Source organism: Halichoeres trimaculatus, unplaced genomic scaffold, assembly GCF_033239565.1.
Source record: "Halichoeres trimaculatus isolate MK-OKI-2021-1 unplaced genomic scaffold, fHalTri1.1 fHalTri1_scaffold_11, whole genome shotgun sequence".
Lineage (NCBI taxonomy): Eukaryota > Metazoa > Chordata > Actinopteri > Labriformes > Labridae > Halichoeres > Halichoeres trimaculatus.
In genome coordinates, this window is record NW_027437189.1 from 30,629,198 (window position 1) to 30,701,286 (window position 72,089).

General features: G+C 40.6%; 3 protein-coding genes across 3 annotated transcripts in view; all 3 read left to right on the forward strand.

The window, feature by feature from the left end:
• The first annotated feature begins 16,481 nt into the window (after positions 1-16,481).
• On the forward strand, positions 16,482-42,750 carry LOC141798840 (uncharacterized). Its single transcript, XM_074680704.1, has 9 exons — positions 16,482-16,611; positions 21,095-22,898; positions 23,004-23,180; positions 27,810-27,986; positions 30,262-30,308; positions 35,062-35,691; positions 36,203-36,880; positions 40,659-42,462; positions 42,570-42,750. Exons 1-9 carry the CDS (start codon positions 16,482-16,484, stop codon positions 42,748-42,750), a joined length of 5,628 nt encoding a protein of 1,875 aa, XP_074536805.1.
• Positions 42,751-45,549: 2,799 nt separating this feature from the next.
• Positions 45,550-47,831, forward strand: LOC141799996 (stonustoxin subunit beta-like). The gene is made up of 3 exons (XM_074682439.1): positions 45,550-45,652; positions 45,913-45,959; positions 46,180-47,831. Exons 1-3 carry the CDS (start codon positions 45,618-45,620, stop codon positions 46,839-46,841), a joined length of 744 nt encoding a protein of 247 aa, XP_074538540.1. The 5' UTR covers positions 45,550-45,617; the 3' UTR covers positions 46,842-47,831.
• Positions 47,832-69,997: 22,166 nt separating this feature from the next.
• The window catches only part of LOC141798842 (uncharacterized), a 24,520-nt gene continuing 22,428 nt past the window's right edge, over positions 69,998-72,089 (forward strand). The window contains exon 1 of the mRNA XM_074680705.1: positions 69,998-70,118. The gene's annotated coding sequence lies outside the window, so the exon portion shown is untranslated. The remainder of the gene's footprint in view (positions 70,119-72,089) is intronic.

Below are 72,089 nucleotides of genomic sequence, written 5' to 3' on the forward strand. Positions count from 1 at the left end.
GCTCTCCTTTTTTGGAATAAGGAAGTATCGGGAGTAAAATCCGAGACTCATCTCCTCGTCCGAAACGGCCCTGATCGCCTGTTTGCTTAACAGGGATGTTATTTCTTCCTCCAGGACTCGTGCCGCCTCCCCGTTGGCTATTGAAACTAACACACCGTTGAACCTGGGTGGTTTCATAGCGAATTGTAGTCTGTAACCCCGAGAGACGGTGGATAGAATCCACGGAGGGACTGCGCATGCGCGCCACCGGTCTGACCGACTGGAGAGAGGACCCAGGGGATTTCTCTCCTGTGACGTCATCCCCAAAGCCGGACGAGGGAGCTCTGCCACCAGAGGGACGTGAGCTCCCTCTGCAGGCCTTAAAGGAGTATGGTTCATGTTTGTCTCTCGCCCTTGGCTTCTCGCCTGGCTGCGAGGTTGAACTCTTTAATTTTATTTCTGAACGAAATGAAAGTGCTTGGTGACACTGTGCATTCTGTTGCCCTTGCTCTTTTACCTCTTGAACATGAGGGAACAGAAAATCTGAGATGAGCCCTGGAGAACAGACAACTGCCTGGGCCTCTGAACCAAGAGCTTTGGGGCTCTGATCCTCCATCCTTGCTCTCTTGGAAGGAGGAGGAAGAGGTGAGGGGGAAGCTAGGAAGATTTCTTTTTCTTCCCATCCCCGGGGTTGGAGGGACGGTTTTTAGCCGCCACAGCCGCAAAGGAGTGTTTACCCCACGGCTTACTGTTTCCTGATGACATCAGCTTTTTGTGCATCACTCAAACCTGAGAGGTTCAGCCATAAAGCCCTCTCACCAGCGACAGCAAGACCCATTATCCGGCCACAACCCTGTTCTGCGCCCCTGGAGGGGCGTAGAATGAGGTCATTAACCACACAAATCTCATCCCAGAGGGCTGGGTTTGGTGCCCCAGAATCCAGTTGGCGGCCCATCTCTTCCAAGATTTCAGCCTGATACGCAGATAGCAGGGTTGTGGCATTGAGGGAACACACTGACTGAGCCCCATATTTATACATCCTCTGAAAAATGGAGGCAGTGACGCGCTCCATTTTGTTAGGCAGAGAAATGTTGCTGGACGCTGATAGCGAGCGACGGTTGGGATGAAGATGGTAAGCCACTGAAGACTCCACCCCTGGGGGTTCAGCTAGCCCCAGCTCCTTCATCCCATGAATTTCCAGCTGAGAGTAACCCTTGGTGGACAGTTTAGTCTTAAATGGGCTAGACCAGTAACGGCTCATTTCTTTCATGCAAGCTGGAACTGCAGGGAGGAGTTGTTTAGCAGGTGCTTTGGCAGGAGGGAGCCTCTTACCATCATAGAGGTCCCTCTCCGCACCTTCTGCATCCAGGGCTGCAGGCCATGGAATCCCCAATTTGGAAGCAGCTCGCTTGCACACTTCGTACAAGTTGCTGTCCACAGAAGAGGCAGCGTCAGACGCGCTGGACGGTCTGGACTGCTGGACTGGAAATGTGGAGTCATCCTCCGCATCCTCCATGTCCTCCATGTCGAGAAGGTCAGAGCAGGCATCGCCCTCTACCTCATCGTTACCCAGATCCCCCTCGAGGAGGCCCTCGAATAGTGGAGGCATATTCTGGGATCCGTCTTCCATCATGTCCGCCCAGCTGCATGCAGCTCGCGGCTGATGGGTGCTAGATGTAGCTTGTGGTGTGGCCGTGGTCAAGCATGGGTCCTGACTGTTAGCCACTGCCACTCTCAGTCTCCGTTCCAAAATTTTTTCTGACATCGATGCGCAATGAGAACAAGACTGGGGGTCAGCCAGAGATGCCTGAGCATGTTTAGTGCCCATGCAGGCTATGCACATCGGATGGGGGTCCCTGCCTAAAATAGATGCTCCGCATGACGCGGGGCATTGGCGGGATACAGCCCCTTTAGAGTCCGGTTCAGATCCTATGGCGGGGGTCGCAACCGAAGACATAGTTATCAGAAAGGGAGAACTGAAGATATAGTCCGGTTAAGCTCACCGTAACGTGTTAGCTCACCGACTAGGAGCGTTAGCTGTCGGGGTTTAGCCCGGGTTAGCGCCAACGATAAGCGGGGGAGAATGCTCGTCACAACACGTTAGCAAACTTGATCCCCAAAATTAGCCGGATAAAAGGCTAACTCAAGTGAATACAGGCTCGTCGTGACACGTTAGCCTCTAACTAGCCTATACAGTAACCAAATACCATGTAGACAGGGAACAGCTCGCCTTGACGGAGAGTGTTCCGAGCAAACGAAAAGTCTATAGACTTACTCAAAATTCCGAGCTGAAACCGGGTACTGCGTTCGGCGACGTAACCTTGACGGGACGTCCGAGAACCGTTGAACAGCGCCAGGCTAGCTTGGAGAGCTGAGGAACTTCCACTTTCTCACGGGAAGAAAGCAAGAATGACTTGGGGTGGGTGGGTCGACTGTGACAGCATGAGGGGGCGTGCCCCAATCACAGCGCGACCTGTCTGTCACTGACAGACGTAATGTCATTGGAGCTTCCAGATAGGTCACACTAAAGCGATTCCCATAGTGAAACACCGAGCGAAGTTAGAAAAAGAACCTTTTTTGTAGTCATGTTTGTTAAATAGTGACTGTAAGAAATAACGGTTTTAAACTTGTGTCCCTTGTTTCAAAAAGACCAGATTCACCTTCTCCCGGTAATGTTTCACTAAGAAGTGACCGTTCAAAGGGACACCCTCTCAACTTTGGCCAAGGAAGCTCAGGGTAAGAAACACAGAATTACCATGACTTACACAAAGACACACACACACACACACACACACACACACACACATACACATACACATACACATACACACACACACACACACACATATATATATATATATATATATATATATATATATATATATATATATATATATATATATATATATATATATATATATATAATTTTTTTTTTTGATAATGGAAATTATCAATTTAACAAAAAGCAACTCTTTTTTTGACTCTATATAGACTTTTTTTTATTAATTCCTTAATCCAAAGCACCATTATCCCATCTGTTGTGGTCCACTGGTAGTTTTCAATGACCTTTTTTTTCCTTTGACTCTATCTTCTTGGTGAATGTCTTTAATTCTACAGTTTGACCTGTCAAAGTTGCTTATCAAAGACATTTTGCCTTAAGAATTACCTGTTTTTTGAATGTCATGATGCTCTTCTGTATTTAATTAGTAATATTCTAGTCTGAAGTACAGTGCTATTAAGTAATACGTACCCATGAGGATATGAAACAATGCTGTGTTCCAACACTACTTTTTTGCAAACAGAGATGGTTGGAATGAAACAAGAAAACTTGGGGAACCTGTTGGAATTAATAGCACACTTCATCAATTTCCTTTGTTGCAGAAAAGCTCAGAGTAGTGAAACCTGGGTTTCCGTTATCCGGTAATTACCGGACTTTGACCGGTAAAATCTGCCGGAGTCCGACAAATTTCAACTCCACCAGTCAAAATGTCCGGTGAAAAATATTTCCTCTTATCTTTTATGGATAGGCCTGGTCTATGTAGAACAAAAAATTTTTTTGTTTGTTTTAGGCTACTAAACTTGTAGCACGGGTTTCATTTACTCGGACAAAGTGCGCAGAACAACAACAGTACAGCGGGAGACACATGTCAAAACAGGCGAAACTTACAAACTTTTTTACTAAACAAAATAGTTCAGAGGAGAAAGGTGGTGGTGAGGCTGAAACACTGGAGGCTGCAGCAGATGATGTCTTGCCTCCTGCCGAGAAGAAAAGGAAAAGTCGGTCGTTTCGGACCGAATGGAAGCTTCTGCTGTGCAATATTCATTTTAGTTAACCAATTGAGTCAGTTGATGGCACTCATTTTATTTGATACAGCCTATGCTTTAAAAGAAAGTTTTATAAATTGACATGCTTTGATATTATTCTTATACATACGTCGTATCATTTTAAGTCTGCACCTTAACGTTAACGTGAGGATCCATGTAAACTTAATGGCATGACCTAAAAAGCACCAAATTAGTTGCCTTAACGAATTTCGTTATTAAATAACGTGAAGACTTGTAAAATATAACTTCCATGAGGCTGTTCACGCATGCAGTGACAGATCACCCTATAGAGCCCAACTGTCCTAGTCGCTGTCGAGGTGCGGATCCTAACTGTCATTATCAGGAGCTGTCCGTGGAGCTCCGCTGTTTGACTCCTCATTACCCACTGACGCACAGTGCAGGGTTTTATAATCAGTTTTCGGAATCAGTCCACTCAGGTTGTTACACAACTTTACTTTGAAGATAGAACAAATGTTTCTAGGACCAAATTATTTATGTTTTTAAATCGCTTTATCACGTATAGCGACAAAGATTACAATGATTGAAAATACACTCCCACTTAATAACAGGAATATTTTTTTTTTTACAGGCTTTGCAGGTGAGTAGACTATATATATATGTCCTGATCTTTGGGCATATCTTTGAATAAATTCCCCTACCACTCTATTGAAATTCAGTTTGGACGCAATTTGACAGGCGAGGGCGGGGCCTTTGAAAATATTTCAACGGGAAATCAAACACTTGTCCTGTAAATTAAAAACCTGCCAGTCACGTTGTCATGTGCCATTTTTTTTATAGCGAAAACCCTGAGTTAAACAGTGTTTTTTTTACAATTACATTGCTTTTCAGTTGTAGGGAACCAAAGCTTTTTCTTTTTCTCTGGAAGTTACACTCAATATTGTACCATTTCTATGTTTTTATTGGACTTGAACTGCTTGAATTTCAGTAACAAAATTGAAAATTTGGGGTTTTCCATAACTTTTGACTGAGGTGTAGACGCTGTAAAACCTGCAACTAACAACAAACTGTAGCAGACAGTCTGCTGAAAAGGGAGTATAACATTAAAGTAGGACTAAAGTGTTGCATGACAATCACAGTATCATTGGCAGAGGTCTGCACTCTCTGAGTACTTTTCTAGTTTATCATTTCATGAGAGGCAGAAAAACATTTTCCTGTGGATATTGGCAAGAGAATATGTTTTTCATAGCACACTTCATCAATTTCCTTTGTTGCAGAAAAGCAGAGTAGTTAAACAGTGTTTTTTATAATGACATTGTTTTTTAGTTTTAAGGGAACCATAGCTTTTTCTTTTTCTCTGGCAGTTACATTCACGTTTGTACCATTTCACTCTTTTCATTGGACTTGAACTGCTTGAATTTCAGGAACAAAATTGAAAAGTTGAGGTGTTCCATAACTTTTGACTGAGGTGTAGATGCTGTTATAATGAGCTACAAAGCCACAAGGAGGGTACACTTTTTGACACTTCCCAGTGCTAAAGAAAAGTCTATTAAAAAAAGACACAGTTTAAAACCTGTTTGCCAATCAAATAACTCTATCTTAAGACCACGCGAACATGGAGATCCAGACTCTCCTCCACCCAGTGATGGTTCCTTAATGAGTGACCCATCTGAGGTGCATCTAACCAACATAAGTCAAGGGGACACAGGGTAAGATATCTTGTCATGGCTTCTGTTCTTTGAAAAATTACTTTTTTACAAAACAAAACTGACTGAATTTACTGTTTAAAATAGAGTACAAGGGCCAGAAAGTCCAAACTCTCCTTCAGCAAGTGATGTTCCCTTGGAAACCACGGACAGTCCTCCTGACTCAAGACAAGGACAACAAGGGTAAGATTGCTTTGTTTTGTTTTGTCCTGTTTCACAAATCTTTAAAAATTTTTTTGGCAGGCAGTGAATGCAAAAAAAGAACAACACCATATGCATGTTGTGTTGCTGTTTGTGAAAATATGAGACAAACTAAGAAATAAGAGAAATAAAAACATGGCAAATATATCTTGGAATGAAAACAAAGTATCTTGGAGTCTAACCTCAAGCCAAGCCCCTCCTTCACCCCACTCATATCAACATACATGTCCTTAATCCTAGAGAAAGACCAATATGGATTTTTCAGGGCTGATACTGATACAGATTATTCTTAGTCAAAGAGGCTGATAAGTGATATTTGGAGCCAAAAATAGTGTCAGTCTAAGTGATAATATTTTGCATCAAGTTTTGAATAGTACAAACTTTAAAACTTAACTTAGTTCAAATGCCGTTTGGCATATGTTGATTCAACAGATCCCAGGCTCAGCACTATGTTTTATAAAGTTAAAGGAAACTCAAAAGAACAAATAGCTTAAGTTTTCTATATGGAACCCCAAATTATTGATCATTTAATGACTATAGACAACATTGTGAAATAAATACCATTTGGATGAATAACAGAAAAGGAAGAAGTGATGAAATATTGTTGGTGATCCAGATCACCGTCTGGATCTAGGACTTTTTTTTAAAAGGATTCTTCATCATTGTGAGATAGGGCTGTTTTCACCATGTGTGTATGTAACTCCACCCTAAATGGTCAGATTGCTTTGCAAAACAGTACAAGACAAGGTCACCATAATTTCTGACAGATGCAAAAGTACAATCCAGATCCTGGCAATATTCTGGATACTAAGATCTGGCATATGAAATATGTACTGTGTCATCCTAATTTTTAAAACTGTCAGGTAACAAATTATTGTACAAACCTGCAACTGTCACCAAACTTTAGCAGACAGTCTGCTAAAGGGGAGTATAACATTAAAGTAGGACTAAAGTGTTGTGTGATAATCACAATGTCCTTGGCAGAGGTCTGCACTCTCTGAGTGCTTTTTCTAGTTTATAGTTTCATGAGAGGCAGAAAAACATTTTTCTGTAAGTATTGGCAAGATAATATGTTTTTAATAGTGCACTTCATCAATTTCCTTTGTTGCAGAAAAGCTGAAAATAGTTAAACAGTGTTTTTTTTATAATAACATTGTTTTCAGTTAAAGGGAACCATAGCTTTTTCTTTTTCTCTGGCAGTTACACTCAAGTTTGAACCATTTCAACCTTTTCATTGGACTTGAAGTGCTTGAATTTCAGTGACAAAATTACAAAGGTGGGGTGTTGCAAAACTTTTGCCAATCAAATAACTCTATCTTAAGACCACGCGAACATGGAGATCCAGACTCTCCTCCACCCAGTGATGGTTCCTTAATGAGTGACCCATCTGAGGTGCATCTAACCAACATAAGTCAAGGGGACACAGGGTAAGATATCTTGTCATGGCTTCTGTTCTTTGAAAAATTACTTTTTTACAAAACAAAACTGACTGAATTTACTGTTTAAAATAGAGTACAAGGGCCAGAAAGTCCAAACTCTCCTTCAGCAAGTGATGTTCCCTTGGAAACCACGGACAGTCCTCCTGACTCAAGACAAGGACAACAAGGGTAAGATTGCTTTGTTTTGTTTTGTCCTGTTTCACAAATCTTTAAATTTTTTTTGGGCAGGCAGTGAATGCAAAAAAAGAACAACACCACATGCATGTTGTGTTGCTGTTTGTGAAAATATGAGACAAACTAAGAAATAAGAGAAATAAAAACATGGCAAATATATCTTGGAATGAAAACAAAGTATCTTGGAGTGTAACCTCAAGCCAAGCCCCTCCTTCACCCCACTCATATCAACATACATGTCCTTAATCCTAGAGAAAGACCAATATGGATTTTTCAGGGCTGATACTGATACAGATTATTCTTAGTCAAAGAGGCTGATAACAGATACTTGGAGCCAATAATAGTGTAAGTCAAAGTGATAATATTGTCATCAAGTTTTGAATAATACAAACTTTAACACTTAACTTAGTTTACATGCCTTTAAGCATATGTTGATTCAACAGATCCCTGGCTCAGCACAATGTTTTATAAAGTTAAAGGACACTCAAAAGAACAAATAGCTTAAGTTTTCTATATGGAACCCCAAAAGATTGATCATTTACTGAATATAAACAACATTTTGAAATAAATACCACTTGTATGAATAACAGAAAAGAAAGAAGTGATGAAATATTGTTGGTGATCCAGATCACCGTCTGGATCTAGGACTTTTTTTTAAAAGGATTCTTCATCATTGTGAGATAGGGCTGTTTTCACCATGTGTGTATGTAACTCCACCCTAAATGGTAAGATTGCTTTGCAAAACAGTACAAGACAAGGTCACCATAATTTCTGACAGATGCAAAAGTACAATCCAGATCCTGGCAATATTCTGGATACTACAATCTGGCAATTGAAATATGTACTGTGTCATCCTAATTTTTAAAACTGTCAGGTAACAAATTATTGTACAAACCTGCAACTGTCACCAAACTTTAGCAGACAGTCTGCTAAAAGGGAGTATAACATTAAAGTAGGACTAAAGTGTTGTGTGACAATCACAATATGCTTGGCAGAGGTCTGCACTCTCTGAGTGCTTTTCTAGTTTATAGTTTCATGAGAGGCAGAAAAACATTTTTCTGTTAGCATTGGCAAGAGAATATGTTTTAAAAAGCGCACTTCATCAATTTCCTTTGTTGCAGAAAAGCTGAGAGTAGTCCAATCAGGAAAGACTAATAAGGAAGAGAAGACAAATAGTATGAGTGACCAAATTTAACGAAACAGATAAAGAATTGATGAGTGATAAGTCTTTGGCGCTTAGACCCCGCAGGAAGTGATGGTCTCAGGAGCATGAGGAATGATTGATGCTCCCGTAAACTTCCCCCGGAGCCTAGACACTGGTGGTGGTGAAGAAGTGTGATGCTTGAGTTGAGACTTGAGGGATGACTGAGGCCTGATGGGGTGGTGAAGGGGTGGAGGTGGGTTTGAGGACCTTTCCGCTGAATGACAGCTGACCGGCTGCAGAGAGAGAGCATATTTAAATATGACAGCTACGACGGATTGGCTGAGAGAGAATAGGTGGCTGACTGTGATTGGGAGAAAAAGAGATGAGAGACGGAGTTATGAGGAAGCGGTTAAAGACAGAGACAGAAAAGGGCATGCTAGGAAGATAGTCTTTCTGATTGAACTTCCGCTAAGCTTCATTTAAACAGTGTTTTTTATAATGACATTGTTTTTCAGTTTAAGGGAACCATAGCTTTTTCTTTTTCTCTGGCAGTTACACTCAAGTTTGAATCATTTCAATCTTTTCATTGGACTTGAACTGCTTGATTTTCAGTAACAAAATTGAAAAGGTGAGGTGTTCCATAACTTTTGACTGAGGTGTAGATGCTGTTTTTAAGATCTACAAAGCCACAAAGAGAGTACACTCTGTGACACTTCCCAGTGCTAAAGAAAAGTCTATTAAAAAAAGACACAGTTTAAAACCTGTTTGCCAATCAAATAACTCTATCTTTAAGATCACATGAACAAGGACATCCAGACTCTCCTCCACCCAGTGATGTTTCCTTAATGAGTGACCCATCTGAGGGGCATCTAACCAACATAAGTCAAGGGGACACAGGGTAAGATATATTGTCATGGCTTCTGTTCTTTGAAAAAACTATTTTATAAGAAACAAAACTGACTGAATTTACTGTTTAAAATAGAGTATGTATCTGCAGTGTAACCTCAAGCCAAGCCCCTCCTTCACTCCACTCATACCAACATACATGTCCTTAATCCTAGAGAAAGACCAATATGGATTTTTCAGGGCTGATACTGATACAGATTATTCTTAGTCAAAGAGGCTGATAACGGATACTTGGAGCCAATAATAGTGTAAGTCAAAGTGAAAATATTGTCATCAAGTTTTGAATAGTACAAACTTTAACACTTAACTTAGTTCAAATGTGATTTGAACAAAATTTGTTCCTTAAACAGCTCCCAGGCTCAGCACGATGTTTTATGAAGTTAAAGGAAAACTCAAAAGAACAAATAGCTAAAGTTTTCTACAGCAAATAAGGTTTTACAAAATGTCGATGTAACTGCAAATAAACATGACAGAATTGAGTTTGTGCTGCCTTTTATAGGCATGTAATGCAGTTAAATAGATTTTCTGTTTATTTTTGACATGACTGATTTTAAATGTTTTGACCATCTAGGGCTTCCATGTAGCATAGACAGGGAGGTTTTTCACTTTGCAAAACCATTTTTCATCTATGTTGTGTGCGTGTGAGAGAGAGCGCTGCATACACAGCTTTGACTGCTGATTGGCTGTTACCTGAGCCATGGCTCTGCTTGTAACCAATCAGATGGTACTGTGGGTGGGACAGTGCCAGAGATGGAGTAGTGTCAGCAGACAGCGGCCCAGCTGCATCATAGCTACAATAACCCAGTTTCAAATGGATTTCTTAACAGCCGTTGGATTAAAATAAAAGGATGATAGAGATATGCCTCAAAATACCAAATAATCGACCTTGCTGATAATCGGTTTATCCCTACTTAACAACCCCTCTTCCCTATCCTGCTTTTTTACCCGATTATTTGGTCATAACATCACAATTAACATACACACATAGATAAAACCTTTTAGAAATGGAATAAGCATAATCGGATCTCTTTATCAAGTATTAACTAGCGGATAGTAGAAATAGAACTAAAATAACCAATTAAAATCAATACATGAAAATTAGAAGAAGAAAGAGAGAAAAAAAAGTGATTAAAGAAGTTAAAGTGGAATATAAATCAATGAGCAGCACCATCATTTTCATGAGTTACAATAGGGCTGCCAACACGACATAGACAATTCCAGGATTTGTAAAAGTTTGAAAGAGATTCTTATCATGAGTTGTTTCTGATCAAGTCGAATGCAGCTTAAAGATGCTACGAGTAGGATCTGTTTTAACTGGACTGCCTCGCCGCCTTCTGGCCTGGAGTCTCACGCACACTGTTGTATTGACTTTTAGCCAGATGTGTGTTTGTTTTTGACTAAAAATGAGATTAGATGGAAACAAATTTTCTTTGTTCAAGACAACTTTTTACTTGATACAGTGCGCCAAGGTAAGGGACTTATCAGTATAGTTATATAGCTTGTTTGTCTATATTTAGCACAGTAAACAGCTCGGTGCTCTCAGACATGTCTGTAATGTGTAACGTTAGTGAATCCTGGTTATGTCCTGCCAGTCATCTACCAAGCAGAGCAAACCTAATGTTGTTTCCAACCCACAGTCAGCAGTTATTCTGCAGTGGTCTGTTCAAACTTGAGAGCCTATCAATAAAATGAAGAGTGAGGTTACGTTAGCTCTGATTGGTAGATGACTGGCAGGACATAACCAGGATTCACTAACGTAACACAGCACAGACATGTCTTAGAGCACCGGGCTGCCAGCCGCACTTAACAGCAACTTAACTACAAACTAAGTGGCAGTGTTTACTTGTTGTCACGTTAGCCTACAGATACATCAGAGCAACAGGCTAACGATGTCGCTACATATAGCCGGCTACTACAACGTTAGCTTGATCCCACGTTTTAAACCATAGCGTAACTGCACTGATAAATATCTTACCTCGGTGCATTGTATCCAGTAAAAAGTTGTCTTGAACAAAGAAAATTTGTTTCAATCTGATCTCCATTTAATTCCAAAACAAACAGACACCTCGCTAAAGTAATTTACGAGAGTGTGAGACCCCAGGCCAGAAGGTAGAGAAGAAGTTCAATTAAAACAGATCCTCCTCATACTTGCCCTCATTTATCAAACCTATATATACCCAGAAAATGGGTGTACAATCCCACGCTAGGTCTGAGTTCGTGTACACAAGTTTCATGTCAGTGGGCAGCGCGATGCAGCGAGGGAAATCCCTCTGTGGAGGAGAATTATTAGATCATATGAGCACAAAACATTTTCAGAAATAAAGCTGATGTTCTTAGATTAATATTTAGATCCTTGAATTAGATATGACACCAAGAATGTTTCTAACATTTCACTCTTCTTCCACTAATCTGTAAATTACATCACTATGAAAGAGCAGCAGGGCGAGCTGTCAGCTGATTTTTTCGTAACAAAATGTGCTTCCTTTATTGGTTTACTTTAAAAAATAAGAAAAAATAGAGATACTGTTAACAGTTTTTGATACACTCCCATGTCCATGATAAAGTCTCTGCAGTGAACATTCAGTGGACGCCAAACTTTTAGCCTGGATTTTTTTTAAGAAAGCTGTATTGATTACAGGATTCACTGTGAATAAGATTATTTCACTTCCCACAATATTATCATATAAACCTGAACAGTGTGTGAAAAGGTGACTATATCAAAACAAAAGACGTTCAGTTACATGGGATCATAAATGGGATTGTTTCGTGGTACAAATAATCATAAATCTCAGGTCAACCTGAGCGTGATTGCACATGATCGACACACTTCAGCTCCACTCCCTCCTCAGTCCGTGACAGGTTCAGGCTGGAGCCTGCAGCTTATTTCAGAGCTCAAACACATTTTTAAAAGACAGCTTTCCACGTTTCTGAATTACTGCAGTGATTTCCTTGCAGGTTAGTTTTTTCTGACTCGCTTTAGTGCCACTTTTTCTGTCTGCCAAACAACGCAGCGTCATTTCGTCTCCACCTTTGCTGCTATGGCGTTGTCGATTACCAGCATGGAGAAGTTCCCTTTTTCCTGTAATGTGTCCCTTCGTGTCATAAAATCCGTGGGTTTAGCCAGCTGAACCTTGAATATTTAGGGGTGTTTTATGTAAACTACGATTGTTTTCAGCTGCCACATTTATTAACAGCTGATCAGGTGTACACCATGATTGGCTCTGGTACGCACGTTTCATAAATCACATGTGAACTTGGCCGTAAATTGATTTTTACACCCAGATCTGCACCAATTCCCACGCAAGATTGAAAAATAAGGGCAACTCTCTTTATCACTGTTCCCTGGTTTTCTTGTACTCAATGTCAATGAGTTCTTCTTTTCTTTCTTTCTTTTTTTTTTAAATACTCCTACTAATGTTTAACTACAGGATGTCACGTTAATTTGTATTTTTAGGTTTCCTATTTTGACACCTGGCCAGAGAACACGAATGGAAACTAGCCTTTTGGCTGACTGGCATACTAACAGAAAAGTCAGTTAATTAGCACTGTCACAGTAAAATAATAATAAAAAAAGTTTATTAATTACATTTTTAGATAACAATTAATTACTTTGCAAAAAAATTATAACGTTTTTTTAATTTAATAATTAATTTAAATCATCAAATGATTCTATGTTGAAGATAACTTGTATCAGAAAGACCTTAGTCTTCTTTACACAGTGATATTTCTTTTAATTAGTGACCGCTCCAAAGATAATCTTCTTAGCTGAAGTAAGATTAATCCGGGTAAGATATTTGATTTGATTTTTGAAAAGAGAAAAAAAAAAGTGTCTGAGTTTAAAGACCTCTAAAAAGAATTGATTTTCTCTCAGCATCTCCAGTTTAAGGACAGATGGCAGTGGTGATCATCCAAATGATGCAGGAGGAAAACAGAGTGGTAAGTTACTTCAACCAAACAGATTTTGTATTAATATTTATATTGCAAGACACAGAATTAAAGACAGCTAGTGTGGAATAATATTTCCTTTCAGTCCTTTGTTCCTTCTCATATACAGCCTCACATTTCTTGAAGTGGGTGATGATTGGGTTGTATACTATTCAAGAGGATCTCAAAAACCACTGAGATTCCGCCACAGGCTTTTTAATAAATACTTTCATCTGTAGTATTGTAGTTTAATTCTTCTGAAGCACAAAGCTGAAGATCATTCATATTGATTACTGAAAAAAAGACAAAAACATTAAAAACTAGATATGAGTTTTTGGCTCAATTTATCATTTTTATTTTCCCATAGGGGAAAATCTGATTATTCTGGTGCTGAAATATACCGTAATAAACTGTAGATATTGATGATGATTTGTAGTGGATCTACTTTGTTGAATGATATGCTGATATGCTTTTCTGTTAATGCAGGGGGCCGAGAGGAATGGAAGAAGCTGCTTTTAGCTCTCAAAGAAAGATTTAGAAGAGACAGTAAAGATGAAGACAAACATCATCCTAACCAGAAAAGAACAGAGCATGTCATGGAAGAAGATATAAAAAAAACTTTGGTCAAATCAGTGTCTGACATCTTTAAAGACACAGGAGGAAAAAGAATCAGAACTTTACTGACTGTTGGTGAAAAAGGTATCGGAAAATCTTTCCACGTGGAGAGATTCATTAAAGAGTGGGCTGTGGACAAGAAGTCATTTTTTAAACTTGCTAAGTCATTGTTTGGCAAAGCAAAAGGTAGTGAAGGGGTTATTATCCCACTTGACCTTTCCAAGCTGAATGATACAAAGGAGGAAAAGATCTCTTTAAAAGAACTTCTATACCATTTTTTCCAAGAGATGAAAGAATGTAACATCTCTAACTTTGAACAGTGCAAGGTTTTATTTATTCTGGATGGACTGGATCATTTTGAACCTGCTCTTAACTTTAATGACGATGAGAAAGTGACTGATGTCAGAGAGCCAGCTTCACTGAGCGTGTTACTGACAAGCCTCATCAGGGGAACCCTGCTTCCTTCTGCCCAGGTCTGGATCACCTCCAGACCATCAGCTGTCCATCAACTGCCTGATACCTGTGTGGACAGGAGGACAGAGATAAGATGTAAGTGTCTGGATTCAAATTCTGGAATCAAAATTGTTTCAATATTGTTGTAATGATTAAGTCGGACAGTCTTAAAAAATGCAATCCCTGAAATGTTCATATGCTGTCGGATGACCGTGAGACAGTAAGAAGCATTGTTTAGAAGTTTTTGTGAGAAACTAATTTGCTCTGACTTAAATCAAACTTGGGGTTCGTTTTTTTAAATGGTTGGGTATTGGATTGGACGCCATTCAGAAGGGTTGCCATATCATCAGTGAAAGCCATGTTTTTTACTGATTGATAATCTTTCCTAGTAAATCTCTGATTTGGCTCTTGATTCTGGATTTTGATGAATTGTGATTCAGAATGGATCTACTTTTATAACTGATTCACTGATTTGCTGTTTTGTAAATGCAGGTAAGCTGAAGGAATGGAAGAAGCTGATTTCAACACTCAAAGAAAGATTAAGGAAAAAAATTCCAGATGGAGACAAACGTCATCCCAGTCACAATGAAATGGAACTCATCATGTTCGACGGTGAAAAACACTCTCTGGTGGAATCAGTGTCTGACATGTTTAAAGATTCAGGAGATAAAAGAGTCAGAACCGTGCTGACAGTGACTGAAGATGAGACAAGAAAATCTTTCTTTGTAGAGAGATTCATTAAAGAGTGGGCTGACAACAAGAAGTTATTTTCAGGACATTCAACAGATGTAGCAAAGTCATTGTTTGGCAAAGCGAAAGATGACGAAGGGGTTATTATTCTACTTGAACTCCACAAGCTGAATGATAAAAAGGAGGAAAAGATTTCTTTAGAAGGACTTCTTCATCGTTCAGTCAAAGAGACAGAAAAATATGACATCTCTTACTTTGAACAGTTCGAGGTTTTATTTGTTCTGCATGGACTGGATGCCTTTGAACTTGCTCTTAGTTTTAATGACGAGGAGAAAGTGAATGATGTCAGAGAGCCAGCTTCAGTGAACGTGATACTGACAAGCCTCATCTGGGGAACCCTGCTTCCTTCTGCCCGAGTCTGGATCACCTCCAGACCATCAGCTGTCCATCAACTGCCTGATACCTATGTGGACAGGAGGACAGAGATAAGATGTAAGTTGAACAATTTTAAGAAAAATATGCATCTCAGAGATTCGTTGGCCTCAGTTGGACATCATTATTCTGAATGAGTTCAAACTTACTACTTAGCATCAAAGTCGTGCACTACAGTAAAGATGAATCAGAATCTAAATGTTTTTATTTAGTTTGGACAGAAATAAGATGTAAGTGTCCCAATTCAAATGAAGGCTGTCAGAGAAACCTTTACTTATATGGATGCAGAGAGTAATCTAGACAGTAATAAAAATGTAGAATGCATCTGAAACTGAGCAGAGTACAGAGGCAGTTTGGTGACCAAGACACAGAGTTATCATTTTATAAGTGTTTGTGTTTTAGGAAGAAACTCATTAGCTTTCAAATAACAGTAAACTGAAATGAAACAAATCCCACAATGCTTCATTTAACACTGCCATTTCTCCCACCATTGATATTTTCTAAGACTTTCTAAGGCCTGCTGTTGTTTTTTTCTTTTCTTAAGACAAAGACACTAAACAACAACTCAAAGATGGCCTGAAGAGGAGAATGCTCAGTGAGCATGAAAACAAGCTGAGCGAACAAGAACCTGAGACAGAACTTTATGAGATCGATGGGTCCAAAAACAAAGAAGATAAAGTTCCTTCATGGGATGCCTTATTTCCTGTGAAAGGGGAAAAGGTTGTGCTGATGAAGGGAGTCCCTGGTGTTGGTAAGACACAGCAAACAATAAGGCACATGGTGGACTGGGCCAAGGGAAGATCCAACACAAACATAGACTTCATTGTGCCGTTACATTTTCATGAGCTGAATTCAAACAAAGTTCAAAGCATGAAGGATCTGCTTCAGAGTTCTCTAAATCCAAATCAAATCCCTGGAGTAGTTGTTTATGACAGGTGCAAAATCCTTTTTGTCCTTGATGGTTTGGATCAATGTGAACTTCCTCTGAGATTTAAAGAGAACAGGGAGCTGACAGATGTTGAAGAGCCAGCCTCCATGGATGTGCTGCTAACAAGCCTGATGAAGGGGACTTTACTTCCCTCTGCTCTGATCTGGATCATCACTCAACCCTCAGGAGCTGAGAAGATTCCTCCTGGATACATTGAGAAAACGACAGAATGTCGAGGTAGGAAACCAAAACAGTAACATTTGATAACTAACATCCCTGCTACTGATCTGTTCCATGATTCATTTTTGTGAAAGTTTTTCATGTGCTGCAAAAGCATTATAATTCATTTACAACCTGAGCTTCATAGAACTACAGTCTGTATAACAAGTCACATGACATGACAAGTCTTTAAAAGTAAAGCCTCCCTAGTACCCGATTCCACTGTGATGAGGAACTTTGATCAATGCTGAACTCTGTTCTTTTTTTTTTTTCTTTTTTTTTTTTTTCAGAGACCTCACAGCGACGGAAGAAGCTGATATCAACCCTCAAAAAAAGATTCAGAAAAACCATCAAAGATGGAGACTTGACTCATCCCAACCAGACAAACACAGAACACATCATGAGGGAAGAGAAGAGTCATGAATCCAGTGATGAAGAGAAAAATAAAAGTCCTGGGACAAAACCAGTGATTCAAGTGAATGCAGTTTCTGAAATCTTCAAAGAGAGAAGTGGAAACAAACCAAGGAATGTGCTGACTACAGGTGTGGCTGGTATTGGAAAGTCTTTCCATGTGGACAGATTGATAAAAGAGTGGGCTGATGAAGATGAAGATGCTGTTATTTTCCCACTTAACTTCTCTGAGCTTAAACTAAGAAGAGAGAAAAAAGTCAGCCTGTTTGGGTTACTCAATCATTTCTTCAAAGAAACTAAAGAAATAATAATCTCTAACTATGAAAAGCTCAGAGTGCTGTTTGTCCTGGATGGACTGGATGCTTTTAAACCTGTTCTGAACTTGAATTATGAAGAGAAAGTGACTGATGTCAGAGAGCCAGCTTCAGTGAACGTGGTACTGACAAGCCTCATCAGGGGAACCCTGCTTCCTTCTGCCCAGGTCTGGATCACCTCCAGACCATCAGCTGTCCATCAACTGCCTGATACCTGCGTGGAGACGAGGACAGAAATAAGATGTAAGTTGAATAACTTAAAGAAAAATATGCAACTCAGAGATCCTTAGTCAGACATCATTATTCTGAATGAGTTCAAGTTTAGTAGTTAGCAGCAAAGTGGTGCACTACAGTAAAGATGAATCAGAATCTAATTGTTTTTATTTAGTTTCCAGTCCTGATCTCAATCAATCAATCAATCAATCTTTATTTGTATAGCGCCAAATCATAACAAATGTTATTTCAAGACACTTTACAAAAGCATTTACAGGTCTAGACCCGTAAATGTTAATCAAATTTTATTAGCAGAAACCCAATATCAAGACAAGATGAGGAGTCTTATCTTATCTTAATCCACCATGAGTACAGGACTTTGCAGCATTTAGCAAGTTACAATGGCAAGGAAAAACTTCCCTTAACCTCGGATCTGCCCTGATATTAATTCTGACATCTTGACCTATGGTTTAATGGGGCTGTGGGGACTTTCCTAGTGATCTTGAAAAACTCTTACTCCTAGACTAGCCTGTAGCGCCACATTATGTAGTAATGCCTCATTATTACATAATGTAATAGATTTTCACTACACTATGTAATAATGCCACATTTTATAATAAAAGTCTTGAACCCAATATGTAACAAACTTTGTCACATTATGTAAGAAGTTCTTACATATGGTGCTGCTTATTACAAAATGCGGCATTATTACATAATGAAGTTGAAGTAACTTTTTGCTGGTGGTTTGGGCCTCTTGCAGGTCTTGTCAGGATGGGCCCCTAATTCCTCTGCCTAAACATTTCACAACTGAATTTCTAATACTAATTCTAATACTGATCTTAGACTATTGAAGAAGAAGACGTGGAGTCCAATCAGCTGAGTTCAATCAGCCTGAATCCAAAAACTTTATTCAGAACAAGCCATCTTGAACAAAGTGAGGTCAGAGGTCTGCTAAGACTCAACTAACTCCATCCTCCTAGGCCTCTAACAGCCTAAAAACCCTCTCCTCAAGGCCCAAAAAGCTTCATCCCAAGTCTCCCCAAAACCCAGACCTCAGTAAAACCCTCAGAAAAAAATCTAAAGACCCCTAAGGAAAAAACCTTCAGTAAATCCTCTACAGACCCTAAGAAAATACCTTCAGTTCCAAGTCAGAAGCAGCTTCTTTTATACCCTTGTGTTAAGCATTATTTCTGTACTAGATGATCTTCAAGACATTCCTTTCCTCAGTACAGGGTGTTGATTGGCTGTTCTTCTCTGAGCAACAGAAGCTGTCCTTCTTGGGTCCACATTTGGAAGGTGTGCATCGGTAGTCAGTTTGGAGTTCATAATAGAAACTTCTGTTGCAACTCAATTTGGAGTAGGCTCAGGTTCAGTGTCCTCAGATGTTTCCATGTTATTTCTGTCATAGCTGGCCTTGGACCTGCATGTCAGCCGACACTTCAAGAGGGAGACTGGCTCTGTCGCTGGTGGATGGGGGGGTGATGATGTCTTCATTTGTCAGACAGAGGAAATCTTTAAATGTGAAAATGTTATTCAGAATCCAGAGATCCTTTAAGGTCTTTATTGATCTAAACAGCAACATTATAACATTCAGCAAGCTCATCCCTTGGGTAGTGTCCAGCTTTTATCCCCTATACTCTTGAAGACATTGAAAGCAATGTCGGTCACCTGACATTCTGTTATTTATGATTCTGTTAATCCTACCCCAAAGCTGAGGGCAGGAGGGACAACCGGCAGCTAAGTTTAAACTTATAGACATTCCTAAGTTATAGCCTGTGCAGGCTGCTATAAGTAAGATGCTATACAATTCTTGAGTTTTTTGGATTGTTCCTAAAAAAAAATAATGCAACAAAGTGAAAATGTATTACATTATTACATAATGTGGCATCATAATGCCTAAACGTAATCCACATTTTGAAAGAAGAGTATCAGTGCCAATATAGATTATTTCCATATACCATTTCTCAGCTTCCCAATCAGGTCGGACTGTTGTATGGCATGTTAAAGTCCCCATGACAGTACCACAATGGCTGATTAAGTTTTGTAGAAAGAAGAGAGTTCCGTGTTTTTCTCTGCTGAAAAGGATTTCTTGGAAATTAATGTTGTGGTAATGATGTACTCTGGGGCTTGACTGTCAGACAGAAAAAGGACAGAAGAGCAGAAGAAAGATAAACAGGAGAGTGAAGACGCGGTCACACTGGCAATCCAAAACGTGCCGTGCCTAAGCACGATTGCCCCCCTGCAGCGCTGTCCCCCAGCTGTAGAGTACGGCCGGCGGTCACACTACCCCAATATGAACCAGACTTTAGCGGGTATCACAGACGCGCACAGCCCGCCCACGTCATCGTGAAGCATTTGTTTACATGAAGCATGATCTCATCAGCGTCAGCACAAGGAAACACAGAGAGCACTGCTACAACTTTAGAGACTTTTGGACTTATAGTAAGTCGTTTTCGCCCGACACAGCCCTCTAACACCCCCGCTTCGTTTAAAATGACTGTCGAGAGGTTCGCGGTGATTTTACGTAATGGATCGCACGCGCTGTCCACGTGCTTGTGCTCGTGCATGAAGTAAACCGTGCCGAAGCTCACCTCTGCGAAGCGTGCCGAAGCACGGAAGGGAATCGTGCTTGAGCACAGTACAGTTGAGGTCACACTGGCCATTCCAAACGTGCTTCACGGCTGAAGCATGCTTAGGCACGGCACGATTGGCCAGTGTGACCGCGTCCTGAGAGAGCACTGGCTAAAGGCTAAAACACGGGTTAAATTGTTTGTGCTAATGTTCATTCCAACCCACAGTCAGCAGTTATTCTGCAGTGGTCTGTTCAAACTTGAGAGTCTATCAATAAAATGAAGAGTGAGGTTACGTTAGCTCTACTTGGTAGATGAGCACTGAACCAGGGTTCACTAATATTACACATTACACGGACTATTCTCAGAGCACCAGGCTGTGAGTAAGGCTTAATATAGTATAGTATATAGATCTTACATTCCTAATAACCATGGATGGAAGGACAGGTCCGTGTAGTCTTTGTTTTGCTCACACCCCAGTACCAGCATGTTGTTGTAACCTTCTTCTCCTCAGCTTGTGGGAAACACTGAGCCTAACACTGATTAGCATGCTACAGGCTGCTAAAAGCTGAAATCTCTCAAGTAGTGCACTACACAGTGTGACCATGCTTACAAGAACGATCTCCGAAAACACACAGGTACAAAAAAATGTGCAAACACCACTGCAAACACCACCAGTTTTGCGTCCACGGTCAACAAATGAAACATAAAAAGTAATTAAAAAAAAAAAAAAAACTCGGAACAAATAAAAAAAAATGTGAGGGGAGTTGGAGACAACTTGATTCTTCTCTTGAAAACCACCATCAAGAGATTTCTCTAATCACTAAAATAACCAAAACAAGACGCTTATATTCCTAAAAATAAAACACCCCCCTTCAGATTTATATTTCAAATAGCCAGAGTGATTTGTTATGATGACCTCTGGTTTATTTTGCATTTACTGTACTAATCTGACTTATAACAATATTGTTTCTCCTTTAAATTTTTTTACAGTTAAGGCTGATCTTGCTAGTAAGTGGGCGGTCAAAGAACAGCTGACCAGGCAGTATTCCTATGTGGCCATGGGGGTAGACATGCAGAAAACCTCTACTCTTCTGAACGACATCTACACAGATCTCTACATCATAGAGGGGGAGAGAGGAGAGGTGGAAACTCAGCATGAGACCAAACAGATCGAAGGAGCAAAATTTAAACCACAAGAAACGGCCATTAAATATCACGCCATCTTCAAACCTCCATCAGGAAACAATAAAACCATCAGATCTGTGCTAACATTAGGAATGGCAGGCATTGGAAAGTCATTCGCCATAATGAAATACATGCTAGACTGGGCTGAGGACAAGTCCCACGAGGACATTTTCTTCATGTTTCCACTCTCTTTCCGGGAGCTGAATTTGAGAGAAGAGGAAACATACAGCTTGGAGGGACTTATCCACAGTTTCTTTCCAGCAATGAGGAAATCTGAAATAAAAGACTACAACAAGTACCCCATCCTGATTGTGCTGGATGGTTTCGATGAATGTCGCCTCGGTCTCGTCTTCGATGAAAGCAACAGATTGACTGATGTGACGGAGGAAACCTCAGTGAAGGTTCTGCTGGCAAACCTCATCCAGGGCAATCTGCTTCCTAACGCTCAAATCTGGATCACCTCCAGACCTGCAGCATCCAACGTCATCCCTGCTGATAAAGTGGACCGGGTTACAGAGGTGCGAGGGTTCAACGATGAGCAGAAAGAGGAGTACTTCAAGAAGAGATTTGAGGATAAGGATTTGGCTGAGAAAGTCTTGTCACATGTGAAGAAGTCAAGGACTCTTTATATCATGTGTCACATCCCTGTCTTCTGTTGGCTCACGTCAAAAGTTCTGGAGGACTTTGTGGAAAGAAAAGAAGAAGGTAAGATGCCCAGCACTCTGACTGACCTGTTCATACACTTCCTCTTGTTACAATGTCGACAGGCCAATGTAAAGTATGGCACAGGAGAGGAAAGTGGGAAGAGTGAAGATCCTGAGATCGACCCATGTTGGAACTCAAGAAACAGAGACACAGTTGTCACTCTTGGGAAGTTGGCTTTTGAAGGGCTAGAGAAGGGGGTCCTCGTCTTCACTGAAGAAACCTTGGCAGAGAATGGAGTTGACATCAAAAAGGCCTCAGTCTTTTCAGGGATATTCACTCAGATTAAACGAGAAGGACCTGGGCTACATGAACAGAAACTGTTCTGCTTCGCTCATTTGAGCATTCAAGAGTTCATGGCATCTTTGTTTGTGTTTCACACATTCAATGACAGAAGTGAAAATCTTCTTACTGAGCCTCCTTCAACAATTGAAGACCTGCCTGCTTCAGACTTCTACAAGACAGCAGTGGACAAGGCCCTCAGTAGCAAAAATGGATACTGGGATCTGTTTCTCCGCTTCCTGCTTGGCCTGTCTCTGGAGACGAATCAGGTTCTGTTGCAAGAGCTGCTGAAGAAGACAGAAAATAACAAAGAGACAAACGAGGCAACTATCAGCTACATCAAAGAAAAGATCAGAGAAGAAAAGAGTGATGCTGATCAAAATTTCAATCTTTTCCACTGTCTGAATGAGCTTAATGACCAGACCCTTGTGGATGAAGCAAAAATGTACCTGAGCTCAAAAACCACCAAGTTTGAAGACTTCTCCACTTCTCAGTGGTCGGCCCTGAACTTTGTGCTGCTGACTTCAGGTGAAAACCTTGATGAGTTTGAGCTGAAAAAGTACAGGAAATCAGAGCAAGTCCTTCTGGGACTGATGCCAGTGGTCAAAGTCGCCAAAACTGCTCTGTAAGTACTTTTCTATTCTCTCTGATCATTAAGGTCCAGTTGTGCTGGTGACTTTTCCACTGAGGCTGTTTTTGGTAGAGTTCCTGATTTCAATTATTTCCACAGGCTGAGTTGGTGTGAGCTCACTGAAGAATCTTGCCACGCTCTCAAATCCTCAGTCTACAGCTTTGCATCTTGTAACCTCACTAAGCTGGACCTGAGTCATAATGACCTGCTGGATGCAGGTGTGAAGCATCTTGCTGAAGGCCTGAAGAGCTCACACTGTAAGCTGGAGGTTCTCAAGTAAGTGTGCATCACATTAACTGTACAACAGCAGGGTGTGGAGCTCTTATGTTAAGTAATGCACACATTTCACTCCTGTGCAGGCAGTGCACATAATTGCAAGTAGAATACTTCTCCTTTTTAAATCTTTTTGTTGATTTTCCTTGGCTAGCAAAGTACATAACAAAAGATCAGTAGATGTACAATTCTGTAAGAGGTAGTACCGAAGTAAAAAAAAATGGCGAATGCATCTTAAAAATTAATAAAGCGCCAATAACATATCCCACCCTCCCCACAAATGCCCACAAACCCTCAAGCACACACACACCCTCCCCTGCCCTCAGCACGCAATGGTCACTCACAATCTTACAAACATAGAAAGTTAGAAAAATAAAAATAAAAAGTACACAAATATTGAAGAATTAGACTTACCAGAAACAAACATGATAAATGACAAGGCAACAACAACAAAAAAAAAAAACTAGACAGACATCGATAGGTATGTAAAAAAGTGAAAGAATACAAGAAGTATCTCAGGGACTAGTGCTATTGCTTTCAGGTGTTAGATCAAGGTTATCCACATAGCTTATAAAAGGCTTCCAAGTTTCATTAAAAGTTGCAAGGGACCCTTTAAGAGAATATCTAATCTTCTCCAGTGTAAGGCAACCTAAGATATCCTGTACCTATTTGTTATGTGTTGGAGGAGAGGCAGAAGTTTTTTGTTCGCGAAACTTATCAGTAGAGTTTCATAGAAAATTATGTGTGGGCCGTTTATAACTTTTAATTAAATCAAAATGAAACTGAAGTTTTTGCCAAGAACTGCACTAGTTTAAAATTGAGGGAGGTGGTTTCACTCAAATGATCTGAGTCATGATGAACCAAATAAAAGGTTTAAATAGGTTCAACTTCAACTCTAAAATAATTGACTTAAACTACATTGCACTGTAGAAACAAACTGTTGGTCCAACTTAAATGAACTGTTTCAATTGGTAACGCACTAACAGTTTTTTTTTTCAAATAACTGTTTTATGTTGGGCTAACATTATTGGTTTATGTCTTGTGTGCTTAGTAATTCGATTCATTTCATATCATCACATCATATCAATTCAAATCAAAACAAGCTAACCTGAGTTTTCAGACTTTTCAATTAAATATTGTCTGTAACCAAACTTCAAAAAACTGCTCTACATTTTAAGACAGTGGTTTTGGTAGAGTCATTTTTGCTGTTTTGTAATCGTGAGTGAGGAGGGAACACTGTGGATATGAGGCCCTGCTGAACATGAGAGCACAGACTATTTGTGCCCAATGCATCAGACTGCTTGTCTGAGCTCCATGGACCAAGCTGGCTGTTTTTGCTCTTTGCATCACGGACCAGCAGTCTGTGTGCCTCATGGCACCGGCTGGCTGTCTGTGTGCTTCATGCCACACAGTACCTGTGCTCAACACTAGATGGGTTTCTGCTGTGCCTCAGCATGCACCAAACCTTACTGTCAGATGTTAATTCTACGTTCACTGAAAAGGCTCCACAATGACAAAAAGAGCATAGACAGCCAGTCCATGACATGTAGCACAGACATCCGGTCTGTGCCATGGGCAGAGCACAGACAGTCGGTCTGTCGAGTAAGCTCTTGGGGACTATCCAACGCTCTGTGCCCCTGTGCAGCCACTCATTGTTCAGCAGGGTCTCATATGTGTTTCCTCTTCACTACAAACTACATTACAAAACTCCATCACAACATAAATTAATGTCTCATGGTAAAATGCACTTAAACAGTCAAAGTAATCCAACAATTTTTTTAAAAATTAAATCTTACTTAAAAGATTTGCTTGCAAACAATTCTGGGTTAACAGTGCAGATCAAAGAATGGTCTACTGTAAAAACAATCTTTGAAACCGTGAGTGAGGAGGGAACAGCATTTATGGGCTACTTTATTTTTCAGAAGTGTTTTGATGAAGGGGTCTGTTTCTTGACATTTCATCTTATGGAACTGTTTAGGAGAAAAAAATAATTATTCTCGTTATTACCTTAGTCTGTTTTGGGGTGTTTATCACACATAAATGTGTTAACACTCAGAGACTGCACACTTTTAACTGTAACTTTAATTAACTCTTTCACAAAATTTCAGCTAAAATTAAAGGACACCAACAAGCGTTTACTGAACACTGGTTAAGTGTAATTTTCGTATTCCTGTTGAGTCACTGCCAGAAGAACAATGTACACCAACTTAGTGTCCATTTAACACCATTGTGGTGTTAATATTTTACACTGTGTGAGTTGACTGGGTGACACTGCCATAGTGTTTTACTTTTAATACTTTGAAAAGTGTTAATTTAACACTTTTGCAGAGGCTCCCATATAAACACCAGAGCAGTGTTAAATTCAACACTAAGAAAAATTAAATGTAGCCTTTCAAATATGCAGTGTACGTGTGAAAAGAAGGAGAAAGCTTTGCCGTTGGGGTTTCCGAATCTCCATGGATCAGATATACCTGAGTTGCGTAATCCAATACTGTTTTAGCTGGCTTTGGAAGTGGGGAGTGACCATCATGGGATCTATCTAGGATAGTATTTTGAACCAGATTAGAATCCCCAACTAAGAGTAAATGGTGATTGTCAAGATTTGGTAGTTTAGCAAACAATTTCCTAAAAAAAGATGTCATCAGCCCAGTTTATAACATAATGGCCATTTGTATCCTGTATGGTGTGTAAATGTTTGAACATGACTTTTTTGGAAATGATAATTGCAGCCCCCGACGTGCCATTACCTTACAGACTTTGATGGGTTTGTTCATGCCTTTTGTATTCCAGGAGATCAGGCGTAAATCCCTAGCTGACTAAGTCATAGAGCTGGACTCCTAAAGAAATAATAGTGTGGTAGAGCGATGTGGAAGTCCTGTTCCTGAAATTGGAAGAGAAAGAAGGTAGAGACAATAGAGGGGAAGAAGAAGGCAAACAAGCATAGAGGGAAGGAAAGAAAAATAACCCCCCCCCCCCCCAAAAGATACAACAAAAACCACATATTGACTAAACTTAATTTTAAACTTAATACAAACCGTTTTTGAGTGTTAGATCTCAAACTTTAAGAACCCTAATTAGTTGTGCATAGAGGGGCAAGGGGACAGTAATCCAACAAATTGAACAACACTTCAAGGTGAACGGTCTGTTAAGAGATGTATAAGATAAACCGATCTAAAAGAGTAAAAGAGATAATAGCAGGATATTTCATTCATTGATCATGACTCAATTTAGCCAAATTCATGTTATACCAAATAGCTACCAGATATTAACGTGACCGAAATAGAATATATATATATAAATACACACACATATATATATATATATATATATATATATATATATATATATATATATATATATATATATATATATATATATATACACACACATATATATATATATATATATACACACATACATATATATATATATATATATATATATATACACATACATATATATATATATATATATATATATATATATATATATATATATATATATATATATATATATATATATATATATATATATATATATATATATATGTCGGATCTCCGTTGTGCGCCATATATGAGTCTGTGGCCTCGATCTGGGATGGAAAGTCAAAAAAAGTGCAGACATAGTCGGCCGCCACCAAGGGAGACGACATTGGGTTCGATGCCACAAGGGACTTGTAACAAAAACCATAAACCAATATGACATAAAAATAACTGTAAATAAAAGTCCTGCCAGCAGAATACTTACAGGCATGTCCTAGAAATAATTTAACCTGTAAAGCTGGATATACACAATACTTTGGGGAAAGGCTAAAAAATCCTGATAGGAAGGCTGTAGGCTCACAAAGCAGTTTATAAACTGAACGTAATGAACTGCTGAGCAGGCTAAGAGGAGAGCTTAGGGCTCTTAATCAGGCTGGAAGCTAGCTAGTCATATGCTGCTGGCTTGGCAAGGATGCACAGTATGAACTATTGCACTTGGCACAAACAGACTAAGAGGGGAACCACATGGACACCACCATTTAGGACTTCCTCTGCCAAGCCTTTAAGGATTCTTTCCTGCTTGTCATCATCAGCGCTTACAGTTTTTCACAGTTCTTAACACACGTTTCTCAAAACACTGGCGGCTTCCTTCAAATTGTACCTGAAAACCTGAAAACCTCACACATGCTTTGAGATTTCAATTGGGGTGTCTGTGCAACAACTGACCATTGTGTGTACAGCTTTGACAGCAAGGTGATGTGTAGTTGACATGAAGGAAAGTCAGATTCTAATGCAGATAAGGGAGTGTCTAGATGTGGCAAATTGGACCAAGCAATTTGCACTTGAAGTGAGGGTTTTGCAAACTGTGTCAAATTATCTGTTGTAGTGTTTTAAGAACCGTAAAAACCTGTAGGGACCGGTTGGTTTATATGATCAAGTTTACGAGTGCAGACTGGGGACACTTTTGATAAACTAATTTTGACATTTATACTGTGGACAAGGAAGGGTGTAGGGCTGACAAAGGTTGGTTAAAATAATCATTGACTTCATCAAAAACTACATGGGACCTTGATTACTGCACTTCTACCCTTACTTGATCCACATGTTTCTCAACTGTTTATGTTGATGTTTGTATGCATGTTGTCTACAGATTGTCAGGCTGTCAGGTGACAGAGGAAGGCTGCTCATCCCTGGCCTCAGCACTCAGGTCCAACACGGCCTCCTCCCTGAAAGAGCTAGATCTAAGTTACAACCACCCAGGAGCCAAAGGGGCAGCGATGCTCTCTGCTTTAGTGAGGGATCCAAAGATGAGCCTGAGGAAACTCTGGTAGGTGGAGATGACATGATGTGTGTTTATAAATTAATATTTTTAACATTATAGGCTGTTCTAATTGAATCTATGTCCACAAATCTGCAAATTTGGCAGTGTGTCTATGACCCAAGTTACACTTTGCTGTGACACTGACTGTCTTTTTGGATGTTGCATCCTGTATTCCAAGAAGAGGAGGGACCACCCAGCTTGTTACCAGCATACAGTTTTAAAACTTGCATCTGTGAAAGTTTGGTGCCCATGGCATGGGTTGCTTACTGTTCTGGAATTATATTAATGCAGCTTACTATATGTAAGCTTTGGAGCAACATGCTGGCACCTAGACAATGACTTTTCAGAGTACAGCTAACATTTAAGCTACACCAAGCTAAATCACATTCTGTATCAAAAAAATGGATACCTTTTGCGTGAACCAGTTTTTTTAATGTATAGCCGTCATTAAAGGCCCTGTGAGGACTTCATAACTGGTTAGAATAGTCTCACTTTTATATAACTGCCTTTGCATTATCCACAATTTAAAATGAGATTACCATCACCAAAATCAGTTACTTCTAGTTGCTATTTCTACCTGGCCAATTCATTTCCAGCACCTTAACCAAAAGTCCCTACAGCGAGACTGTACCAGCTGGCAAAATTTTGCAGTGAGAAGCATGATTTGTCATTTTCTTGAACTTGAATTGTCTTGTAATGTTAGACACTGGAGCTGGACTGTCAAAAGAAAAAAGGAATGAAGAGCAGAAGAAAGCTCAATGGGAGAGTGAGAGAGCATGAGCTAAAGGCTAACACAGGAGCTAAACTGTTTGTGGTAATGTTGATTCCAACCCACAGCCAGCAGTTATTCTGTAGTGGTCTGTTCAAACTTGAGTCTATCAATAAAATGAAGAGTGAGGTCATATGCTCTGTGAGATTAGAGTTAGTAGATGAGCGCAAGTAGGACATAAGCAATATTCACTCGCTCACACATTACAGACATGTCTCAGAGCATCGGGCTGTGGGTAACACTTAACAGACAGTCTGCTCACCTTCTGGACACTAGACACTACAAAATGAGTTTTTATGACGTAGCACTATGTAACTTTTAAAAAATACATTACTGCATCACTTTGCATCTTGCAAAAAGTTGTCTTGAACAAATAAAAGTAGTTGTTCAAGAAAAAATCTGCTCATGATTCATTTCTTTCAAAACTAATGCACAACTGCACTGTAAAATCTCGTGAAAGGAGTGATCATAACTGATGTGTGCTTAATTTGTTGACTTTTCTAGTTTAATCTTAGTTGATATGACTTTCTACTAAATAACTAAAATAACCTTCACTTAAATACTGTGAGTGAAGATTAACCATCATCAAACCCCAGGGAAACACAAAGGAAATCATCAGCTATCCAGTCAGTAGGAGTTGACACGTTAACTTTAATGTTATGCCTTCAATTTAGGACTGGCTGTTGGTAAAAAAAAATTACACTGTAAAATAACAGTAAAATACCCACTGCCAGTACTTTACTGTTAATTTACAGCAAAGACTTTTCGTTGTGATGGTGTTTTGTAACCATAAGTAAGGAGGAAGCAGTGGATGAGACCTGTGCACTGAGAAGTTACACTATTGGGCACAAGCTGTCTGTGCTCATCTGCATGGAACGGCCCTCTGAGGGGTTCAGTTTAGGACACACAGAACAGCAGGTCATTGCCATGGAGCATACAGCCTGTACTCTATGTGCAACATCTCAAAGAACAGCAGGGTCTTATATCCACGGAGTTCCCTCCACACTCACAGTTACAAAATGCCATCCCAATAAAAAATACTATTTGAAGTTACATTTTATAGTTAACCTAAAAATGGTTTAACAACTTAGAATTAATGCTCTGCTTTACTTGGAAAATTTGAGGCGATCAGTTTCCTGAATTTTTTCAAGTAAAGTTAACAAATTACATTTTACAGTGTGCTAGGGTCACTTTCTTATAAAAGTAGGTGATTGTGTTCATGGGAAATAGAGTTTATCCTTGAAAAAAAATACTAGAAATTCAGGATAGCCCTCACAGTGCTTTTAAGTTTAAAATGACCATTTATTTTTCATCACACACAAAAGTTTTTCAGTTTCAACCTTTGATATGTTGCCCCCACAATGATTTCAGTCCAATTAAGACCTAGTTACACATTATCAAATTTGCACTTGCACCCCAACCTTTGGGGGAACTGAAACTGTATCAAAAAGCAGTTTATTGATACTTTACTCATTGGTAAAAACTAATTAAATCTTTTTCTCTTTTTTACAGTTTGGACCGCTGTGGGATGCATTGTTTACAATCAGGGATAAAGAAATGTAAGTCTTTCTAGAGGACTTTTCTAACGATGAATGACTTCGGTGTATCAGGGGTAATGAAGATTTAAAGTAATTTGAATCTGATCAGAAAGGCTTCAAGGCTTTCAACTGTTACATTTAGATTTTCCTCAACAATAGAGGACCAGTCACCTAAAACTCATATTTGCTGAATGATGTGTTTTCTGATTTCCCTTCACTCAAAACCGGTTGTTCAGTTTTAACAGCTGAATGAGTTAAACCAAGTATAAGGTTTTCTAGTGTAGTTTAAGTGTAGCTTTAAAATGAAAGATAAAATCAAAGATGAAATTAAAGATTGCTACCACTCCACCTCGACCTGTGTGTTCAGGGATATGAGTATTACAGTTTTTCTCGATTGTTTACACACATTTTCTGAAAGGATGCCTCATATTCTCAGAACTCTACACACAAATCAAAAAATCACTCACACATTCCTCAAAACCCCTCAATTCTCCTGCAAAATGAAACTTAACATCCAAAACAGTGTTTATTCTTCTCAAAATGGTGTTTTGTCTCCAAATGACACACACAAACCACTATATGAACAAACATTTAAATGAACCAGTTGAACACTGATGTGCTCAGTGTAAAACACTGTGATTACATAATATTCATCATGACTCGGGCCTTTTTGTGTTCAGTGTGACACTTCTTGCAAAATATTTTAGAATTCTTTTTTTTTTTCTTTTTTTTTTTTTTTGACTCAGAACACAAAATGGCCGATGATGTTCCTTCCCCTTCTACGTCTTTTTGTGAGGCTGAATCCAACCTCATCAATAAAGACAAACTGGTGCTCCACTGCAGTCACCTCTAGCTCAAGGACTCTCTGAAACACACAGGATAATAGCAGAAATAGACATGGAGTGGTCACTATTGTGAAATACATTCATTATGATTCCAATACTAAAACATGTATAATATTTACAGTTTTCAGGGTATGCATCAGTTACAGGATTGTAGAGGACTTACTTGCACATAGTTGTATCACAGTTCTTTGACTCTGTCTGAATTGTGTTCAAATGGAACTCTGTAGACTTGTTTCATCTTCAGAGAATTTCTTCGCAAGACACAGTCCAGAGTGGATAAACTTATTCTATCAACATTTGGAAAAATGTCATTGTTTTCCAGAACTTTTCTTTGGATTTGTCATAATGTAATGGCATTATTCTCTAGGACCATGTTCACAATTTGATCTTCCTGTTCAGGAGACGGTAGACGCTCCCAACCTCCTCTTGATGGTCGTCTTTCAGCTCTGCAATACAGAGAGTGAAATATTGTAAATATTGTGAAGGGATAAAAAGAACACTTCTCAAATAAACACTTTACTTTTTTACAGTCCGTCAGAACAGTCCACTGGCAATACTGTAATACTGTACTCATTGAGTGCTGTGTTGAATTGCAGTACAACAGATTCCTAATACTAGTAAGACTAAATTTCTTACCTGTTTTCATTTTGGAAAGTCCGGATGATGGATGCTACTGTGTATCTGCCCAAATTTGGCTGCACCCTTTGCTCAGCCTCCCTCATTGTTAGACCATGGTTCACCACATGGTCAACCAAAGTGGCCCTGATCTCATCAGAGATTATGGCCCTCGTCCTTCCTTGTTCTCCTCGTCCTCCGCGTCCTCCTCGTCCTCCGTGTCCTCCTCTCATTCTCACACCTCTGGCTCTCCCTCTGATTTCAGTGTTGGCATCTGTTGTTCCAAAACAGAGAAACTAACCTGTTGCCCTTTTATGCTAAAGCTCTGATTGCTAATTGTAAAATTGTGTGACAGGTGTTTACCCATGTGATGAGTCAGTGTGCATTTTAGGAATATTAATTTTACTGTTTTGAGTGGCATTGTGTTCTGTGTGAAAACAAGAAGTTTACTTCATGAAAATTGTGCCAAAACTCAGAGAATTGTGTGTAGTGTTTTGAAAAAAGTGTGTTGTAGATCTGCAGTCTGAGTGTAAAGCAGGAATTGTGCTTAAAGTTTAGCAGACTTGGTTCATGGAGTTGGTGCATTGGTTATATGTTGTGGTCATTGTGTCTCAGGCACCAAAAATTGTGTGTAAACAATCGAGAAAAACTGTAAAGTGACAGGGAGGAGTGGACCCATTTAATGCATCCCATTCGATTTGCTTCAGTGTGATGACAAGTTTTTCCCTCACCATGTTCACAATTTCTGTCTCCTGCTCTCCAGAAACGATGTGTTGTCTCCTGCCCTGATTATGTTGTCCTTCAATCCAGCAGAATAGAGATACTGTCAGCACACTGTATTCTATTGATATGCAGTATTACTGTACAGTAGAGAACACAAGGCAAACAGATTTACTGTAGTAGCTGTTCTCTGCTCTAAAGGTCCTGATGGTTCCAGCGATGGTGAAACATCTGAGGTTTGGCTGGACTCTCAGGCCTGCCTTTCTCATGCTCAGACCAGGATTTAAAACATGGTCAACAATAGTGGCCCGGATCTGATTAGAAATGATTGCTCTGCTCCTCCTTTCTCCTCATCCTTCTTCTTGTCCTCCTTGTCCTACTCTTCCACCTCCATCTCCTCCTCCTCCGTGTCCTCCTACTCCTCGACCTCTTACTCCTCCATCTCCTCCTCTCACTCTTCCCCCTCTCCTTCTCTGGTGTCGTTGTCCATTATTTACTGCTCACCAAACAAAGCAGAGACTTTAGGCTCTTTTATGCTGCAGTTCTCCTGACTGAAAATTGCTCACCAGACCTTGGTGTTTAGAGATTTGCATTATTGTGTGTTGTGGGCTGATACTTTGAGATTTCAATTGGGATGTGTGTATGCAACAACTGGCCATCGTGTGTGCAGTTTTGACAATAAGGTGATATGAAATTGACATGAAGGAAAGTCAGAGTCTAATGCAGATAAGGGAGTGTCTAGATGTGGCAAATTGGGCTGAGCAATTGGTACTTGAACTGAGAGTTTTGCAAACTGTGTCAAATTATCGATTGTTGTGTGTTAAGAACCGTGAAAAACTGTGAACAAGCTGCACCATCAAGAGTAGGATGAATGCTATCTCTGCCAATCAGACCCCAAAAAGGACCTCTAGTGATCTGTGAAACTCTCCACATTATGTGAACACCAACTCAACAGTTAGTTCGGATAAATAAATAAATAAACCTCTCTGTTAGCCATCATATATATTAGGATCTTCCTTTCCTTTCCTAGAAGTTTTGAATTTCCTACAGTGTTACATGCTCTGGCTTCTGGGAGTCATTAGACTTTGGCTGCTTACTAATTTCTAATTTTTTTGACATTCTAATTTTTGATGTGTTTTAAGGAGGAACTTATTTGTTTTGACATCCAAGTGAACTGAAATCAAACAAAAAACAGCACAGAGGTTCATATTGGGTGTAAATCTTCTATTGTCAGTGCTCTAACTAGGGCTGGGGGATATATCGAATATACTCGATGTATCGCGGATTTTTGCACGTGAGATGTATAAAGCGTCTCTATCGCAATCATCGAGTTTAAACAGAAAACTATTTTTTTTATTTTTCAGTAGTCCGAACGTAAATCTCTTCGGTGATTCGCTCGTTTCACTCTCTGCTGCTCAGCCGGTGCTCCTCTCACAGCGAGCACCACGCTCCACCGCCCACCCAGAAAAATTCTGCTGCGCATGCCTGCAATGATATTAGAAGAGGACAGAAGAAAAGTCGCTTGCACGTCTTATCAGTCTCGAGATGTGGTTTCCCGGGGCTGGGTTTCTTGAGTGTAGTTGCTAATTTGGGTTTGATTTGCTGCCTGTATGATCCCTGATTCTCTCCCAACTCTCCACAACGAGAAACAAACACAGCATGTTTTTAACGTTCACTTTCGCTTTTCAGCGCACTCTGCTCCCCTCTCTCTCAGTGCTGTTCAATCAGCTGATCACTGCTCGAAACACGACGCCAGATGAGTTTGATGCTATTTTACAGCTGAATACCAAAATACTGCAGGCTGAGATATTATCAGAGGACAAACCGAAATGCAATACAATTCAACCAGACCCCAGGCTCAAAGACAGAAGTCACTAGAGTCCTTTCAGCATGACTAACAGTATCTAGGTAGCTGCTTTATCTAAATAGTAACATTATCTCCATCTTTAGTTCATGATATTTTCAAAGTATAATATAATATAATATAATATAATATAATATCATATCATATCATATCATATAATACAATATAATATAATATAATATAATATAATACAATATAATATAATATAATATAATATAATATAATATAATATAATATAATATAATATAATACAATATAATATAATATAATATAATATAATATAATACAACATAATATAATATAATCAGCCAGTTGAATTAATCTGAATGAATTATTTTACCGGAGCTAAAAATATGTAACTACATAGAGTTTGGTTTAAAATAAAAGGTTTGCTAAACTTAACCTGAATGAGATTTCACCTTTTTGCTTTTAAATTTTAAAAATCCAACTAAAAGGTCTGCTTAAATCAGTAAACTGATGTCATTTTATGCATCAAAGGGTTGGATTTGACATTAATAGACTGATTTAGAGGAGAAATCAGAATATCGAGATATATATCATGTATCGAGATATAGCCTACAAATATCAAGATTTTGGATTTTTGCCATATCGTGCAGCCCTAGCGCTAACTTTGGAAACACACAGTACATCACTGTCATTTTATGTTGCCCTTGATATTTTCTAAGTCTTTCTAAAAGTCTGCCTTTTTTTCTTTTTCTTTTTTTTGAAGATGAAAAAGAGAAACAACAAACCAAAGAGGACATGAGGAGCAGAATCCTGATTGAACATGACAGGAAGCTGAGAGAACAAGAACCTGAAACAGAACTTTATGAGATTGATGAGTCCAAAAGCAAAGAAGATAAGGTTCCATCATGGGATGCCTTATTTTGTGATTCAGAGAAAGAGGAAGTTAAAACAGTGCTGATGAAGGGAGTCCCTGGTGTTGGTAAGACACAACAAACAATAAGGCACATGGTGGACTGGGCCAAGGGAAGATCCAACACAAACAAAGACTTCATTGTGCCCTTACATTTTCATGAGCTGAATTCAAACAAAGTTCAAAGCCTGAAGGATCTGCTTCAGAGTTCTCTGTATCCAAAGAAAATCCCTGGAGTAGTTGTTTATGACAAAAGCAAAATCCTTTTTGTCCTTGATGGTTTGGAGCAATGTGAACTTCCTCTGAGGTTTGAAGAGAACAAGAACCTGACAGATGTTGAAGAGCCGGCCTGCATGGATGTGCTGCTAACAAGCCTGATAAAGGGGACTTTACTTCCCTCTGCTCTGATCTGGATCATCACTCAACCCTCAGGAGCTGAGAAGATTCCTCCTGGATACATCCAGAAAGTGACAGAATGTCGAGGTAGGAAACCAAAACAGTAACATTTGATAACTAACATCCCTGCTACTGATCTGTTACATAAATCATTATCCATCCATCCATCCATCCATCCATCCATCCATCTTCTATACCTCTTATCCTGTTTAAGGTCACAGGTGGCTGGAGCCTCTCCCAGCTGTCTTAGGGCGAGAGGCGGGTACAACCTAGACTGGTTGCAAGTCAATCACAGGGCTTACTTTGATTCATTCTTGAACATATTTAATTTTGAAAAATGTTGACACAAGTTTTTCATGTGCTGCAAAAGCAGCATGATTTACTCACAAACTGAGCTTCATAGAACTAGAAATCAGTTTTTGATTATACAATGAATCGTTTTGACAAAAGTAAAACATTTAAACATTAGTTACTTCCAGTTTTGGTTGGTTTTAGGAAGTAAATCATTAATCCATTGTGATGAGGAACTTTGATACCTGTTGCACATCATCTATTAGAGCTTAACTTTATATTATTTTTGTGTTGTTGTTTTTTTCAGAGACCTCAGTGCGACGGAAGAAGCTGATATCTGCCCTCAAGAAAAGATTCAGAGAAACCATCAAAGATGGAGACTTGACTCATCCCAACCAGACAAACACAGAACACATCATGAGGGAAGAGAAGAGTCATGAAACCAGTGGTGAAGAGAAAAACAAAAGTCCTGGGACAAAACCAGTGATTCAAGTGAATGCAGTTTCTGAAATCTTCAAAGAGAGAAGTGGAAACAAACCAAGGAATGTGCTGACTACAGGTGTGGCTGGTATTGGAAAGTCTTTCCATGTGGACAGATTGATTAAAGAGTGGGCTGATGAAGATGAAGTTGCAGCTTTTTTCCCACTGAACCTCTGTGAGCTTAAACTAAGAAGAGAGGAAAAAGTCAGCCTGTTTGGGTTACTCAATCATTTCTTCAACGAAACTAAAGAAATAATAATCTCTAACTACGAAAAGCTCAGAGTGCTGTTTGTCCTGGATGGACTGGATGCTTTTAAACCTGCTCTGAACTTGAATGATGAGGAGAAAGTGACTGATGTCAGAGAGCCAGCTCCAGTGAACGTGTTACTGACAAGCCTCATCAGGGGAACCCTGCTTCCTTCTGCCCAGGTCTGGATCACCTCCAGACCATCAGCTGTCCATCAACTGCCTGATACCTGCGTGAACAGGAGGACAGAAATAAGACGTAAGCTGAACAACTTTTGGAAGGACTTAGAGATTTGATAGCCCAAAGGGCAGACATAGTTATTCTGAATGATTCCCAACTTACCAGTTTGCAGCAAATATAGAAAAGAAAGCAGTGCAAAAGCAGTGATTAAGATAAGACTAGATACTCTTGTCTATCCCACAACGGGGAAATTTACAGTCACAGCAATACAAGAAAGTCTGTAATGCAAAAACCCCAGAAAAAAATACAAAAATTGAATAATACAAGTGTTACCTGGAAAAAACTGTCCATCGGAGATGATGAGCCACCACCTTCACAGGGTCCAGGACTGAGCTGACGTCCTTCACTGGTCTGTTCGGTCTGGCTCTCCTTTTCTTGTCATGTGAGATTCTTCCTATGTGGCGTTCATGTCCGGTGTTAGCTCAGTTAACAATATCTTAGTGAATAGTGTAATGCTACTCTAGCCCCCGGTATCCCCTCGGGCTCTGGATGAGCATGGACAGCTCGCCCATCTTGTTGGACATGGATCCAACATTCCCAATTGTGATGGATGGTTGTTGCCATCTCACACCACAGCACCAGCATATTGTCCTTGTCTACTTCTCCTCAGCTTGCTGGAAACTTCGGGCCTTGCACCAGCTCGAAATCACATGCTACAGGCTGCTAACAGCTGATCTCATGGGTAAACAATCCCATCTTGCTTACTTGTAGGATCTCTGCACACACACAGGAACAAAAAAATGTTAAATCAACACTACAAACACAACCAGTGTGGTGTCCATAGTTAACAGATGTTAGTCCATAACTAGCACCATGTTCGAACATAAGGGTGTTCATAAGTGCACCTGGCGCCAGGACACCTTGAGATCAATGATCAACTTTATAGTCGTATCGGCTGATCTGCGGCCATATGTTCTGGACACTCAGGTGAAGAGAGGAGCAGAGCTGTCAACTCATCACCACCCTGTAGTGAGTTGGATCAGATGGCGGGGGAAGATGCCAGGCAGACCTAGCAGACTTAAACGAATAGTGAGGGTTTGCTGGGAACGCCTGGCTGAGGACCCTGTCATGATGGTCTTCAACTCACACCTCCGACAGAGCTTTGACTGCATCCAGGGGTGGCCGGGGACATGGAATCCGAATGGACCATACTCAGCGGTGCCATTGCTGAGGCGGCTGTCCAGAGTTCCGGGCGCAAGGTGGCTGGTGCTTGTCACGGCAGTAATCCCTGAACCTGTTTGTAGACACCAGAGATGAAGGGTTGTTTTCGTCCTGGCCATGGAACACTGGACCAGCTCTATACCCTTGCAAGAGTGCTAGAGGTGCATGGTGACACGTTTGTATTTAGGACCCAGAAGCAAGTAGTTGGTGACAAACAATGAACAGTCTTTATTGGCAGATATTTAAAGGCACAGTTCTGAGCGGGGTTTGAACGCGCACACTTTGGGATGAAGCGTGAGTGTCTTTCCAGTAGAGCCACACAGGAGACGTTTGGGACAAAGGCTCAGACAGTCTTTGAATGCAGGGAGTTGCGGCTTGAGTGGGGATCGAACCCGCGACAACAGGATCTCTAGACGAGCGTTCTCCTGACTGAGCCACACAGGAGACAAAGGCTCTCGTAGTAGAAGGCAGGCGAGGGTTCAGAAACCAGGCAGACCAGCACGGAGTAGGATTCAGGCGATACTCAGAGTCAAAGACAGGCAGGGATCAGTTACCAGGTAGACCAGCACGGATCAGGACAGGCTGAACTCGGGGTCAGAGACAGAAGCAGGATCGACAGGCAAGGACTTAGGCAGACGGGTGAGTGACGAACAGAAGCTTTAGTCGATACCTTGTAGTCAAGCCGAGGGTCAGGCGTAACAGGCAGAAACTGGGACGAAACTAGTAGGCAACAGGTAATCAGTCCGAAGACAGGTCTGAGGTTCTCAGCATGAGTGCGAAGACAGTCTGACACTGACTGTGTGTGGAGCTGGGGTTTATGTAGGTGGCCTGATGGCAGCAGATGAGGTGCAGGTGTGAGCAGGAGCACAGGTGAGTGAGGTTCGGGCTGATAGGCTACAGCAATGGAGAGGCAGGCTGGAGACAGAGGCTGAGGCTGAGACTGAGATTGTGACATATGGGAGTTTGCCCAACTAGTCCACATGTGTTTTGGAAAAGGCTTTCGACTGTGTCCCCAAGGTATCTTGTGGGGTGTGCTTCGTGAAATACAGAGACTGAATATGTTCAGTCTCTGTGTTTCCAGAGTAAGAGCTTGGTCTGTATTGCAAACAGCAAGTCAAACTCGTTCCCAGTCAGGGTTGGACTTTGCCAGGGCTGCCCTTTGTCACCGATTCTGTTCATTACTTTTATGGACAGGATTTCTAGGCACAGTCAAGTGGTGGAGGAAGTCAGGTTAGGGGGTCTCAGGATCCCATCTCTGCTTTTTGCAGACAATGTGGTCCAGTTGGCATCATCGATCAATGACCTCCAGCTCGCACTGGGGCGGTTTGCAGCCAAGTGTGAAGCAGCCGTGATGAAGATCAGCACCTCTAAGTCCAAGGCCGTGGTTCTCAGCCGGAAAAGGGAGGACAGGTTGGGAGAGAGTCTTTGCCCCAAGTGGAGGAGTTCAGGTATCTCGGGGTCTTGTTCATGAGTAAGGGAAAAACGGAGCAAGAGATTGACAGACGGATCGAGGCAACTTCAGCAGTGATTCGGACTCTATACCGGTCTGTTGTGGTGAAGAGAGAGCTGAGCCAGAAGGCAAGGCTCTCAATTTACCGGTCAGTCTATGTTTCAACCCTCACCTATGGCCACGAGCCATGGGAAGTGACCGAAAGAACAAGATCGTGAATACAAGCGGCTGAAATGAGTTTCCTCCTCAGGGTGTCTGGGCTCAGCCTTAGGGATAGGGTGAGAAGCTTGTACATCCAGGAGAGGCTCAGAATAGAGCCGCTGCTCCTCTGCATCGAGAGGCGCCAGATGAGGTGGTTCGGGCATCTGGTGAGGATGCCTCCTGGACGCCTCCCTCGGGAGGTGTTTTGGGCAAGTCCAACTGGGAGGAGAGCCCAGGGCAGACCCAGGACAGATTATATCTCTTGACTGGCGTGGGAACACCTTGGTATCCCCCCAGAGGAGCTGGTGGAAGAGGCCGGGGACAGAGGCCATTGGTCTTCGCTGATGTCACTGCTGCCCCTTCGACCCGGACCTGGATAAGCGGAGGAAAATGAGATGAGATGAGATGAGCCAACGAATGAGCCATAAATAGCCACAAATAACTAAAAAAGAAGGGGGAAAAAAAGAAGAGCAGAGAGAGAGCTGCAGCAACAGGACGCCAGTTGAGAAAGATTCAATGAAAAACTTCCTGATCTGCCCTGATGCCAATCCTGAAGATCATCTTGAGATTATCTACCTTTTGTTCAATGATTTTATTTTTCTATTGTTTTGGTATCCAGAGAGGACCAAAGGGAGGTAGGAGAGTGACAAAAAATTCTTAGGAATTAATTAATTAATTCAATCTATCAAAACTTACCATCAAAATGAATTACCCATCTTGAGCAAATTCAAACATGATTGACTCCAATCACAAATATAACCAAAAAAAAGGAACAAGAAGCTTATTTTATGTCCTGGAAATAAAACACCCTCTTCAAATTTCTGTTTCAAATAGCCAGAGTGATTTGTTATCATGACCTCTGGTTTATTTTAGCGCTTAGAGAGAAGCAGTGATGGAAACACAAATTCTGGATGCTGTGGTTTGAGTATACTATAACTTTAATATAATGAAATTATTGTTTCTCCTTTGATATTTTTTTTACAGATAAACCTGATCTTGCAAGTAAGTGGGCGGTCCAGTCTCAACTGAAAAGGCAGTTTACCCATGTGGCCATGGGGGTAGACATTCAAAAAACCTCTACTCTTCTGAACGACGTCTACACAGACCTCTACATCATAGAGGGGGAGAGAGGAGAGGTGGAAACTCACCATGACACCAAACAGATCGAAGGAGCAAATTTTAAACCACAAGAAACGGCCATTAAATATCACGCCATCTTCAAACCTCCATCAGGAAACAATAAAACCATCAGATCTGTGCTAACGACAGGAATGGCAGGCATTGGAAAGTCATTCACCACAATGAAATACATGCTAGACTGGGCTGAGGACAAGTCCCACGAGGACATTTTCTTCATGTTTCCACTCTCTTTCCGGGAGCTGAATTTGAGAGAAGAGGAAACATACAGCTTGGAGGGACTTATCCACAGTTTCTTTCCAGCAATGAGGAAATCTGAAATAAAAGACTACGACAAGTACTCCATCCTGATTGTCCTGGATGGTTTCGATGAATGTCGCCTCGGTCTCGACTTCGATGAAAGCAACAGATTGACTGATGTGACAAAGGAAACCTCAGTGAAGGTTCTGCTGGCAAACCTCATCCAGGGCAATCTGCTTCCTAACGCTCAAATCTGGATCACCTCCCAACCTGCAGCCTGCAACGTCATCCCTGTTGATAAAGTGGACCGGCTTACAGAGGTGCGAGGGTTCAACGACGAGCAGAGAGAGGAGTACTTCAAGAATAGATTTGAGGATAAGGATTTGGCTGAGAAAGTCTTGTCACATGTGAAGAAGTCAAGGACTCTTTATAACCTGTGTCACATCCCTGTCTTCTGCTGGCTCACGTCAAAAGTTCTGGAGGACTTTGTGGAAAGAAAAGAAGAAGGTAAGATGCCCAGCACTCTGACTGACCTGTTCATACACTTCCTCTTGTTACAATGTCGACAGTCCAATGTGAAGTATGGCACAGGAGAGGCAAGTGGAAAGAGTGAAGATCCTGTGACTGACTCATGTTGGAACTCAAGAAACAGGGACACAGTTGTCACTCTTGGGAAGTTGGCTTTTGAAGGGCTAGAGAAGGGGGTCCTCGTCTTCACTGAAGAAACCTTGGCAGAGAATGGAGTTGACATCAAAAAGGCTGCAGTCTTTTCAGGGGTATTCACTCAGATTAAACGAGAAGGACCTGGGCTGAATGAACAGAAACTGTTCCGCTTTGTTCATTTGAGCATTCAAGAGTTCATGGCATCTTTGTTTGTGTTTCACACATTCAATGACAGAAGTGAAAATCTTCTTACTGAGCCTCCTTCAACGATCAAAGACCTGCCTGCTTCAGACTTCTACAAGACAGCAGTGGACAAGGCCCTCAGTAGCAAAAATGGATTCTGGGATCTGTTTCTCCGCTTCCTGCTTGGCCTGTCTCTGGAGACGAATCAGGTTCTGTTGCAAGAGCTGCTGGAGAAGACAGAAAATAACAAAGAGACCAACAAAGCAACAATCAGATACATCAAAGAAAAGATCAGAGAAGAAAAGAGTGACGCTGATCAATACATCAATCTTTTCCACTGTCTGAATGAGCTGAATGACCAGACCCTTGTGGACGAAGTCCAGATGTACCTGAGCTCAAAAACCACCAAGTTTGAAGACTTCTCCACTTCTCAGTGGTTAGCTCTGAACTTTGTGCTGCTGACTTCAGGTGAAAACCTTGATGAGTTTGAGCTGAAAAAGTACAGGAAATCAGAGCAAGTTCTCCTGGGACTGATGCCAGTGGTCAAAGTCGCCAAAACTGCTCTGTAAGTACTTTTCTCTTCTCTCTGATAAAAAAGAAGCACAAATGTGCTGGTGACTTTTCCACTGAGGCTGTTTTTGGTAGAGTTCCTGATTTCAATTATTTCCACAGGCTGAGTTGGTGTGAGCTCACTGAAGAATCTTGCCACGCTCTCAAATCCTCAATCTACAGCTTTGCATCTTGTAACTTCTCTAAGCTGGACCTGAGTCATAATGACCTGCTGGATGCAGGTGTGAAGCATCTTGCTGAAGGCCTGAAGAGTCCACGCTGTAAGCTGGAGGTTCTCAAGTAAGTGTGCATCACATTTACTGTACAACAGCAGGGTATGGCTCTTATGTTAAGTCATTTCAAACTGCATAAACAATCAAACATTTAATTTTGGGAAAAGCTAACAAGTCATCAGTCATTCTAGCGCACATTTACAAATGGATCGCACAAAATTTCACTCTCAAGGTCCTATTTTAAGCCTGATGAAAACAAAACAATGTATAAAAATAAGATAAGGAAAGCTCTTAAGAGCAAGTAAAAACATTAACATGTTCTAAACATTAGATAAACAAATAATAAAACTGTAAAATTGCTGACAAGACCACACTAAGGCTGCCAAATTAAGCACTGCTGAATACACAAGGTAGTCCAGCTATTGCACCGTAGTCTGGTTTTTGCACCCAAGTTCAAAGTGATCATAGCGCAGAGATGGGGGTCTGAGATGAATGTAGAAGCTGTTCCTGTCCCTGGTGGTGGTCTTACTCTGGATGCTCCCCAGCTGCCTGCCAGAGGAGAGAGGGTCAAAGAGTCTGTGTGCGCAATGAGTGGGTTTCGTAATGGTGCAGGTGGCCTTATTTCTGCATCTGTATCAGTAAATGTCTGTGGCAATGGCTCAGCAGCTTCCCATTATCCTCTGTGAAGCCTTCACCAGCCTCTGTAAAGCCCTTCTCTCTGCAGCAAAGCAGCTGCCATTCCACACAATGATGCTCTCCACCGCTCATCGACAGAAGCTCTTTGGGACAGAGCTCAGGGCGTAGTTAATCAGCCAGGTGTTGTTGCTGCTCTGGCTGAGGTCCTCAGTCAGGTACACCCAGGTACCCAAAGCTGGAGACTACTTCCATGGCTGCTCCTCCAATGTGCAGGGGGATGTCTGTTCCTTCAGAAATTAATGACCATCTCAGTGGTTTTCTTCACATTGATGCAGAGGATGTTCTCCCCACACTGATCCACCAGGTGTTTCACCTCCCCTCTGTACTCGGACTCATCATTGTTGGTGATGCTTCCCACTGCTGCTGTGTTGGATGGCAGCTTGGATGTTTTGCTGAGCTGTTGTGTCAGCGGAGTGAACCGGGGGGGGATTAGCACACAGCTCTGGGAGAAGCCAGTGCTGGAAGAGGAGGCAGTGTTGAGGATCCTTACAGTCAGTGGTCTGTTGGTCAGAAAGTCCAGACCCATTTCCCCAAATGAGGGACTCAACCCTAGAGTCTGTGGGATGATGGTGTAAAGGGCGGAGTTGAAGGCCAGAAAAAGCAGGCAGACGCACAAGTTCCTGCTGTTTAGATGAGTAAGGTCTGTGTGGACTACCAACACAATGGTGTCGTCAGCATAGTGGTTCGTCTGTAAGTGTACTGATGTGGATCTATGACAACATCTATTGAGCCTTTAACATGAGCCATGACCAGCTTTTCAAAGCACTTTGTGAATATTGCTATGGGCCAGTAGTCACTCAGGCCTGACACAGTGGAGCTCTGAGGGATGGGGATGATGGGGTCAGTGTTCAGGCAGGTAGGCATGAGTGCTAACTGAAGTGAGGTGCTAGAAATGCCAGCCAGCACTCAGGCAGGTAGTGAGCGCATTCCCTCAGTACCCGTCCTGAGATGCTGTCAAGGCATGTAGCTTTGTAAAATTAATCCTTGGAGGGGCCGTCCTCATATCTGCACTGGTCACATTGAGGGGTGCATTGTCTGATATGAGTCTGGTGCTGGGTGGGGTGCTCGAAGCGGGCTTGGAACTAACTGAGGACATCTGGCAGGGAGGGGTCCTTAAGGCACTGTGCATCTTTGGTCTTTTAGTTAATTATTCACTTAATGCCCTTCCACATGCTCCAGGGCACGTTTGAGGTAAAGTGACTCTGACTCTTTTGGGCATATGTGACTTTGACCCTCCTGATTCCCGCACTCATCTCTCTCCTCGCTGCTCTGATTGCCTATGCTTCACTTGCCCTAAACACAGTGTTCCTAGCCCTGAGCAGTGTTCTTACTTTTGCATTCAGCAAGGATTTCTTGTTCAGATAGACAGTTACTGTACAGATGGTGTTGACATCATCAGCACACTTGGCGATAAAGCCCAGGGTGGAGGACATGTATTCCTCTAGATCTACCTCTCCTTCCTGGGTTGCTGTCTCTGAAGACCTGGCAGTCTGTGCACTGGAAGCAGTTCTGGAGCATGAAGGCTAAATCCCTGAGCCATGCAGTCACAGTCCTCCTTGTTGGTCTTGACTGTTTCACCAGAGACGATAGGCTGGGACCAGGATGTTCCTTGTAAGTTTATGTACTCAAAGTCCAGTGTGTTGTTTCCCTGTGGTGACATGTCGGTTAAATCTGGGTAGAATGTCAGAAAGTTTTAAATGTTTGAGGTTCCCCCACCTGGCTTAGAGGCTAGAGCTGCCATGACAGCATTTAAATCTGAGCAACGACTTTAACTTTCTGTGAGGAGAACCTCCAGTTTGGCCAGGAGAGTCCACTACAGTCTGTGCTGGGTTAAGTCCCTGTGCTCTCCTGTCCTGTCTTTGTGTGCTTACCATACATTTTGAGGTTTACACCTTTAAGTTTTATCATTTCACTGACTGTTTGCTGATCTTTATTTTTATCTGTTTTTTTACTCTGCACTTCTTTCTCTTATATAGACAATCCATAAGAGCACTTTGTAAAGTTATGTTTTCAAAGGTGCTGTACAAATAAAATTATCCTTCAACTTCTACCTTTACTTGATCCACTTAACTCTCAACTGTTTATGTTGATGTTTGTTGATGTTTGTATGCGTGTTGTCTACAGATTGTCAGGCTGTCAGGTGACAGAGGAAGGCTGCTCATTCCTGGTCTCAGCACTCAGGTCCTCCTCCCTGAAAGAGCTAGATCTAAGTTACAACCACCCAGGAGACAATGGGGCAGCAATGCTCTCTGATATAGTGGGCCTGACGACACTCTGGTAGGTGAAGATGTCATGATTGCCATTATGAATTTATATATATATATATATATATATATAAAACTAGGCTGTTCTCATGGAATCTATGTCCACAAATCTGCACAGTTGGCTGTCAGTCTATGACCCAAGTTACCCTTGGATGTTACACCAACTGTCCTTTTGGAAATTATGGATCTTGCATCCTCTGTTTCAAAGAGTGGAGATATATATATATGAATTTGGAATAAAAAGTAATTCACTCTTTTTTCCCTTGTGTACAGTTTGGATCACTGTGGAGAGCATCGTCTAAAGCCAGGGATAAAGAAATGTAAGTCCCTCTGGAAGGTGTTTTTTGATAATTACTTTAGTATATCAGGCCTGGTAAAGTTTTAAATCAATCTCAGTCTGATGAAAAGTTTTATCATCTGGAGTGTATCCAAATTCAAGTTATCATGTTCGGATTTCTCCTCATAAATAGGGGATCAAGTTTAACACCTTAACCTCTCAACACATATTTCTAAATCATATGTTTCATGATTTTCCCTCAGATGATGGAAGCCTGAAGCTTGATGAAAATACAGCAAGCAGAAGGCTCTTTCTGTCTGATGATAAAAAAAGAGTGAAAACTGTACAGAGAGTGGAGGAGAGGGTGCAACGAGAAGAAAACGAGGACCGGTTCAAGAGGACTCAAGTGTCTTGTGAGGAGGGCCAGAAAGGTCTGTGTTACTGGGAGGTGGAGTGGAAAGGGACTGTCGGCATCGCCGTGGCCTACAGAGGAGTGGATCGAAAATGGGACAGCAAGAGTGGCTTAGGGTGCAATGACATGTCCTGGAGTCTGCTCTGCTCAAAGAATGGATACAAGGCCATACATGGGAAGACGTCGGAAGATATAACTGAACCATTTTCCCAAAAGATAGCAGTGTTATTGGATTGGGAAGCTGGTACTCTTTCTTATTACTGCGACAAATCAGGAGAGCTGAGCCTCATTCACACCTTCAAAGCTCAGTTCACAGAGCCTGTCTATCCTGGCTTCTGGTTCAAGAAGGGCTCTGTGACCCTCTGTGAGGTAGACAAAACTCCTCATCGATGGAGTGAAGTCAAGGCTCAGACACTCAATGCTGAAAAAGGAGAGGAGAAACCCAAAGTCAAAAAATCTGTCAAAACACAAAAAAAGAAAGTAGATCTTTCTCAGGTCCCATGGCGATCTTAAGCCACGTTTCCACCAAGCAGACCGGTTCTGTTCATCTCGGTACAGTGAGCATTTTTGTCCTGGGACAGATCCCCAAATAACCGAGATGAGCCGTCCCACTTTTGGGACCCTTTCATATGGGTGCCAGACTGAACCTATCTGCTCTTGGAAGGTGGAGCAATACACTGCAGACCATTGATTGGTTGAAAGAATCGTCACTTACCTCGCGACAGTGGCTGCATTTCTCCTGGTGGCACACAAACTTCTCTGAAACAAAACTTGATTGCACTTTGTATCAAAGAGCTACATGTCAACCACAGAGAGAACGAAATGCTGCATGTCTTCTATCTATGCTCTTCGTTTACTGTGTCACCTTTTTTCTTCTTCGTTGAATTTATTTGCGAGGTACACTGTGTCACGCTGCTACGGCGTCAGGCTATTATTTAACAGACGTGGCTTTAGGCATCAGGCTTACACGAGAGGGCACAGTTTTCTGTGGAAACGCAAACGGGATCTGGCTTAACTATACCAAACCGTGCCAAACTGTACTGAACCGGTGAATCGGTGGAAACGCAGCTTTATTGTATTCCAGAGAGTTTTCTATTAAAGGGAACATGTCATATAAAACACTTTTGGTGTCTTCATCCTCACTTTCTGAGCAATGATTTATAAAAACCTGTCATGGATGAACAGTGATGAGTAGTGACCTCTACGATGGGGAGGTCTCAGATATACATGAAGCTGGAGGTTATCCTCATCCTTTTTGATTACACTGTGTTACCTGCAGTAACCTCTTTCTTGTTTGATGCATCTACTACTGACACCATCCACATACGACTAAACTGCTCTTTCTTTGCAGCCATGTTTTGAGGCTTGCCTGAGGTGCTATGATACAAGAAGGAGGTGGGCTTAGTTTGAGCTCATTTGGATTTAAAGAGACACACTCAAATGACTGTGTTCAGAAAGGCTGGTTTAAGTCCTCCTGTGGTGATTAATGTATAAAATACTTGAACTGATGCATTTTTAAGATGTTTTACTGAGATATCGAGAAAATGAGTTAAATGGTTGAAAAAGATTTTATTTGTTCAAACTGAAAATGTTTTGTATCCAGCTGAATGTAAATAAGGATTTTTGAGGTACATTTAAACTCAAAATATAACAAGCATCCAAAAGGATGTGTGTCCGTTTCTGATTTATTAGATAAAAGAACTTTGTCATGTAATAAATGCCTTTTTTTTACTTTTCCAAATAAAGTGTTTTGATGGCGTCCGTGTGGCAAAAATTCATCATCATCCAAGGAACACTCACATACAAAAATTATCCCCTTACATAAGATAGTTAATGAAGTCTGATCCTGCTAAAAAGTCCATTGAGGAAGCTTTTGTTTTCTGACAACATTAAAGGCATTTTGAGGACTCTATTTGTGATCTTGAAACATCTTACATTAATAATCCACAATTTAAATGAGATTCAATGAGAACAGCACCAAAATCAATTATCTCTATATGTTATATTTAAGTTTCTTTCTCTTAAGTTTCTTTCATGAGAAAAGAACAAGATCCAAACAACATTTAGTTGCTTCCAAAACGGTGAGTGATAACGCTTATAAAAAACGAAGTCCCCATCCCTGAAAAGCACCCATAGACACTCAAAGATCATGAATTTACCCAAATAGAGGCAGGGATCACCTGACTCGACAGGGGGCACTCTCTTGATGTTAGCAAGCAGGTATAGAGCTGACCACATTTCCAATATGGCTCATGCTGAAGTTTTGTTTCAAAACTCTGTGTTAGTAACAGATGGGTGACATCACAAGGACTACTTCCATATATTATATTGTCTGTGGTCTTATCACGCTGTGTTATCATCATGTGCCTGCTGAACCCTTTACATAGAATCTCCCACTAAATGTCCTCATGTGCAAGATGTTAGGACCTCATACTGAGGGTGTTTTGGTTTGAATTTATGCAGTGGTAGGAGCTTCAGCATGTCATCCATCTTCATACTGTTCACAGTCTGACTTCTTCAGTTGCCTTTTTTCAGCATGTTTCAGCCAGACATGGTCTATTGTTCTGTCTGTGAGGTGTCCTGAAGAAATGAATGAGTGACTGATCACAGTAGCAGCAATCATCCTGTAGATGAGGACTTCCTTTTGGCAGGACTTCCACAGTTACAACAAATTGACTTTTAGTTTGATTTGGAGAAAGTGGGAGGGCTAACATTGGTTCCCAAATCATCCATAAGAAGCCTGAGTCAAATATTGAGAATATTCTGTCTTTTGAAGTATTTCAAAAATGATACGCTTAGTTTCCACCTTGGGGCTGATTTAAGCATTAACCTGAGACAAAAGACAAAAGCACATTATACATAGCATAGGCTAAAAAATATCATAACTACACACACACGCACACACACACATAAGAATAAACATCATAGACTCTAATTTCCTAACATGTACAAATACTCCATCTGATTCATGAATCTTAAAGTCTAGAACACACAGCTGTGTGCGTGTTTGTGTGTGTGTGTGTGTGTGTGTGTGTGTGTGTGTGTGTGTGTGTGTGTGTGTGTGTTTGTGTGTTTGTGTGTGTGTGTGTGTGTGTTTGCAATTTCGTTGTACTTGTTGCAACGACAAATAAAGTTCTATTCCAGTGAGTTTCAAAGTGTGAGGCTCGCCTCCCCTGGGGGGCGCCAAAGAGTTCCAGGGGAGGCGCAAGAAGAGGAACAAAAAAGAAAAAAGAAAAAACCCAAAGCAAAACAAAAAGAAAAATGTCTGAACCAAGCCATAAGCGCAGGAAATATGATGATGGGTATTTAGGGCTTAGGCTTTTCGTAGACAGGGCTCGCCGATGCTCCAAGGCCACAATGTGTGGTTTGCAAAGAGGTGCTAGCCAACTATAGCATGAGACCCTGCAAACTCAGGAGGTATCTGGAGACCAAGCACCAAGCTTTATCATATAAGCCGGTAGAGTTTTTTTTAGCACAAAGCTAAAACAACCAAAGATACAGAGAAAGATGGTCTAAACACACAGTACGTCAACTAGCAGGGCATCTGAAGCATCATATCGTGTAGCATTACGCATTGCAAAGGCAAGCAAACCCCACAACATTGGCGAAACCTTACTACTTCCTGCTGCAAAGGATGTGTGCTCCGTGATGATGGGAGACGCTGCTGCAGTCAAGTTAAATGTCATCCCTTTGTCTGACGACACCATCCAGAAGAGAATCTCAGATATGGCTTCTGATGTGAAAAAACAGGTATTGGGTGCTATTCGCAAGAGTCTTTGCTTCTCCGATTCAAATAGACAGGTCCACAGATGTGTCCAACTGCACACAGCTGATCACTTATGCGTGCTACATCAGAGAGTTAGATGTGCAGGAGGAGTTTCTGTTTTGTCATCCTCTGCCAGCTCACACCACGGCAGAAGAAATATTCAAGGCATTGAATAACTTCATAGTGGATAATAACATTGATTGGAAACAGTGCTGTGGTATATGTAGCGATGGGGCCAGGGCAATGATGGGCCGTCACAGCTGTCTGGTGAAACGCGTCCAAGAAGTCGCTCCTGCAGCAGTTTGGAGACACTGCATAATCCATCGACAGGCTTTGGCAGGCAAGAATATGCCCAACGAGCTCTGTGCTGTCCTGGGTGAGGCAGTCAAAATTGTACACCTGATTAAATCCCGCTCCTTGAACGCTCGTCTGTTCTCCATCCTCTGCGACGAGGTGGGTGCACACTTTCACCAGGTAATCCGTCACACGGAGGTCCACTGGTTGTCCCAGGGCAAGGTCCTCACCGGCCTGTGTGACTTGCGTGAACTCCTGCTTTTTCTCACAGAAATCAGCTCTCCCTTGGTGAAACACATGATGGACATGAACTGGGTGGCAAGGTTGGCCTATATGTCGGATGTTTTCAAAAGGATTAATGTGCTCAACACTTCTCTGCATGTCTTTTTAGCACAAGATAAGGGCTTTGGGTTTAGGAAAAAGCTTGATTTGTGGTGTGCTCGTGTAGAGCATGGATCAGTGAAAATGTTTCCAACCTTAGAAGATGTTTTGGAGAAAGCAGGAGTGACCATTGCCTCTCTACAACACCTGGTCACGGCGCATTTAAAGGGGTTGCAGTTTGACAAGTATTTTGGAGAGGAAATCATGGTAAATCAATGGGTTCAAAATCCATTCAGCTTCTCACCAGACCCCTGCAATGGACTGAGCATTCAAGAGGAAGAGGCCCTGGTTGACTTGGTCTCTAACATGGAGCTTAAAAATAAGCTACGCGAAGTGCCACTAGCACACTTTTGGCTGTCTCTAGAGACCGAGTTTCCCAGCATCTCCAAACGGGCAATAAAAACACTGACCCCTTTCATGTCCACTTTTTTGTGTGAGTGTGGATTTTCTGCCTTGACTCCAATTAAAAGCAAGTACCGATTGGGGCTATGGGTGGAAGCCGACCTGCGCTTGTATCTGTCGTCAGTCCACCGCCTATGTGCAGCCAAGACAAAGACTCACTGTTCCCACTAAAGTAGAAGGCTATACGAGCCATGTTTAGGTTCAAAATGAGTGAACTGTATCGTTCTTGTAATCATTAATTTTACTTTTCTCTCTCACACACACACACACACACACACACACACACACACACTCACACACACACACACACACTCACACACACAGATATGTATCATGTATTTTTTTAATTTACTTATTTTTTGATTACAGCATGTTTTACACTTTACTCAGAGTGGATGTTCAAAATAAAATCTGAATTTTTTCGCATTTGAAACCCAGAGTGGAATTCCACTTATTGATAATAATTTGCAATTATTAAATTATTATTGTGCCTTTTATTAAAATAGGGTAGGCCCAGGTGAATTTGTGTTCTTCGAAGGGAGGCTCAATGCCTCACACTTTGAAAATCTCTGTTCTATTCTATACCTTTACACCTTAGAACGGCAGCCGGCTCCAGTTTAGCATAGATTTATTATATATATATTTATATATTTCCCCTTGTCTGCATTATCTTTTCTGCTGAGCACTGTGTCATATGACAGCATTGAAAAGACCAATGCATTCTTTTTCTAGCAGTCAGAGATACCCTGCCAATTCCAAAGACAGCACCCAGGGCCCAGAGCAGCGGCCCCCCCTGCAGATCCCACCCGCCCTCCCCGACCACCTGTCCGCCCGGCCCCAAGCCACCCCCACCCCCAGCACCCATCCACCCCCACGCCCCCCGCGGCAGGCTGGAGGCCCCAAGCCACCCAAGAGCCAGCCCCCCCAGGACCAGACCCCTTCCCAGAGGGGAGGCCACGAACCACAGCCAGGCCAGGTGGGGCAAGATGTGGGCATGTAGCGGTGGGATGGAGGTCATGGGCCGTCCCCCAGAAAATCCGAGGCCATGAGAGGCCTTGGAGACCACTGCCCAAGCAACAGGATAGCACCCCCCTGGCAACCAGCACAGGACAGCACCCTACAGGGAGCCTGCCATGCCAAGGCCCCCAGCGAGTAACAGACCGAAGGATCACACACCGCAGCCCACCAAGGGGTATGGTAGCCAGCCGGGCCTACCCGCCCCCCAGGGCCTGCACCAGACCCCCACCCGCAGCTACCGGATCCCAGCCGAACCTCGGAAGCCGCCAGCGCCACCTGCCCCCCCCCCCCACTATTCTGTAACCTGGTCCCAGACAGGCTACATTATCCCTCCACCGTGAATAGTGCAGCTAAGTGTAATGTGGTGCATTAAAACTGGGGAAGAACAGGTCGAGTGGGGGTCCACCAACCCCCCCTCTCCCTGCCTGGCCCAAAAAAGTGGATGTTGTGTTGATTTAATTTGAATTTATATTTTTTAGATACTTCCTGATTACCAAAACCATTACATGAATGTGACTAACACGTGTCTTTGATGAGTGTGCGCCAGGTGTTAGCCAGAAGCCAAAGATTACTTGATGCTTGATACTAAACAACTCACAGGGCCAAGGTCCTCAACCTCTAGGTGTAAATTATTAACCTTCGGCTTCTTCCCTCCACTTTTCAACTACAGTTTTTTTTCTTTTTTATTGTCCAGGAAGAGTTTGCTCTGGTGGGTGGTTTGTATGCATATTCTACAGGCTTTACATGTGAGTCCTTCTAGTAATCTGTCTAGGCCAAGAGCAAAATTAGTGAGTTTAAGTGAAATTCTTGTGATTTTCTTGTCATGCAGACCTCGAAATGAGTCAGTGAGAAGAGAGTCTGCTGTAAATGTGGTTTAGAGGAGTTCAAAATTTTTTGTGATAGCAAGAGATTGTCCAGCACGTTTACAGTTTGGTTGAAAAAGATAAGGAACTGTAAATAATGTTACTCTGCTACCAAGGAACAAGAAAGGACTGAATTCTTTGGAGTAACTCATGAAGAGAAAAAGGGAAGAGGTGGTGCTGCAATCTACATGTCTGAGGAACAGACTGAAGACTCACCGAGGGTCAAGTAAGTAAATATTACAGTTGCATCAGAAGTGTATTTTGCTGTCTGTCTGCTGTTAAGTATGAGGCTAATTACACGTTATCCTACTTATTGCAGATATAATAAATTATAAGTTTTGATTCAAAGATGATTTAAAGATGGTTTAATTGATTTAAAGATTCTGATTTTCCAGATTAAAAAATCTCAGATTTTGTCAGTAGTGCTATAAAGGCAACAGATTCTGATCCTCCTTGCAGCATGAACAAACATGAAACTTAACATATGACCTAAAATTTGAAAATAACAGCATGCTGACATAATGATGGATTTAGGGAACATTTCTTTTGAGGGTTTCTTTAAAAAGGTGATAAGATCTTCGGCAAGAATATAAATGTTGACTTTTGCCCTCATTCAGCTCTCTCTTTAAGCTTAGAAGTGGGAAAAAAAAGAAAAAAGTCCAAACTTTGATGACAGTTGCCACTTCATATTTAAGTGGTTATCACAATTTTTATGTACATGAACTTACTTTAAAAGCATGCTGAAAATATTACCATGATTTTTTTTTTTAAACAAAAGTGTGATCTGGAATTCCTTTGGAGAAAATATCCCCAGTTTTTAAATGACACTTTCATCCTAAGTTTTTTCCAAGTTGGTTGTTTTTTGATCCATTGATAAAGTGTCAGAAATCACATAGACCACAGTAAAGTTATGTAAATGATTGTCAAGCTCCCTCTTACGTGATCCCCTTCCCACTTCTACTAATGAGAACAAGCCAAAAACCCTGCATTATAGAGCGTTTGCCCCCAAATGTCAAGAACTGTAAAGAAAATGGAGTCATAACTCATTTAGGTGAAAAGCAAATAATTTAAATAATAAATTAAAATGGTAAAAAAGTAAAAACAAAACTGATGGACTCAAAAGATAAGAGGGCAGGCAAACAAAATGATAGCAGAAACTATCTTAAAGGATGAATTTGAGTAAATGTGTGCGTGCACACACACACACACACACACACACACATACACACACACACACACACACTTTTTTATTTAAGCTAGAGGTCAAAAGTTACAGAACATTCCAGTTTTCTCCATTTCTTTAATGAAATTAAAGCACTTCAAGTCCAATGAATAGCTAGAAATGGTACAAAGTAAGTGGTGAACTGGCAGAGGTCAAAAAAGGTCAGATTACCAAAAGTAAAGAATATGTTATGTCTGTTACAAACCTGACAGATCAGTAAAAAGACAGAGCAGAAATATATTGTAAATATTAATATGTCATAAATTAACTGTAATGCTATATGATACAAGCAACAATTCCATTTTCCCCACTTTTTTCTGAACTCCTGGAAAAATATCTACTGTTATACACTCACCGGCCACTTTATTAGGTACACTAAACTCTCTGAGGAATGTGTCCAGTTTGAATCTATTCAAAGGATTAAGGCAGTTCTGAAGGCGAAAGGGGGTCCAACCAGGTAATAGCAAGGTGTACCGATATACGAATAAAGTAGGCAGTGCGTGTATGTTTTATCACTCGTCCAAATTCTGTCATATTACCATTCACTTCATCAGCAAGGATCATGAGGCCTCATTCACAAACAGTGTGTGTATGCACAAATTTGTGCCTACATTGTGCATATGAATGTTTGATGCACAAATCTATGATTTACCAACATTAGTATTAATTATATACTTGAATTTGTTCTTTCTCCAAGAACAAATCTAGAAACTCCTCAGAACATGCACTGTAAAAAAAAATCTGTGAAAAAATGGTAAAAGCGCTGGCAGAAAAGTTTCCAGACAAAAAACGTAAAATTACAGTCAAATCAATCTACAGTAATTTCCTGTGAAAATACGAGTTTTTCCATGTACAATAACAATTTTGTAATGTACAAAAACAAACTCCTTAAGTAAAACTAAAGATAATTGTCTGTAGATTTACATTATAAATGTGTAATTTTAGAGAAAAATAGCATTATTTTACAGATTTTTCCCAAATTATCACAGTCAAACACCTTCAATATACTGACAATGCAAAGAGTTCTGCAGAAAAATACAGTTATTTTACAGTAAAATATTTTTTGTCGTGATGGTGTTCTGTAACTGTGAGTGAGGAGGACACACAGAGGATATAAGTCTCTGCTGAACATTGAAGTGTGCATTGGGGGAACAAACTGCCTGTGCAACACTGCATGGACCAGTTGCGTAATTCAAATAACATTGTTATTAAAAATTGAACAACATAGCAAAGACCATCAACACATCTTGTTTATCAAAAACAAAACACAATGTAAAAATCATAGGGTACAGGGTCTGCACAAAGGAGCACAGACAGCCAGTCCACTCCATGGGGCACAGAGAGCTGGGGTCTGTTTCACAAAGCAGGTTTAATGAAAACTCAGAGTCTATTAACACCGAAATGAGAGAAACTCCAGGTTTTTTGTTTCATAAAGGGAGGTTAATCAAACCTGAGGAAGAGGGTTAACTCAAGCCTGTTCCACAAAGAGGTGTTACTAAAACTCTGAGTCTGTTACTCTGGCAACTGAGTCTCTGGATCTAACCTGGTCAAGAGCAAGTTTTTCTCCATGAACTTGGAGTTTTTCTCTGTCTCCACCCTCTTTCAGAGCCACACGCCATTTCATTCCCTCATTCATTCAGTCTGCAGCAAGTTTTGGCGTAGATATGTTTAGCCATCTGTCATTAAAAAATCATTTAAAAAATCTAAGTCAGTAGTTCATCAGGCACAGTGTGTGCTACCGACCTTTTTCACTAACATCCTTTTGTCAACAATCCTATGAATGAAGGTGTAGCATTACTGCGCAGAAAAGTCAGGAGTTGGTCATCAGACTGCATGCACGGTTACCTGACTGAGCGGTACAGTTTCACGTCTCAGTCAATCATTTACATACACAACTTAATCCGTCCTTATATTTGCAACATTACTACTTGCAGTCATGTGCTCACTTCCCAGTGGATATTGTGTGTTACACTGCGTTTCTCTGCAAACAGAAGTGTTTTTGTATAACAGAGATGCTGAGCATTTAAGTAAGGCAACTCTACGCAGAGCAGGCAGAAAAGTGTGCCTCACCATGAAACAGCTTTTACCGGTCTTTGTGGTCTTCGGTTATATTTTTTTCTTAACTGCTGGCAAGTGCTCTTCAGCCCCATAGAATTGCATCTAAATCAAATAAATTATACTAATTACTATGTACATATTAATATGTTTAATTTATTTAATTCAAATAGATTGCCCCCCTTATGTTATTGACATTGCAAAGGACTACATTTATACTAACACATCAACCCAAGCAGCAATGTTCTCCCATGCTGTCTCTCTCTCTCTCTTGCAGCTGCAGCTGTGTTGCTCTTTTTTTCTAATAACATGCTCGAACTCTTCATATGAGCGCATTAAAATTTCTAGTTGAGTAGGTGTAAGAAATGGGTCCCTTCTCCTCTCTGTTGCCATGGTGTATCATTGAATCTGATGATGATGACTTTTTATGGTTGGGCTACACATGCTGAACTCCAGGTGAAACTACTTCATGTTGATTAAACTAACTCAAATCAGCTGTTCTGAAAACGAAAACTCAGAGTTTTCTATCTCAAAGTAGATCAACTCACAATTCAGAATAGGGATGGGTACAGAATGAGGTACTTTTATAGGTACGAACCAAATTCTGTTAAAAGTACAGGGGAACCGATTCATGAATAATCAAAAGGTACCATGTGTAGGTACCTGAATGCATCCTTGTGACTGTGAGGGAGTGGAAGAGTAGGCGATTTTTCCATGCTGGACATGAACACAGCACTGCAAGTTTATATATTAAAAGATAAACATGTAAAATTGAAAAATAAAATAATTGTATTATTTAAAAAATATATATATTTATTACAACATAAACACAAAAAAAGTACCAAAAATTGGTACCATTGGGTACCGATACTGAATGGCAGGTACCGGGGATCGGTACCATATGGTTTCAAATGTGAAAGGTACCCATCCCTAATTCAGAATCAGACTCAGAGTGCCCCAGTGGAGCGCAGATATCTAGCCAGTCTGTCCTGTGGAGCGCAGACAGCTGGTCCTCTACTTTAGAAATCAAGGGTTAGGTTAATAACCATAAAATTCTGATTTTTTTTTTCTTTTTTTTCTGTGGACTGTGTAAAATTACTGAAAATATCTGTAAATCTACTAGCATTTTGTTGTTTTATAAGAAAACAGGAAAAATCTTTTAAAAATTACAGACCATTTCCTGTAAAATTATATATTTTTCAACAGTGTACCTCTAAGTTGGATAAAACATTCACTTTTATAATCTTGAATCTGTTTGATTATAGGTCACTTCATAAGCAAGGTGACCTGTTATTTCCAGTAAGTCACAAGACAGGAGATAATTGTACCAATGAGATGGGTTACATGCTGACCCACTGTTGCTAAGATAAATAGAAACTGTCACTGTACTAGGATGCATCACAGAGGACTTCTTTTGTGATTTAAACTTGTCAACTGAATATTCACTGACACATTCAGCTGAACGTTTCCATTTTAAAGGGTCACTCTTCAAACTAACACTGGGAGCTGACAGAGACACATTCACACTATCAGGGTAAAAAAAAAAAAAAACATTGTTTGGGGCTTATTAAACCAAGTCAGAAACAGTTGTGTGTGATGTAATTGTGGATGAAGGGTAAAATAAAAAGCATTTAAGTATTAACTTAAAAAAAAAAAAGAATAAATAAAAAAATCAAGAACCTTTTTCTCTTAGATTAAAAAGGCCCTGAGCTTTTCTCTCTCTTACTTTTTCCATGTTTTACAGTTGCACTTTTCATTTATTTATTTATTATTATGTGTTGGCCAAAATATACACATAAAAATATCTTGGCCAATTTGTAGCATGTGTTTATTCATGTGCACCACCTGTTCTAAACAAACTGCAGCTCACAGAGAGGGGGCAGGGCCCCTGACTGCAAATGAAAGTGAAAGTGTAGCTGTGACCATTTCACAACACACTTACAGGAATCCAGACTGCAGAGGAAGCCAAACCACAGACACAGCTTATTTCTGACGATCATTTCAGTGAGTTGAACATTCTGCTTGTTACTAATAACATGTTATTTGTGACATCTTTTTTCTTCCTCTTTATATTAAAGCCTTAGAACAGCAGCCGGCTCCAGTTTAGCATGGGTTTATTTTATTTATATTTTTTAGATACTTCCTGATTGCCAAAACCATTACTTGAATGTGACTAACACATGTCTTTGAGTGTGTGCCAGGTGTTAGCCAGAAGCCAAAGATTACTTGATGCTTGATACTAAACAACCCACAGGGCCAAGGTCCTCAACCTTTAGGTGTAAATTATTAACCTTTGGTTTCTTCCCACCACTTTTCAACTACAGTTTTTTTTTTTTATGACCAGGAAGAGTTTGCTCTGGCTGGCTGTTTGTATGCAGATTCAACAGGCTTTAAATGCCAGTACTTTTAGTAATCTGTCTAGGCCAAGAGCAAAATTAATGAATTTAAAGTGAAATTCTTGTGATTTTCTTGTCATGCAGACCTCGAAATGAGTCAGTGAGAAGAGAGCCTGCTGTAAATGAGGTTGAAAAGACTTCAAAACTTTCTTTTTGATAGCAAGAGATTGTCCACCACAGTTACAGCCTGGTGGAAAAAGATAAGAAACTGTTAATAATGTTATTCTGCTACCAAGGAACAAGAAAGGACTGAATTCTTTGGAGTAACTCATGAAGAGAAAAAGGGAAGAGGTGGTGCTGCAATCAACATGTCTGAGGAACAGACTGAAGACTCACCAAGGGTCAAGTAAGTAATTATTACAGTTGCATCAGAAATGTATTTTGCTGTCTTACATTGAATATTTGGCTAATTGGCTCATTATACAATATCCAACGTATTGGCCCCCCACTAACTTATATCCCAAATATAATAAACAATAAGGGCTCTAATTTCGTAGACCAGGTGCAGGCTCCCTGTGTGCCGGCCTTCGCCGTGCGCACAGGGCGTGACCAGCGCACTTTGCAAGTTTCCTGCAGTGCCAAGAGAGGCGCAGTCAAGGTGCAGAGGAACGCAGAGCTGCGGGTCCACACCTCCCTCCGCGCAAATGGCAGAGAGGGAGGAGAAAAGCCGTGAGTGGGTTTAACGCGGCCAATCGCTGTTTTTTTACCAATCAAATGAGCGCCTCTCCTGGCCTTTAAATGCCCTGCAACCAAGGCGCAGCCTCTGATTGGTCTGACTGATCTTCGGCACCGCGAAAACAGTGCTGGTAGCAGAGACGGTCAGAGCCGCTGTCCCTGCCGCAGGAAAACAGACAGCGGGGCACATCGGAGGACACGAAGCGCGTCACCGTGTGGGCCAGCTCCCGGGACAGATTTAATCTGTTCCTTTGTCATTAATAGGAGTACAAAATGAAGAGACAGTTACACAGCTGGTTTATCCATTCAGAATACTTTTGATCCACCTGCACTCCTGGTTTGTCATCGCCAAGCAGAGCCTTTGGTGATATACTGTATACTCTCCCAGTGTCTCCACCTCATCCTCCTCACAATAATGTACTCCATCTTTTTAGATCACGTTAAAAATAAAGACTAAAACAGAGAAATTTGGGAAATCACGGGTAAATCCTGAGAGACATACATTTATGTTGTTTCTTTTTTTCTTCGTCTTTTCTCTTCCTCTTTTCTTTGAATTAAATGAAAAGAGAGAACCAGATATTTACTCTGTATCAGATGTTAAGGCTGTTTATTGTTTAATTGTAAGATATGCATCAAACTTCCAGCTGCCGTCAGGTTAACTTTCCATTATGACAAACAGCTTTAATCTGACATCAGATGTGATGGAAAATTGATATAGATACAAATGTTTATGCTGGTTCAGACGGTTACATTAAATAGCGATTGCTGTGATTGCTTATTGCATTAAAATGTGCCTGACACTCTGGAAATCTGCCTCTGTATGGAATGAATATCCTATCTTACATCAAGAGCATTTTTAATTGATTTGAGAGCAGTATTTTACTGATGTCACGCTCAGATTTTGTGATATTGTCTCTCAAAACTCTGCTCTTGCACTCAAATTTGCTCTGCGCGTGCTCAAACTGTGTCCTTGCGCTCGGATATAATGCTGCTCGCGCAGATTTCCTGCGCTCACACTCCGGTTCTTCCTCTCGCGCTGAGGGAATTTTTGCTCACAGATCTCTGGTTGTTTCCCAAAGCCTCGGTGCCTTGCCTTGCCTTGGTCTGATGTGGGCGTGGGGTGGGCATGGGCAGGCATCCACATCATCAGTCGCTGCCCAAGTGCTGTTCCAATGTTCATGTCCTCCAGAGGCATATGTCCTCCGTTTGGTTAGCATGTGGCTAATTGACCAAGGATACACAGGTGTATCCTTCGTTGCCTTGCCATGGCTATAAATACCCAACATGCAACGGGTGAATCTACAAAAAAGGAAAAAATTGAGGAAAAGACGCATCAGAGAGAGATGCTTCAGCAGGGGCGCGTGGTAAATTCCAATTTAAATGTTAGTAACAAAATACACCTCTGAAAATAACAACTTGTACCATGTCCACCACTTAACTCTTTTGTGTGTCACTCACGTAACTATAATTACTGAGAAGCTGCACCTTCAGAGTGTCAATGATGTGACAATAAAAAAAGCAAAAAGCATACAAAAGTGGCAAGCCATAACAATATTTTTAGCCGCTTGAGCTCCTCCCATGTTTGTATAAACTTTCCAAGCACTGTCCACAGTGCAACACTTTATGTGAGACAGTGTAACTCCAATTACATATACATTTGTGACAGGAATCTGATGGTAAAATATGCCTTTGTAGGCTGTTCCATTAGCATCTCCTTTTGAGCAGAGGCAGGACGCTTCCCTCGGATTGGAAGGAAGTGGCTTCGGAGGCAGTGCCTTCAAAGGCAAGGCAAGGCAAGGTACCTGGGCTTTGGGAAACAGCCTCTGTCTGCGCTCGAAATGTTTTGTGAATCAACCAATAGAAGGCCGACTAGTATTGACCAATCAGATTATCCCTGTTTGTTTATGGATGTGTTTGCTGTTGTTCATGGCGCGTCACATAGGGGCAGGCACTCTTTCAACCTGGTTTATCAGCCCCTGACTTCCAGGGCAGTAATAAATGTGATTTCTTTAATTTTTTTTGTCCACTGTTAAAATCAAATATAATTTGATAAATACACAAGCACCCGTGTTTTTAACAAATTGAGCTTCGAAGCCCATTACTTACAGAAGCACTGTTAAGATTCAAATTGCATACACATATGTCTAACCATTGGACCTAATGATCGTATCTGATGGCAAATTTATTAAATAATGCTGTTTAGGTGTAATATGGTGTGAAGAGAAAAGTTCCCTCCAATGCTTTGATTTGTTTTTTAATCAGCGACTTCAATCTAAACAGTTGCAAAGGTCAGAACAGGTGCAAACGCTATGTGTACAGTCTCTATTAGCTCATGCATCAGATGCACAAATGCATTGATTTCTACACTTTCCAAAACATATGGTAATATCCTAAACTGGACAAGAATTTGCCCAGATGACTGTTTCAATTTACCATCACTTGACATTGATGTACTTGGTGAAATTGGGGATGACCCATTTTTCTACACTGTTGCTCATTTCCATGTGGAGTGCATGCCGGGGCACTCCTATCATCACTGCTATTGAGCCCGAGAGTCATGCATACAGATTTTGTGTGTGTGTGTGTGTGTGTGTGTGTGTGTGTGTGTGTGTGTGTGTGTGTGTGTGTGTGTCTCTGACACTGTCGGAGAGAAAAGATAAGAGGGAGGGAGGAAGGCTGGTGGAAGGATCAATTCGCTATCGTGCTGTGTCCTTCGTGAACGTTTCGCTCGAAACAAACGAATCATCTGGATGAACGAACTAAACTGAACCACTTACTGAGAAGTTTTGTTCATTTTTCAACTTCAGCTGTGCCCTCCTCTCTTCTGTCACTCTCTCTTTAACCTCAGAGTGGCTGAAGCCTGCCCTTCCTCTCCCTTTCCTGTTAGTGATATGTTTTGACTGTAGCAGAGTTGGTTAGGAGCCTTGTGTCTTTCAAGTCTGCCCCTACATCTCACTCTCAAGTCTCCAAATCTGGGAAATGGCGAATATTTTGTTTAACATTAGGTGTGGTGAAATATATGTGCTTTTTAACCAAATATTTTTTTCACCCACCAGCGTCAGGTGCACCAGTGTGACCAAGAAAAAAATATTAGTCGCGCTGTGAAAAATTTTGGTCGCATATGGCACCAAATTAGTCACACTCTGGAGCCCTGATATAAATATATTGGGCCCCTGTCATAGACACACCCTTTAATTAACTGTTTTGTTTGTGTTTTCTTTGCAGCAATGCCCAGAATGTCTTATTTTTTAGAGTCCTCTCAGAGAGCTCCTAGCTTAGCCTAAAAATGCCCAACAAGAAATCTTTGCATGAGAGTGATTCAGGAAGTTTCTGAGAGCAGTTCTGAGCAAGGAGAAGACAGAAACTTTTATCTTAGTGAGGACGTGGGGTTGGCCCTGTATGATGCAGTCCCCTAAAAGCTCTGATTGGTTGGTACAAAAAGGGAAAAAGATGAGCGGAAAAAAGGCGCTCCATCCTCCTAGTAATGATGGACAATAAAATTAGTGGATTACATAACTTTTTTAAAACATGATTTTAATTTGTGCATATTCGTAAATAAATATTTTGGGGGTGGGAGGAAAAGAAATGATATACTGAAGTATCATATTTTTATTGAACACTTTTTAACCAGATTTTTTTTTGTTCGAAAATCTTTCCTCTAATTCAAATCCTACATTTAAGTCTTTGTTTTTGAGCTGGGTTTGAGAAAAGGTGAGTCGTCAGATCCCCTTTTTAACCCTAAAAACTGACTGACTTGTAAATGGCACTTTTCAGGAAAATATTGCTCCTGATACAATCAGTAGACATCACCATCATCATCGTTTATGTTTTTCAAATGGGCAGTTGTTAAAAGAGCAAGCTAAAATCCTCAAAAATCAGAAATATGGAAATATTGCAAATAAAATCAAATCATTTACCAGACAATTGTGTGTGTGTTTAGATCACTTGTGCCAGGAAGACCAGTCTCTCCTTCACTCAGTGATGTATCTGTCAAAAGTGACCGATCCAAAGGTTCTCTTCCCAACTTCAGTCACGAAAAACCGGGGTAAGAATCATTAGTGTTTTTCATTCTTCAATTTAAAAAAAAATGAAGATACACAGTGCTTCTCAATTGTCTTAGACCCCTGCCCTAAATGAACTAAATTTTTCTTATTTTTAAAATATTTTTTCTGTTTTGTTTCTGTAATGGTAAAAACCACTGGAAGTGCATGCTCTTTCATCAAAGTTATATCTTTAATGTTGATGTTGAAAAGTTGTTTTTGTCCAAGAATGTGTATAAATATACTAAATCTTCAAAAAATAATTTGTTGCAGACCACTTGTGCCAGGAAGACCAGTCTCTCCTTCACTCAGTGATGTATCTGTCAAAAGTGACCGATCCAAAGGTTCTCTTCCCAACTTCAGTCACGAAAAACCAGGGTAAGAAATATGGGTATTTTTCAGTCTAAGAGAAGAAATATGAAGATACACAGTGCTTTTACAGTTTGTAAGACCACTGTCAGTATGATTTACAATCTACTCAGCACACAGACCAATATCCACAACTATGTGCTGCACTGCTTCGCCTGGGGTTATGCATGCATATGATTTTAACTACACTGGCTCAAAACTGGGCCAGAGAACATATTTACAAAAAATACATGAATGGAATTATACGCATCCCAAACATTGCCAGGTTAAAGGAACAGTTCAGATTATATATATGTATATATATATATATATATATATATATATATATATATATATATATATATATATATATATATATATATATATATATATATATACACATATATATGTGTGTGTGTGTGTGTGTGTGTGTGTGTGGGTGGGTGGGTGTGTGTGTGTGTGTGTGTGTTTGTGTATGTGTGTGTGTGTTTGTGTTTGTGTGTGTGTACATACAAAAAAGAGTGTAATAGGGCAACTAATGATTTTTTTTAATGTCGACTAGTCTTTTTTTTTTTTTTTTTTTTTTTTTGCATTTTTACTGCATTTACCCAGAGTTAGGTTCTCACCTCTGATTGGTCAGCTCTGTGACATGTTTGTTTGTCTTTATTTCATTCGTGATGACGTAAAAAAAAATATAAGTACAATTCAAAATAAAAACAAACAAAAACAAAATAAATCTCAAAATCAATGAAGCAGGTGAAAAGAAAATTCAGTTGTTGTTTGCAGTGTTGGTTGGTAAGACCACTTATTAGTGACTTGGGGCTTATTTTCTAATGTTTTTTTGCTCATTGGGGCTTTGCTCTCTGTGATCCCACCTGACTCTCTCCCAGCTCTACATAACAATGCATTAAGTTTAGTTTCTCTACATGGGCTACTTCCACTTCACTCATGCGCACTCCGCCCCTCCTCCTCCCCACTGAGTGTTACCGGTGCAGTGTGAGCTTGAGAGGGAGAGCTCCATCAGATAAATGTCCTCCTCTTTTTTAAAAAGTAAGGGGAGTTTTGACACTAGTTTGTGACTCAGATCCTAAATAACTGACAGAGAGTGAAGAAGACTCTCTAAATCATGTTATCAGTGGGGACTGTCAGGGTGTCCAAACTGGAGATGTAAAGCCTCCATCAGCGTGCATCGCCGTCGAAGGCGTTAAGATTTTTCCTTATCAATATTCCTCATGTATGAACGTCCTGAACTTTTCCCATAAAAGTATTTGTTAATGTGGTGCCTCATGCAGTGAACAGAAATTACAGATGAGCATTTGCCCCAGGCATTTCATTTCACCATATGACAACAACAATAAGAAAAATAATATGACGCGTTGACTAAATTTTTTTTAAAGTCAACGAGTCAATTATGTCAACTTATTTTTGGAGCCTTAATGTGTATAAGGGTAACTTTCTCATGCATCTGCAATAGTAAGACCACTGGAAGTGCATGGTCTTTCATCAAAGTTATGTCTTTAATGTTGATGTTGAAAAGTTGTTTTTGTCCATGAATGTGTATAAATATATTGAATCTTCAAAAAATATTTTGTTGCAGACCACTTGAGCCAGGAAGACCAGTCTCTCCTTCACTCAGTGATGTATCTGTTAAAAGTGACCGATCCAAAGGTTCTCTTCCCAACTTCAGTCAGGAAAAACCAGGGTAGGAAATATGAGTGTTTTTCATTCTTTGGCAAAGAAAATGAATGTAGATACACAGAGCTACTCAATTTACTTAGACTCCTGCCCTAAATAAATCTATGTCATAAAAAATATATTTGTTATCTTTATTTAATGGTGAAAACTACTGGTTTGTGCATTCTTTTTGATCAAAATTATATCTTAAAAGTTAGAGTATAATCGCTGTTGTTGTTGATGACTATGTGAACATAAATAAATCACTTAAATAATGTCTTTTACTTAGACCACTTGTGCCAGGAAGACCAGTCTCTCCTTCACTCAGTGATGTATCTGTCAAAAGTGACCGATCCAAAGGTTCTCTTCCCAACTTCAGTCACGAAAAACCGGGGTAAGAATTTTGAGTATTTATTAGTCTTTAACAAAGAGAAAAAAAATAATGTAGATAAACAGTGCTTTCACAATTTGTAAGACCACTGTAACCACTATGTACAATCTACTCAGCACACAGACCACTCTCCACAACTGTCCTGCTGCACTACTTCGCCTGGGGCTGTGCATGCATATGATTTTAACTACTCTGGCTCAAAACTTGGCAGAGAACATCCAAAATATATGAACTGAATGAAACACACATAACAAATACACACACACACACACACACACGCACACACACACACACACACACACACACACACACACACACACACACACACACACACACACACATATATATATATATATATATATATATATATATATATATATATATATATATATATATATATATATATATATATATAAATATATATATATGCGTGTGTGTGTGTGTGTGCATATATATAAATATATATATAGCTTACCTTCTTGTTATTCTGCAATAGTAAGACCACTGGATGTGCATGCTCTTTAATCAAAGTTATGTCTTTAATGTTGATGTGGAGAAGCTGTTTTTGTCTAAGAATGTAAATAATTTATAGAATCTCAAAAAAAAATTTTTGTTGCAGACCACTTGAGCCCGGACCAGTCTCTCCTTCACTTAGTGATGAATCTGTTAAAAGTGATCGATCCAAAGGTTCTCTTCCCAACTTCAGTCATGAAAAACCGGGGTAAGAATTATGAGTATTTTTCATTCTTCACTTGAAGACAGTAATAAAAAGATGGAAAATGAGATCATGTCTTTATGAGAGACCACACTATCTTTTACCCATTGATGTTGCCATAAAAAGTAACAGGATAAAAGATAATCCTCATTACTTTTCCAAAGACAGAATGGGATAGGATAATTGGTTGTGCTGCTTCTTGAGCATAAAAAAATAAAATTAGAGAAAAAAAAAATGAGTTGAAGACATCTAAAAAATACCTGATTTTCTTTTAGCAGCAGCAGTACAAGGAGAAATGTCGAGTCAAATGTTGATCTTCTACATGACAGTGGAGGAAAACAAGGTAATGAGTAACTTCAATCTAAATGATTTTGTGTCATTATTTTTACTTTGAGAAGCAGATTTAAAGTCAGCCAATGAAGAATTGTGTTTCCTTCTAAACCACTTGTTATTTCTGCATTTTTTAAAACTGGTTTGCGAATGGATTAGATGCCGTTCAAGAAGATCTCCAAAACCACAACCATTATTTTTTTCACCAGACTAAATGCTACATCAGATTCAACCACAGGCGTTTTCAAAAATACTCTAAGCTGTAATATACTAATTATTGTTTTGTTTTGTTACACTGCAAAAGATCAAAGAAGATCAACCACTATAAATTAAATAAATTTATATATATATATATATATATATATATATATATATATATATATATATATATATCGTAAGGGGAAATCGTGGTATTCTATTGCTGTAATGTACTAAATTAAATGAAAGGTTTGTGATTTAGAATGAATTTACTCTGTGATACGCTGATATGCTGTTTTTTTTTTAATGCAGGGAACTCGGAGGAATGGAAGAAGCTGATTTCAGCCCTTAAAGAAAAATTCAGAAAAGACATCAAAAATGCAGACAATAAACATGCTAACCACAATAAAACAGAGCACATCATGAAAGAAGATAAAACATACACTCCGGTGGAATCAGTGTCTGACCTCTTTAAAGATTCAGGAGGAAAAAGAGTCAGAACTGTGCTGACTGTTGGTGAAGGTGGTATTGGAAAATCTTTCCATGTGGAGAGATTCATTAAAGATTGGGCCGAGGACAAGAAGTCATTTTTAAAACGTGCTACAGATGGAGCTAAGTCATTGTTTGGCGTCTTAGCAAAAGACGATGAAGGGATTATTATTCCACTTGACCTTTCCAAGCTGAGATATCCAAAAAAGAAGAAGAAGAAGATCTCTTTGGAAGGACTCCTTCACCGTTCATTCCAGGAGATTAAAAAATGTGACATCTCCAACTTTGAACATTTCAAGGTTTTATTTATCCTTGATGGACTTGATCAATTTGAACCTGCTCTGACTTTTGACGGTGAGGAGAAAGTGACCGATGTTAGAGAGCAAGCTCCACTGAATGTGGTGCTGACAAGCCTCATCAGGGGAACCCTGCTTCCTTCTACCCAGGTCTGGATCACCTCCAGACCATCAGCTGTCCATCAACTGCCTGATACCTGTGTGGACAGGAGGACAGAGATAAGATGTAAGTGTAAGAATTTACTTGAAGGCTGTCAGAGAAAGCTGTCCTTATATACGTGATGTGATAAGGCCAGAAAGTCATCAAAATGCAGACCCTGAAACAAAGCAGTACACATAGGCTGTTTGATAACCAAGAGATAGTTAAAAGCATCATTTTAAAAGTTTCTTTGTTTGAAAGAGAAATTTATCAGCTCTGATGTCATAGTAAAGTTACATGATACAAAAACACAGTGCTGAAGTTTAACTTAGTGTAAATCTTATGCTAATGTTTGTCCTTTAATTTTGGAAACACACAATACATCATGTAATACGATTGTCTTGGTTGCCATTAATATTTTTATTATTTTCTAAAACTGCAATGCTTTTGTTATTTCTTCAGATAAAACAGTCAAACACCAACTCAAAGATGGCCTGAAGAGGAGAATCCTCAGTGAGCATGAAAACAAACTGAGAGAACAAAAACCTGAAACAGAACTTTATGAGATCGATGAGTCCAAAAACAAAGAAGATAAAGTTCCTTCATGGGATGCCTTATTTCCTGAAACAAAGAAAGAGGAAGTTAAAACAGTGCTGATGAAGGGAGTCCCTGGTGTTGGTAAGACACAGCAAACAATAAGGCACATGGTGGACTGGGCCAAGGGAAGATCCAACACAAACATAGACTTCATTGTGCCGTTACATTTTTCTGAACTGAATTCAAACAAAGTTCAAAGCATGAAGGATCTGCTTCAGAGTTCTCTAAATCCAAATCAAACCCCTGGAGTTGTTGATTATGACAAGAGCAAAATCCTTTTTGTCCTTGATGGTTTGGAGCAATGTGAACTTCCTCTGAGGTTTGAAGAGAACAAGAACCTGACCAATGTGGAAGAGCTGGCCTCCATGGATGTGCTGCTAACAAGCCTGATGAAGGGGACTTTACTTCCCTCTGCTCTGATCTGGATCATCACTCAACCCTCAGGAGCTGAGAAGATTCCTCCTGGATACATCCAGAAAGTGACAGAATGTCGAGGTAGGAAACCAAAACAGTAACATTTGATAACTAACATCCCTGCTACTGATCTGTTCCCTGATTCATTTTTGGGATTTTTTTCATATGTGCTGCAAAAGTAGCATAATTCATTTACAACCTGAGCTTCATAGAACTACAGACTGTATAACAAGTTACATGACACAACAAGTCTCCTAAAGTAAAACCAAGCAATTAAATAATCCTTTTGTGATGTGGATCATTGACACATATTTTATCACCTATCAGTGCTGAACTTTAAATTCTTTTTTCAGAAACCTCAGAGCAACGAAAGAAGCTGGTATCAGCCCTCAAAAAAAGATTCAGAGAAACCATAAAAGATGGAGACTTAAATCATCTCAACCAGACAAACACAGAACACATCATGAGGGAAGAGAAGAGTCATGAAACCAGTGATGGAGAGAGAAATGAAAGTCCTGGGACAAAACCAGTGATTAAAGTGAATGCAGTTTCTGAAATCTTCAAAGAGAGAAGTGGAAACAAACCAAGGAATGTGCTGACTACAGGTGTAGCTGGTATTGGAAAGTCTTTCCATGTGGACAGATTCATTAAAAAGTGGGCTGATGAAGATACACTTTTGTCTTGGGGTAAAAATAAAATAAAGTCTTTATGGGGGTCAGGCAAAGATGAAGATGCAGTAATTTTTCCACTTAACTTCTCTGAAATTAAATTGAGAAGAGAGAGAAAAGTCAGCCTGTTTGGATTACTCAATCATTTCTTCAAGGAAACCAAAGAAATAATTATCTCTAACTATGAAAAGCTCAGAGTGCTGTTTGTCCTGGATGGACTGGATGCCTTTGAACCTGCTCTGAACTTTAATGACGAGGACAAAGTGACTGATGTCAGAGAGCCAGCTTCAGTGAACGTGGTACTGACAAGCCTCATCAGAGGAACCCTGCTTCCTTCTGCCCAGGTCTGGATCACCTCCAGACCATCAGCTGTCCATCAACTGCCTGATACCTGCGTGAACAGGAGGACAGAAATAAGACGTAAGTGAAACAACTTGAAGATTTGCTTTGATGTTAGTTGTGATGGCCATTTTAGAATTATTGACCTTTGGTTCAAAGGGACTGCGAGCACTTGAAAAAGTCGCCCTACTACAGTTTACAGTTCTACAGTTTTATTAAGTAGCTTTTGTCCAAAGTGATGTACAACACAAGCAAGAATTTAGACAGAAGGAAAGTAGAAAGTAGAAAGTAGAAAGGGACTCTTTGGATCGTATAGAGTTAGGTAATTTATTCCACCATTCGGGAACAACAGAGGAGAAGAGTCTGGCTAGAGATTTGGAGCACCAAGCGTCTTTCACAAGCAGAGCGGTGTGGGCGAGAAGGAGTGTAGACCTGGATGAGGGACCCCAGGTAGGCAGGAGCTGTCCTTGTCAATGTCTTGTAAGCCAGATGAAGAGCTTTGAATTTGATTGGAGCTGCCAATGGAAGCCAGTGAAGAGAGATTAACAGCAGGGTGACATGTGCTGTTTTGGGCTGGTGAAAGACCAGACGTGGTGCTGCATTCTGGGTAATTTGCAGAGGTTTAAATGTACATGCAGGGAGGGCTGCTAGGAGAGAGCTGCAGTAGTCAGTAGTATATCACAAGGGCCTGTACCAGAAGCTGTGTGGCCTGTTGTGTTGTGTCAGGTAGGGTCTGATCCTCCTGATGTTATAGAGGGCATATCCACAAGACCGAGCAATCAATGCTACATGAACCTTAAAGGTCAGCTGGTCATCAATCATGACACCCAGATTTCTGGATAAGTTTGTGGGCATAAGTTGATTGGGGTCAAGCAAGACCTTGATCTGTGGTTGGACCAAGGGACAAGCAGGAAGGACAATGAGCTCAGTTTTTGACAGATTTAGCTGAAGATGGCATAACTTCATCCATGTGGAGATATCAGCCAGACACGCTGATATCTGAGCCATGACAGTTACGCCACCAGGAGGAAAAGACAGGAAAAGCTGAGTGTCGTCAGCATAGCAGTGGTAGGAGAAGCCATGAGAGTGGATCACTGCACCAAGTGAGAAAGTGTATAAGGAAAAGAGTAGGGGACCAAGCACTGAACCCTGGGGTACCCCTGTTGATAAGCCATGTGACTTAGACACTTCTCCTGCCTATTACACTCTGAACGACCCGCCTGTGAGGTAGGACTTAAGATGAAGATCAGACCCTGAGATGCCAAGTTCAGAGACTGTGGAGAGGAGGATTCGATGGTTTACTGTGACTAAAGCAGCAGACAGGTCAAGCAGCAGTAGTAAGACAGAGGACTGACCAGCAGCTCGAGCCAGTCTGACAGGAGTACAGTCTCAGTGGAGTGGTCACACCTGAAACCAGATTGATAGGAGTCAATCAGGTTGTTTTTCAGCAGATGCTCAAAGACTTGGTTATAGACTGTTTACTTAAGTATTTCCGACAGGAAAGGCAGAAGTGAGACAGGCCTGTAATTTTTAACCTTGGCTGGGTTGAGATTCGGTTTCTTAAGCAGCTAGGTGACCCGAGCATGTTTAAAAGCTATGGGAAAGACCCCAGATTCCAAGGAGGAATTGACAATGTGTATGACTGCAGGTGTGATTTTGGGTACAATGGTCTACAGGATGCTGGTAGGTGTAGGATCAGGAGGACAGGTTGTGGGTTTGGAGTTTAGGTGAAGTCTGGAGACCTCCTCCTCACTCAGAGGAGCAAAAGAGCAGAGTGTGGCATCAGTAGCAGGTTGGATCTGGCTGAGCTGGTCAGGCTCAGAGAACTGGTTGTTGATGTTTGCAACCTTCTTAGTGAAAAAAGAGGGAAACTTGCCCGGAGTCAGTGCAGTAGAGGGCTGAGCGGTTGGAGGAGAGACTAAGGAGTTAAACGCCATAAACAGTTTTTGTGTGTCAGTAGCAGCACAGATCCTGTTCTGATAATAGGCTTTCTTTGCTGCATGAAGGCAGGATGTGAATGATGCCAGTTTTAGCTGGTATGAGGACAAATCA

Excerpts from the sequence above, each read along its gene's own strand:
- LOC141799996 (XM_074682439.1), top strand. The coding sequence starts at position 45,618 with ATGCTCTCTGATATAGTGGGCCTGACGACACTCTG. Across the intron at positions 45,653-45,912 it reads GTGGGCCTGACGACACTCTG|TTTGGATCACTGTGGAGAGC; the intron begins GTAGGTGAAGAT and ends CCTTGTGTACAG. Across the intron at positions 45,960-46,179 it reads AAAGCCAGGGATAAAGAAAT|ATGATGGAAGCCTGAAGCTT; the intron begins GTAAGTCCCTCT and ends ATTTTCCCTCAG.
- LOC141798840 (XM_074680704.1), top strand. The coding sequence starts at position 16,482 with ATGGATGTGCTGCTAACAAGCCTGATGAAGGGGACTTTACTTCCCTCT. Across the intron at positions 16,612-21,094 it reads GAAAACGACAGAATGTCGAG|TTAAGGCTGATCTTGCTAGT; the intron begins GTAGGAAACCAA and ends ATTTTTTTACAG. Across the intron at positions 36,881-40,658 it reads CAGGAGGACAGAAATAAGAC|ATAAACCTGATCTTGCAAGT; the intron begins GTAAGCTGAACA and ends TTTTTTTTACAG.